Source organism: Cervus elaphus, chromosome 13 (genome assembly GCF_910594005.1).
Source record: "Cervus elaphus chromosome 13, mCerEla1.1, whole genome shotgun sequence".
In the NCBI taxonomy this organism is placed as follows: domain Eukaryota; kingdom Metazoa; phylum Chordata; class Mammalia; order Artiodactyla; family Cervidae; genus Cervus; species Cervus elaphus.
Window position 1 is genome coordinate 71,865,454 of NC_057827.1, and position 71,555 is coordinate 71,937,008.

The 71,555-nt window shown below is 48.8% G+C and overlaps 1 protein-coding gene, 1 pseudogene and 2 gene segments (V, D, J or C); all 4 read right to left on the minus strand.

Moving 5' to 3' along the window:
* Positions 1-21,209: 21,209 nt before the first annotated feature.
* LOC122706445 (disintegrin and metalloproteinase domain-containing protein 20-like) lies at positions 21,210-24,933 on the minus strand. Its single transcript, XM_043921573.1, has one exon. It carries the CDS (start codon positions 24,779-24,781, stop codon positions 22,589-22,591), a length of 2,193 nt encoding a protein of 730 aa, XP_043777508.1. The 5' UTR covers positions 24,782-24,933; the 3' UTR covers positions 21,210-22,588.
* Positions 24,934-32,081: 7,148 nt separating this feature from the next.
* On the minus strand, positions 32,082-38,101 carry LOC122706446 (annotated as a pseudogene).
* Positions 38,102-38,134: 33 nt separating this feature from the next.
* LOC122706448 lies at positions 38,135-39,566 on the minus strand. The segment is given in 4 exon segments: positions 38,135-38,140; positions 38,191-38,265; positions 39,086-39,393; positions 39,476-39,566. Coding segments are annotated over 4 exon segments (435 nt in total).
* Positions 39,567-45,398: 5,832 nt separating this feature from the next.
* Positions 45,399-55,493, minus strand: LOC122706449. The segment is given in 4 exon segments: positions 45,399-45,445; positions 48,028-48,034; positions 55,020-55,327; positions 55,410-55,493. Coding segments are annotated over 4 exon segments (408 nt in total).
* Between the last annotated feature and the right edge of the window lie 16,062 nt (positions 55,494-71,555).

The window sequence follows — 71,555 nt, forward strand, 5'->3', positions numbered from 1 at the left end:
AATAAATTGAAGAAGGGAGAAAATAAGGAAGGAAGGAAGGGAGGGGGAGAGGGAGGGAAGGAGGGAGGGAGGCTGGCAGGGACAGTGTGCTGTGAGGACTTTGCACTAATTGAGATGTTTGTTGCATATAAGCTGGACCAGGCAGCTGGTTTGAGTTGACTATGGAGCAGAGATTACGAAGTAACTTTGGGGAGGACACAGTGTGAGTTTCCCAGAGAAATCAAGTTCCTATCAGGGCCCCTGGAGTGGGTCTCCACCCTGCCCCTTCAGGGATGGGCTCTTTCCACAGTTTTCTCTCTCTGTTCTTCTCCTGAGGTCACAGCAGAGGGTACTTCCTCCGGTGCTGGATCTGAATAGTCCTTGGGTGTCTTTGCAGGGTGGCGGGGTCTCTTCTGCAGCTGTGTGCTGGGGCAGGGATCCTGTCACTCTCAGGACATGCTTTGCATCACTGTGTCCCTTGCACAGTAATACATGACCATGTCTGAGGCCTTCAGGCTGCTCCACTGCGGGCAGGCAGTGCTGGTGGGCTGTGTGCAGAGATGCTGGCCTGGCCTTGGAAGGACGGGCTGCAGCAAGTGTCTGAGTCACCTGGATTGATGGCCCTCATCCACTCCTAGCCTTTCCCGGGGGTCTGGGGTACCCAGCTGACCCAATAGCTGGCAAAGCTCTATCCAGAAATACTACAGGAGATCTTCAGGGTCTCCTCAGGTCTCTTCACCTCTGCCCAAGGTTGCTACAGCTGCAGCTGGGTGCTGACACCTCTGTGGGAGATGCAGGGCTCTGGTCAGTGGCTCATGCCTCCTATCCACTCTCTTCTGTGACCCCAAACCTGGCCCCTGACTGATGTGGGAGGACAGTCAGGAGGAGGTGAAGACAGTGGGAGAGCCCACCCTGGACGAGGACAGGAAGGTCAGCACTCAAGGACCCAGCTGGGCAGTGAGGGAGACTGCTATGGAGGGGGCCCTGGGTTTTTCAGGATAGTTTCTCCACATAAGTTTGCATATTTGCTACCCTACCCTCCAGGGAGACTCCCAAGGATTCATAACCGGAACCCCTGGGGCAGGGAGAGGTCCTTGTCTGAATCTCCCTGGAGCGTCAGGATGACCTTCAATAGCGCAAGCCCACAGCTGGTGGGAGCCTCCAGGGCCCTAGGCTGCACAGAAGCGCTGGAGTGAGAAGTGTCCTCGCTGGTGTGCACTGTGGTCCCTCTCCTGGGTCTCTCGCCATGTGGTCCTCACACTGGCATCACCTGGGAGCCTCGTTCACATGCAGAATCTCAGGCCCCCCCAGCTGCCCTGAGACTGCATCTCTGGGGGGTGGGGTACTGATAGCTTATGGTGAATGGTGTTAGATTCATGATCTGTGAAGGAGAGAAGCTCATTTCAGGACCAAAGACACAGCTTCAGTCACTCAGAGCTTCATGTGGCAGAAGTTTTACTCAAGTGGAGAGGGGTAGGGAAAGCTTCTGACATAGACATCAGAAGGGGGCAGAGAGGGCCCCAGTCTCTAGACTTATCAAGGCCTTATGTAATTTTCAATTGTTTACTAACAATAGAAAGGTCTTGCCAGACCCACTCCCTCAACATGCATCTTAAGGTAACGGGATCAGTAAGAAGGTTTTTGTAAAAAAGGAGAAACATGTCGTTGAGCAAGACACACTGCTGTTATTTAATCATTACTACAGAATTCAGTTCACTTCAGTCACTCAGTCGTGTCTGACTCTTTGCGACCCCATGGACTGAAGCACACCAGGCTTCCCTGTGCATGACCAACTCCCAGAGCTTACTTAAACTCATACACATTGAGTTGGTAATGCCATGCAACCATCTCTTCCTCTGTCAACCCCTTCTCTTCCTGCCTCCAATCTTTCCCAACATTAGGGTCTTTTCAAAGGAATCAGTTCTTCACATCAGGTGGACAAAGGTTTGGAGTTTCAGCTTCAACATCAGTCCTTCTGATGAATAGTCAGGACTGATTTCCTTTAGGATGGACTGGTTGATTCTTCCTAAAGTCAAAGGCACTCTCAAGAGTTTTCTCCAATAACACAGTCCAGAATCATCAGTTCTACAGTGCTCAGCTTTCTTTATATGCCAGCTCTCACATCCATACATGACTACTGGAAAAACCATAGCTTTGACTAGACGGAAATTTGTTGGCAAATAATGTCTCTGCTTTTTAGTCTGCTGTCTAGGTTGGTCATAACGTTCCTTCCAAGGAGCAAGTGTCTTTAAATTTCATGGCTGCAGTCCCAATTGCAGTGATTTAGGAGCCCCCCAAAATAAAGTCTCTCACCGTTTCCATTGTTTCCCCATCTATTTGCCATGAAGTGATGGGACTGGATGCCATGATCGTATGTTGAGTTTTAAGTCAACATTTTCCCTCTCCTCTTTCACTTTCACTTTCATCAAGAGGCTCTTTAGATCTTCTTCACTTTCTGTCATAAGGGTGGTGTCATCTGCATATCTGAGTTATGGATATTTCTCCTGGCAATATTGATTCCAGGTTGTGCTTCATCCAGCCCAGCATTTCCCATGATGTACTCTGCATATAAGGTAAATAAGCAGGGTGTTAATAGCCTCCTTTCCCAATGTGGAATCTGTCTGCTTTTCCATGTCCAGTTCTAACTGTTGCTTCTGACCTGCATACACATTTCTCAGGAGGCAGCTCAGGTGGTCTGGTATTCCCATCTGTTGGAGAATTTCCAGAGTGCCTTGTGATCCACACAGTGAGAGTCTTTTTAATGTAGTCAATGAAGCAGAAGTAGATGTTTTGCTGGAACTCTCTTGCTTTTTCAATGATCCAATGAATGTTGGCAATTTGATTTCTGGTTCCTCTACCTTTTCTAAATTCAGCTTGACCATCTGTAAGTTCATGGTTCATGTACTGTTGAAGCCTGGTTGGGAGAATTTTGAGCATTACTTTGCTAGCATGTGAGATGAGTGCAATTGTGGAGAAGTTTGAGCATTCTTTTGCATCGTCTTTCTTTGGGATTGGAATGAAAACTGAGCTTTTGCAGTCCTGTGGCCGCTGCTGAGTTTTCCAGATTTGCTGGCCTATTGCGTGTAGCACTTCCACAGCATCTTATTATAGGTTTTGAAATAGCTCAACTGGAATTCCATCACCCCCACTAGCTTTGTTCATAGTGATGCTTCCTAAGGCTGACCTGACTTTGCAGTCTAGGATGTCTGGCTCTAAGTGAGTGATCACACCATCGTTGCTTTCTGGGTCATGAAGATCTTTTTTGTATAGATCTTCTGTGTATCGTTGCTACCTCTTCTTAATATCTTCTGCTTCTCTTAGGTCTATAGCATTTCTGTCCTTTATTGTGTCCACCTTTGCATGAAATAGTCCCTGGTATTGCTTATTTTCTTGAAGAGATATCTAGTCTTTCCCATTCTTTTTTCCCCTCTATTTCTTTGCATTGATCACCAAAGAAGGCTTTCTTATGTCTCCTTGCTATTCTTTGGAACTCTGCATTCAAATGGGTATAGCTTTATGTTTTTCCTTTGCCTTTAGTGGCTCTTCTTCTCTCAGCTATTTGTAAGGTCTCCTCAGACAACCATTTTGCCTTTTTGCACTTCTTTTTCTTGGGGATGGTCTTGATCAGTGCCTCCTGTACAATATCATGAACCTCCATCCATAGTTTCAGGCACTCAGTCTATCAGATCTGATCCCTTGAATCTGTTTGTCACTTCCAGTATAATCCTAAGAGATTTGATTTGATTTAGATCATACCTGAATGGTCTAGTGGTTTTCCCTACTTCCTTCAATTTAAGTCTGAATTTAGCAATAAGGAGTTCATGATCTGAGCCACAGTCAGCTCCTGGTCTTGTTTTTGCTGCCTGTATAGAGATTCTCCATCTTTGGCTGCAAAGAATATAATCAGTCTGATTTCAGTATTGACCATCTGGCAATGTCAATATGCAGAGTCTTCTGTTGTGTTGTTGGAAGAGTGTGTTTGCTATTGAGAGGGAAACAGGCAGGAAGGCCAGGGGTTTCCAAGCGGAGGAAAGAGGCTGCAAGTGCCAGACATTGTTCTCTCTCTTAAGCGGCAGGAGGAAACAAACTAGAGATATTTTTTTCCTTCTTTACACAAATTAAAAAAAGCTTTCTCTTAAAATACTGTGTTCCAAAAAATAAATAAATAAACAAAGAAAAATAAAATACTGTGTTCCCATGACACCTGGTTTCACCTGAAGCTAACTGTTCTCAAGCCTTGAGTAAACCAATGCATTTTTTCTTATTGAAATATTTGTCTTAAGCTATGTTAATGTACCGCAGACACTGTCTTCAAGTAGGTTCTGCCAAATGGCTCAGAACCTACTTTCAAACCGGTAGGTTATACTCAGTATTGTTCCCCTAACCTATGTAAACAAAACTATTTGCATGGTAATCTACCCTTCTACAAGATTCAAGTCAGTCGTTTTATGGCCTGGGATGATTTATCTGGTGCCATTCTGAGTTTTCAGACATTCATTTCTTTTCATTAACAGCCTGCTAGTGACTATATAACATCCAGCTGAAGACTAGCGGGGGCGGGGATGGGACTCTTTCTGCCCCTTCTGATGCCTATGTCAGAAGCTTTCTCTATCTCCTTTATACTTTAATAAAACTTTATCATACAAAAGCTCTAAGTGATCCAGCCTCGTCTCTGGCCCTGGATTGAATTTGTCTCCTCTGGAGGCCAAGAATCCCAGCGTCTTATCACTCAGATAAAACCTTTCACTGTGCCCAGTGTGTTCTCTTGGCAAAACTCTGTTAACCTTTGCCCTGCTTCATTTTGTACTCCAAGGCCAAATTTGCCTGTTATTCCAGATAACTCTTGCCTGCCTACTTTGGACTTCCAGTCCCCTGTGATGAAAAAGACATCATTATTTGGGTGTTAATTCTAGGAGGTTTTGTTGATCTTCATAGAACCATTCAACCTCAGCTTGTTCAGCAGTACTAACCAGGGCATAGACTTGAATTACTCTGATATTGAATGGCTTGCCTTGGAAAGGAGCAGAGGTCATTCTGTCGTTTTTGAGACTTCACCAAAGTGCTGCATTTCGGACTCTTTTGTTGACAATGATGGCTACTGCATTTCTTCTAAGGGATTCTTGCCCACAGTGGTAGATATATTGGTCATCTGAATTAAATTCACCCATTCCAGTCCATTTTAGTTTGCTGCTTCCTAAAATGTTGATGCTCACTCTTGCCATCTCCTGTTTGACCACTTCCAATTTGCCTTGATTCACGGACCTGGCATTCCAGGTTCCTGGGCAATATTGCTCTTTAGAGCATTGAACTATATTTCCATCACCAGCCCCATCCTCAGCTAGGTGTTGTTTATGCTTTGGCTCCCTCTCTTCATTGTTTTTGGAGTTATTTCTCCACTCAGCTCCAGCAGCATATTGGGCATTTACCAACCTGGGGAGTTCGTCTTTCAGTGTCCTATCATTTTGTCTTTTCATATTATTCAGAGCCTAAGGAAAAACATACCCTTGAGCAAGATGGGTTGTTTGTTGTGTAATCATTAGTTCTGGGCATAAAGAAAGTTAGCCTTAGAAGAAATAGTTTGTTGCCATAACAACTAAGAGCTTACTAAAAAACATTTTATGTGACTGAGAGGAAGGGATACAGGAAAAAACATTGTCTCTTGCTCCTTCTCTGAAAGCCCTGGTCGCCTTATCGACCTACCTAAGAATTAGCTCTCAGGACCCAGGCATCTGCATTGGAATATGCTCTGCACGTGGGTCTTCTTGCACCAAATTTGGCGAAACTCTGCACTTGATTTTGGGATGAAAGTTGTCCTTGAACCTCCCTTCCTGGTGGGGATAAAAGAAAAGAAACCTCATTTTGGATGTGTCATGGGATTGAATGTGTTTCCCCAAACCTCATGTGCTGAAGTTCACCCCTGCTGCTCAGAACATGGCTGCATTTAGAGATGGAGTCTCAGTGGTGATATAATTAAGTTAAAGTGAGGAGATTAGGGTGGCCCTAATTCAGTATACCTGGTGTCTTCCCTGTGAGAGAGTCAATTCCTAGGCAGATTGATAAGAAGTCCAGGGTCCCCAAGGAGGAGAAAGAGGTCTGGGGCTCTCAAAGTGGAAATAATGGTCTGGAATTCTCAAGGAGAAAAGGACAAACTCCCCCCAACCCCTTTACATTCCTTAGTCTTAGTCAGTTACACAACTCAGCCTAAACTCAGTACTAGGGATTATACAGCAACAATGTATCTGGTGGAGGATGGTTTCTCCTTCCTGAAAACCGTCTGACTCATCCTGAAATCTTAGAATGTATTACGGGAGTGGGTCTCGTAGGATCTCTCTATTGTTAAATTCTAATCTTGTTATCCTAAAATGTAAATTGTGGGAGTGGATCTGGTATAATTTTCACAATCTTGAGACATTTTTGATTCAGTGTAATAACTAATCAAAAGATATATAACTCCTTTGCTAACACTAGGAATGGGGTACTCTTTCTGCCCTCTAGTGATGTGTATGTCAGGAACTTTCACTATCTCCTTCATACTTTAATAAAACTTTATTACACAAGAGCTCTGGGAGATCAAGCCTTGTCTCGGGCCCTGGATTGAATTCCTCTCCTCCAGAGGCCAAGAATCCCAGCGTCTTTTCATGGTTCTGCAACAACCTTTCATCTTGGGGGCTCGTCCGGGATCCTTCAGGACAAAGTGAGGATGCTTGGAGCTCTAGTTCTTTGTTCTCCTAGCGAACACATTTCCTGCTGTGCTTTACTAGCTCTATGGTGTGCTTGTGTGAATGAATGACACGCCTTTTCAGAAGTAAGTGAGGAGCCCTGCTCTGCGGTTCCGTGGTGACCTCATAGGGCTTAAGGCAGAAACCTGTCAGGGGTTTATACCGACCTGCCAATGCCAAGTGACACCCAATGTCTCCTTCAGGGACTGAGCAGAAATGGACAAAGCGTCTGGCCCGAACTCTCCTTTCTCGGTCAAACTTTCTGGTCTCTTTGACCGTTTCATAACTTCTTGGGAATTAGAACTACTAACCTAATCTGTCGTACATAGACTTTCAAGGGACTTGTGATCTATGCTGTTACTGTGTACTGTTACTTAGGTCCCAAACTTGGATTGGTAGTCAGGAAGCGCCTAGTCTCGCTGGGAGTTGAAAGTTCGGAAGCTAGATGGAGCGCTAGCTCCAAGAGGATCTCTGAGGTTGAAGGTTACTCTGATGGGAAGTGCAATGGTCTTCTTCCTTTGGTAATGCTAGCTCTTAGTGGACCAGAGGAGGGAGGGAGCAGGGAGGGACGCCTCTGGTAGAAAGATGGCACTGGTCACTTTTATTCTCTTTTACGGATGGGACGTAACAATTCCAGCCTCACTCCTTTGAACTGTATCTGGAAAAACTGGGATAGATTTGATTCCCAGAGCTTAAAGAAGACACACTTGGTCTTCCTATGTGACAGTGCATGGCCACGGTATCCATTGGATGATGGTGAACGGTGGCCGGTTGGAGGGTCTCTTAAGTACTATATTGTTTTACAATTAGACTGGTTCTGTAGGAAACAAGGGAAATGGGTAGAAGTAGCATATGTGTTGCCCTTTCTCTCTGTGAAATATGCCAGACTTATGTCCTAAGGGTATAGATTTGGGTGTGAAACCTTCAGCTACCTCCTGTCCTCATACTTTGCCCCCATACCCGGTGCTCCCAACTGAGCAACCTGAAAGTCAGAGAACCCCCCAAGGAGGGCTGCCTTGGTCTCAGTAGAAACCAAACTGAGATTCAAACTGCCCAAGAAGAGGTCCAAACAACACGGCCTCAGACTATTCTGGTTTCAATAGAAACTCAGACCATCGAAGTAAGAGATGCAGTGGAGGACAGGTGACAAAGAGATAAAGAAAAGGAGGTTTCTCCAGTCTGTCCCTGGACTCATATGTGCAGAACAGCCAGAGAGGCTGAGGAACAGTCTCAGAAGCTGTTGCCTCTTCATGAAGCACCCACCGGGAGAAATAATCAATCTATGAGACTTAATAAGACCTTTTCTTATCAAGAAATACAAAGAATCAAGGAGGATCTGGGAGACTGTTTAGAGGACCCGGGAAAATATATTAGAGCTTTTAAAGGTGTTACTCTGCTTTATGACCTTACTTGGAAGGATGTGATGTATATCTTGGGACAAATGCTGACTCCCGATTCAAAAAGTCGAGTTTTGGGGAAAGCGGTTGCTTATGGAGACCAATGGCTTGGTAATGAATCAGTAGGGAAGAGGGAGGATGAGGTAACCGCGCCCCCACCCACCCCCGCCAGACACTGGGAATCAGGCCGTGCCAACTATAGAACCAGACTGGGACCATAACACGGCCAGAGGAAGATGGGATCAGAGTCAGTCTGTCAGATGTATTGTTGAAGGACTCAGGCAAGTGCTTGCTAAGAGTTTAAACTATGGCAAATTAGCAAACATAGAAGAGGAGGAGAAGGAAGCTCCTGGTAAATTCCTAGGTATACTGAGAGAAGCCCTTCACAGGTTCACTGAGATTGATCCTGAAGGTGAAGAGGGAAGAGTGATCTTAAAAGACAGATTTCTGACTCAGTCGGCTCCAGATCTGCCAAAAGCTATTAAAACAGGGGTATGGATGAAATAAGTCTTTAGATATTCTGTTGCAGCTGGCTCAGACAGTCTCTTATGGTAGGGAACATGAGGGAAAGAAAGAAAGGCAGAAAAAGACCAAGGAACAGGTGGAAGCCCTCGCAATGGCTGTCAGAACCGTTCTGAAACAGCCTGAGAAAATTGCCCAGAGGGGCCCGGGTGAAAGGGATGGGTTTGCTATTACTGTGGAAAGGAGGGCCGCCTCAAGCGGGATTGCCCTCAGGCATCTAGGCCACCCCGGCTCCATGTCTGGTCTGCACGGGACCACACTGGAGGAGAGACTGCACCCAGAGGAGTAGGTCTCAGCAGTAGGACTCTCAAGACAATCAGGACTGAAGGTGCACGGGGGTCCCCACACAAGCTCCCAACCTAATTACACCTGAGGAACCCCTGAGGGTTTTAATAACTGTGGGGGTCCAGTCCATCGATTTCCTTTTAGACACCGGGGCAACTTACTCTGTGCTTACTGAAGACCCTGGCCCACTTTCTTCCTAATCCGCATCTGTAATGGAACTGTCTGGACGATCCATAAGGTATTGTTTCAGTTTTTCTGTAAGTTGTGACTGGGACTCTGAGCTATTTTTCACACGAGTTTCTGGTCCTGCCAGAGTCTCCCTCATCCCTTTAGGGGAGGGATATACTAAGCAAGTTCTATGCCTCTGTTTTCATGAATATGGAGCCCTCCCTTTCTTTCCCTTATTTGAACAAAATGTAAATCCTAGAGTGTGGGCTGATGGAAAATCTGTGGGGCAAGCATAATGCTATTCGTGTAGTTGTCAAGGTCAAAGACCAACACTTATTTCCACATAAGAAGCAGCATCCACTGTAACCTGAGTTTAAAGAAGGGTTAAAACCCGTCATCGATAATTTAAAGGACAGGGACTATTAATTCCCCATAACAGTCCATGCAACACTCCTATTTTGGGTATAAAGAAATCAAATGGTAAATGGAGACTAGTTCAAGATTTATAAATAGTAAATGAGGCCGCAGTTCCTTTGCACCCCGTGGTCACTAATCCTTATACTCTATTGTCTGAAATTCCTGAACGATCCAAATATTTCTCAGTAATTGATTTAAAAGATGCCTTCTATTCAGTACCTTTGGCGTAGGAAAGTTGATGTTTTCCTTTGAGGACCCTATGCAGCCAGCTTCTCAGTTAAACTGGACAGTTTTGCCCCAAGGATTTCATGACAGTCCTCACTTATTTGGACAAAGTTTGTCACAGGACCTACAAAACTTTAATAGCTCAGAAGCAGTGGTGTTACAAGATGTAGATGATATTTTGCTCAGTGCTGAGACAGAGAAAGCTTGTTCACGCATCTCAGAAGACTTCTTAAACTTTCTGGCAAGCTGCGGTTACAAGGCATCAAGAGAAAAGGCTCAGCTGTGTCAACAATCTGTTAGATATCTGGGTCTAATCATATTGGAAGGGACTCGGGCCATAGGTCCCGAGAGGATTAAACCTATACTAAATCATCCCCTACCTATGACAATTGAGAGGATTTTGGGGACTCACAGGCTACTATCACTTTTGGATTCCGGGTTATGGGGAACTTGCCCAGTCTTTATATAAACTTAGAGCTGAAACTCAGCAGACATAAACCGACAGACTGGTTTGTCTCCAGACACTCAAAAGGCTTTTAAGGTTCTTCAGACTGCTCTCCTGCAAGCTCCCGCTCTGAGCTTGCCCACAGGGTCAGAATTTTATTTGTTTGTCACTAAAAGAAAAGGTATGGCCTTGGGAGTTTTGACCCAACCCCGAGGGTCTCACCAGCAACCTATTGCTGAGCTAAGCAGAGAATTAGATGCAATTTCACGTGGGTGGCCCCACTGCCTAAGAGTAATTGGGGCAGTGACTTTATTAACCTGAAGCTTTAAAAATAATCAGTGGATGAAATCTTACTGTACTGACTTCTCATGATGTGAGTGGAATCTTACATCCTAAGGTTAATATTTGGATGACAGACAGAAGGCTTCTTAAATATCAGTCATTGTTTTTAGAAGGACCAGTAACTAAGCTTAAAGTTTTTGGGAATTTAAATCCTGCCACTTTGCTTCCTGAGAAAGAAAATGAAACACCTGATCACGGTTGTTCCCAATCCCTAACTTTAAACTATGCAGCTCGGGAAGATCTGAGGGATGCCCCATTAGACAATCCTGACATGGAGATATTTACTGATGGCAGTTCTCTTGTTCGGGATGGAAAGCGTAAAGCAGGTTACGCCGTGGTGACTGCTGAACAGGTTTCAGAAGCAAACTCTCTCCCCCAGGGAACCAGTGCCCAGTTAGCGGAGCTTGTGGCTCTGATCCGAGCTGTAGAGTTAAGCAAAGGGCAGCGAGTAAATATCTACACTGATTCTAGGTATGCGTGTTTGACTTTACATGCTCATGCTGCAATATGGAAAGAAATAGAGTTTAAAACAGCAGCAGGAGAACCAATGAAGCATTTCAGAGAGATCAGGAGACTTTTAGCTGCTATATATTGTCCTAAAGAAGTACCTATTATGCATTGCAAAGGGCACAGCAGGGATGGGAGTAAAGTAGCCCAGGGTAATCAGTTGACTGATTGCCAAACCAGAAAAGTGGCACTTTATGAAGCCCCTTCACTGCAGACACCTTTGATCTGCACAGGTCCTGTGGAACAGGAAAAATCATCATATACTGAGAAAGAATGAGAAAGCTATGAGAAAAGAGGAGCAAAGATTACTGATAAAGGATGGTTACAGTCTGAGGATAGACGATTAATAATTCCTGAGAATGCTCAATGGAAAATCCTTAAGGGTTGACACCAGAGTTTTCATTGAGGTGCAGGGAGTACTTACCAGATGGCTTCTCATTTGTTTGACGGTAGAAATGTAATGAAAACTTTAAAGAGTATTAAAAAAAGATGCGAGGTCTATCAGAAAAATAACCCAAAGACTGAAATGCTAGCAAAATCTGCTTTACGACAAAGTGAAAGTATCCTGGAGAGGACTGGGAACTTGATTTTACTCATATGCCAAAAGCTAACGGATGTTCTTGCTTACAAGCTTGGGTGTTTACTTCTACGGGTTGGATTGAGGCTTTTCCCTGTCATTGTGAACAGGCTCGAGAGGATATAAGGATTTTAATTCATGAAATTAGCCCCAGGTTTGGGCTGCCACGGAGCCTTCAGAGTGATAATGGCTCCGCCTTTAAAGCTGCTGTAACTCAGGGGGCATCTAAAGCTCTAGGAATAGAGTATCACTTACACTGTTCCTGGAGACCCCAATCCTCAGGAAAGGTTGAAAAAGCTATGACATTATGAAAAGACATCTGTGCAAATTAACTCAAGAGATGCAGGACAGTTGGATTAAAGTCCTACCCATAGATTTATTGAGGGCTCGAACTGCCCCCCAAAAGGAGGGACTGTACCCCTTTGAATGTATTTATGGAAGGCCTTTCTTATGCACAGACATTGTTATAGACCCTGAAGCTTTGGAGCTAAATAGTTATGTAACTTAGCTCTCAACTTTTCAACAGGCATTAACAGAACTCTGGGAGATGACTCCTGACCCCGCCTCTGAGTCAAGCAAGCCTCTTTTTGAGCCAGGAACCAAGGTCTTGATAACAACATTAGAGTCTGGGGGCCCATCCCTCGAGCCCCTCTGGGAAGGCCCTTACCAGGTTATTCTTTCTTCTCCCACAGCTGTCAAAGTGCCAGGAATTGATTTGTGGGTACATCACACTCGAGTTAAGAGGTGGCACCCTGACCAGAACTAAGTGACATCATTTTGTGTCTTTCCTTTCTATGCTCTGACTTTGTACTTTTCAGATGGGCCTGACAATCTATGTGAGCCAACTTCTGCTGACACGGAAGACCCTGAGTTTGCCATTTGATCATCAAGACAATGCCTTCCTGTCCTGGGCTCACTCCTAGGCTGCATTCCACAATCAGTCTAACTGCTGGGTCTGAGGAGCGCTCCCCTCTTCATCAGTGGAAGGCTTCCCGTGGTGGACATCTCCACTTCAAGTCTGCGAGTACCTTTGACAACTATCATATGTGATGCCTCTTCTTCATCTGATGACATCTAACAACCCTAAAATGGTTGCTCAATCTCCTGCTACTGCAGCAGCTACCTCCAACTGCCTCGTGGGGCCCCTGGATCAGAAACTCTAGGTAGGAGGGTTAGGAGAATATGTTGCCTCACCAATTTAGGGACAGTGCCCCTTGTCAGCTCAGAAGCAGTTAGGAAACTAAAACAATGCCCCTTTCCCTAGGAAACATAATCTCCTAAAACAAAAGGGGGGAATGAGACGGTAACAGGCAGGAAGGCCAGGGGTCTCCAAACGGAGAAAATAGGCTGCAAGTGTCAGACATTTTTTAATCTCTAAGTGGCAGGAGGAAAGAAACTAGTGGTATATTTATTTTCTCCCCTTCTCTATACAAATTTGAAAAGAGGCTTCTCTTAGAATACTATGTTGCCATAATGACACCTGGTTCCACCTGAACTTAACTTTTCTCAAGTCTTGATTAACTAATGCACTTTTCTTATGGAAATATTTGCCTTAACCTATGTTAATGTACTAGGCATTTACCCCAATCTCTGTCTTCAAGGCAGTTCCGCCTAAAGGCTCAGAACCAACTTGACCAACCAGTATGTTATACTCAGATATTGTTCCCCTAACCTATGTAAACGAAACTACTTGTATGGTCATCTGCCTCTGTATAAGATTCAAATCAATCGTTCTATGGCCCGGGATGACTCGTCTGGTGCCAAGATTATCCCCAAATACATTTAATGATGAGGGGCCTGGTGCTATTCTCTGAGTTTGAAGACATTCCTTTCTTTCATTAACAGACTGCTAGTAACTATATAACATGAGCTAAAAACTAGCAGGCGGGTATTCTTTCTGACCCCTTCTGATGTCTATGTCAGAAGCTTTCTCTATCTCCTTTACACTTTAATAAAACTTTATTACATCAAAGCTCTGAGCGATCAAGCCTTGTCCCTGGCCCCGGATTGAATTCTTCTTCTCCGGAGTCCAAGAATCCCGGTGTCTTTTCTTGGTTCAGCAACAACCTTTCAGAGTCAAGATTTCTGGCCAAATATCAACCGGAGATACGCAGATGATACCACTTTAATGGCAGAAAGTGAGGCAGAACTAGAGTCTCTTCATGATGGTGAAAAAGGAGGATGAAAAAACTGCTTGAAATCCAACATTCAAAAAACTAAGATCATGGCATTTGGTAGGATCAGCTCATGGCAAATAGAAGGGAAAAAGTGGAAACAGTGACAGATTTCATTTTGCTGGGCTCCAAAATCACTGCAGACAGTGGCTGCAGCCATGAAATTAAAAGACACTTGCTCCTTGAAAGGAAAGCTATGACAAACTTAGCATATTAAAAAGCAGACACCACTTTGCCAAAAGTTCCATGTAGTCAAAGCTATGACTTTTCCTGTAGTCATGTACAGATGTGAGAGTTGGACTACAAAAAAGGCTGAGTGTTGAAGAACTGATGCTTTTGAACTATGGAGCTGGACAAGACCCTTGAGAGTCCCTTGGACTGCAAGGAAATCAAACTAGTCTTCATAAAGGAAATCAACCCAGATTATTCATTGGAAGGACTGGTGCTGAAGCTCCACTACTTTGTAACCCTAATGCCAAGAGTTGGCGTATTCAAAAAGACTCAGATGCTGGGAAAGACAGAAGGCAAAAAGCAAAAGGGGCATAAGAGGATGAGGTGGTTAGAGAGCATCACTGACTCAATGGACATGAATTTGAGTTGGGTTTGGGAGATAGTGAAGGACAGGGGAGCTTGGTGGGCTACAGTCCACAGGGTCACAAAGAGCTGGACAAAATTTAGCAACTGAACAATATTATACATATTGAATATGAAATATATCTGTATATATGCACATATGCATATATATATTCAATAGGAATAATATAGACTATTGAAGATAATATTATATTTTCTTATAACTCTCTCTCTCTCTCTCTCTCTCTATATATATATATATATATTCATATGCTTCTGCTAAGTTACTTCAGTCGTGTCTGACTCTGTGACCCCATGGACTGCAGCACACCAGGCTTCCCTGTCCATCACTGTCTCCTGTAGGTTGCTGAAACTCATGTCCATTGAGTCGACGATCCCATTCAAATATCTCATCCTCTGTCATCCCTTCTCCTCCTGCCTTCAATCTTTCCCAGCATCAGGGTCTTTTCCAATGAGTCAGTTCTTCTCATCAAGAGGACAAAGTATTGGAGCTTCAGCTTCAGCATCAGTCCTTCCAATGAATACTCAGGACAGATTTCCTTTAGGATGTGCTGGTTGGATCTCCTTACAGTCTGAGGGATTCCAAGAGTCTTCTCAACACCACAGTTGAAAAGCATCAATTCTTAACCACGACCAAGGATGTGTCTGAATTCTTCTCTGCTGTCCTTAGCTGGTGGGCAAAGAGGCTGCTCATCCCAGACACTGCATCTGTGTCCCAGGATGGGCAGAGAGTGAGCTGTACTCTGGAAGCCCTGCTCTTGGACCCCAGGGCATCTCATGGTGAAGATCAGGGTCACGTGGGTTCCCCTGGGGGCAGAGGGGTCCGGGCTGCACTGGGAAGGACGAAGGGAGGATGGGTGTTGTGTGGGCGTGAGGACAGTCAGCCCCAGAGACGAAGGACGGGAGCTGTGGGTGGAGGGGTCCTGCGTGGGCCGTGCTGGGCAGAAGGGGGCTTGGGGCTCGGGTGTGGACTGTTGGGTTGACCTATTTGGGTGAGGAGAACCCAGGGCCAGGGCAGAGAGGGGAGCAGCAGTGCAGGGGGTTCAGGGAGGGAAAAGTGAGGGGTGGGGTGGGGAGGGTAAAGGTGCAGGGTTGGGGGTGAGGGGGGCTGTAGGGATGGACCTGGAGAGGGGAGTGTGCAGATGAGGGTCCATGCTGCAGAGGGCCATCCCGGAGGCGGGGCTGTGGGTGTGGCGGCTTTCAGCGCTTGGCCTGGGCCAGGCTGGAGGGAGAGGAGGCCGGGGCCTGTGACCAGCCAGGACTGAGGGTGTGCATGCTGGAGACTGACAGTGAGGGGAGCAGCGGCTCTCAGGGTCCAGGGAGGGCACTCCCGGTGGTCCGTGTTGGTCTCCAGGCGGATGGCGGTGTGACCAGCGAGGGAGCTGTCAGGGCTCTCCTGTGGGGACTGAGGTCTTCTGGGGGCGGGGGAGCCTCCTGGTGGGCGGGGGCAGGGTGAGGGTGGTGCCTACTGCCCCCTCCTTCCCAGGGCACTCACTGTCCCTGCACTCTGGGGTCCCCAGCATTGTGGTCCAGCAGCTCAGGGTCTCCTGTGTGCCCCCAGCCCCGACTGCTGCACTGCTTTCTGCATTTCAGTGAGACTCTGGGGGACCCTGTGGGCTAGAGCTTTGTGCATGGATCTCAGGGACCTGGGGCGGGTGTGGGGGGCCTTTGCGTGACCCTCAGGCCCTCCCCACTGCGCAGGGGCAGGAGCACTGAGAGCCTTGGGGCCAAGGAGCCCCCGCCTGCGGAGCCCTTCCTGGCTGAGCGCAGGGTCTCAGAGCCCTGAGCCTCCAGTCCTTGAGCTGGCTCCCCGTCCTCCCCAGGCTGCTGCAGGCAGAGCCCTGGGGTGTCCTTCTGCACCCCTGTGTCCTGTCACCGAGTCCTAGATGCTCCTTCCCTCCCACTGTAGCTGAAAGTGCCGCCTCCTCCAGGAAGTCACCCCGACTGACTCCAGACCAGACTGAGCAGGGAGACCTGGCCCCCCTGTCATGTTCTGCATCTTTGCTCATGAACTGCAGCGAGGCCTGCGCCTGACTGCGGCCCCCGCCCAGGCCCCGTGCAGGGACCCGGGATGGTGAGCAAGGGAAGGATTGGCAGGCACCCTGCCTCTGGGCTGGGCAGTCCGGCTCTCTGCTAGAAGTCTCTGCGGACCTCCAGGCCTGTGTGGGGGGTGGGGCAGGGCAGGAAGCCAGGCAGGAAGGGGCCTTGCAGTCAGACTCAGTGAGCAGCTGTCACCGGAGCTGGCCTGGGGCTTCAGGGCTTTCCTGCCTGGGGGCGGCGGGGGCGGGGGCGTTGCCGCACAGAGAAGAGGCTGCCGGGGCCCCGGGTGTGTCAAGCCGCTGCCCCACGGAGACCAGCGCTGGCTCTGAGGTCTGGCGCGTGGCCCGCACCCAGGAAAGAAGCGCGGTGAGTGCCGCCTTGAACCTCTGCCCCGAGCGGGGTCCAGACCCTCTTGCAGACAGGCTCAGGGTGATGGGCAGGCAAGTGGAGGCTGTGGACACACCTGAACGTAGAGCCCACGGGGGCCTCGGGCTTCTGGGGGTCTGCTGTGGGCCGGGCCACCACGGCTGCCTGGGGTGGCCGAGACATCAGAGCTGGGGCCGAGGCGTGAGCACCCGGAGGGGCCATGCTGTGGGGCTCCCGAGGAAGACCTGTGTGAATGACTCTCCTCCAGGAGGAGACGGCCCTGGGGTTCCCCCGTGGCTGGGAGGAGGGCCCGGGGGCCTCTTTTGGGGTGGTCTTCCCGGGGCCACCTCCTGAAAACGGGCCTGAGTGCTGCCTTGATCCTGCCTCCTGTGGAGTCCTCCAGATCTGCTCCCTATGAGCCAGCACTCTGGCTAGCCCCAGGCAGCAGGCAGGGCGTGGGGTCTGTGGTCCTGGTGGATACATGCGGACAGTGTGGCTCTGAACCTCCTGGGTGTCAACGGGGTCCGCAGGGGCTGGATATGTCCCTGGGCAGCTCGGGCCACTGGGGGTAACTCTGGCCGGTTACTCCGGAGACATGGAGGAGGATGGGGACACAGTCGGAACCCATGACTTGCCCAGCTCCAAGACCTGGAGACGTTGCTGGCCCACCCCAGGTCTAGGGCGGTGCGGGTCAGGCTGCACTCTGCTCTCTGACCTCTGGCCTGGGCTCGGGTCCCTAGGGGGCCAGTATGGCTACATCTCCTCTTTCAGTGTCGCTCCCCTCAGCTCCGCAGTGACCCAGGACTGCCCAGAATCCCCGTTACCCTCCCTGGCCCATGGCTGCTGTGATGAGGTTGGGCAGCCGGTCAGGACAGGACCCGGGAGTGTGGGCCTTTGAGTCTGAGCCTGGCCCACTGCCCGCCCGCGGCTGGTGCTATGAGTGGCTGAGACCATGGGCGTCCCAGCAGAGGCCCAGCCTGCCTCAGGCCTGCACAAGTTCCTCCGGGTCGAGGGGGCGGGAAGCTGCTGGGGGTCTCATTGTCTGGGTTTCAGCAGCCCAGCTAATGGCCCAGGACCCTTCGTCAGGCTGTTGCTGCCCTGAGAAAGCAGGCTGAGGGTGTGCAGGGTGCAGTCCGATGTCAGGAGGGCAGGGCCGTACCCCAAACACAGCTTACAGCATCTCTGGTAGTGGGCCCTCGCATTCGGAGGTTTCTGTCATGGATAGTGTCACTGTGGGCCAACCGTAACTGTCATAACACCACCATGACACAGCCGGCATCAGAAACCCCGCTGCTGGCCTTCAGCGCCCCTGTGGTCTTGTCTGGTGGGCGTGGAGCCCTCAGGAGCTGTCAGCTGGTCCAGGTCTGGATGGGCCCAACGGCAGGGTGGCCTGTGATGCCTCCTTGCCCAGCCCACCATGCAGCCATGGAGGACCCTCGTCCAGGTGCAAGGCTGTGTTCATCCTGGACTGAGTGGCTCTCTGAGCCCAGGTTTGATGTCCTGCTGAGCCGCATTCCGAGTCCCTTCAGGGCGGTGGTGGCGGGTCAGGGAACCTCAGAAGCTGAGCAGAGGCCAGAGCAGGGCGGCCGTGGACAGCGTCCTCACAGGAACCTGGCAGGTAGGGACGCCAGTCTATCTTGAGCTCCCCAGGCTGACCTATGGGGTGGCAGGCGGCTAAGTTGCAGGGCTGGGAGGGAGACTTAGGTGTAATGGCTCCCACGGGCACTTTCTGCAGAGGCTGTCCTGTCTTAAATATAAAAGCCATCTCATCAGTTTTCAGGGTCACTTCAGGTGTGGAAAGAAGAGGGTGCCCCCTTGGTGTCCACATGGGCTTGCAGTGGCTTAATAGAGTGAGTCTTTGTTTCCCGTGGGCGAGATCACTGGGTGAGCTGTACAGAGTTCTGAGTGTCTGGTCTGAGTCTGTGCAGTGAACTGGACAGAATTTGACTTCCTAGACTTTCATCTGGACTTCCCTGGTGGCTCACTGGTAAAGAAGTCTCCTGCCAATGCAGGAAATGTTGGTTTGTTCTTGGGTCAGGAAGCTCCCCTAGAGAAGGAAATGGCAACAGACTCCATTATTCTTGCCTGGGAAACCCCATGGCCAGAGGAACCTGATGGGCTATACGTTCCATGAGGTTGTGAAAAGTTGGACACAACTTAGCGTCTAAACCACAACAAACAAGAATAAGAGTTTCAGTGATGACGTCTGGCTGTTTGCTGACATGTCATCCAGCCTGAGCTTCTCCTTTTGGGGGCATCAGGGTAGGAACCCACACACAGCGATGGGGCATCAGGGCAGGATTCCTACACATGGGTATGACCAGTTTTGCAGACGTCTGAAACCTGTCCCAAATCCACCGGGGCCCAGATTCGCCTGTGCAGGTGATTGCAAACTCGGTAAGCTCAGCGCTTTCTTGACGATTAGCCTTCTAATTAGATTCCTACCTCTTCCTCAGTCAGTTTTGTTGCTGGAAAAGCAGCATTCTGGGTGATGGCACTGACTTTGTCGGCCAACTCTGCGAACCCCTGTGCTCTGACCTGCTCGGGCCTCCCAGCCCGCACTGTGTCCAGGGCAGAGGAGCAGAGCCTGTGGGGGGAGCGGGTGGTGCGGGGCAGGGAGCGCCCCTGGACTGGGGCAGAGACAGGGAGCAATGCTGCAAACACGCTGGATGGCCGGGCTGCCTGCGAGCACAGCGCGCTGGGGAGGCGGCCTCCAGCTGGAGGGTGTGTCGTGCCCTGCCCGAGGGGCAGAGCCGCTGGAGCGCATGCCACGGCTAGGCTTTGGCTCCACAGACACGGCCCCTCTGGGGGTGGGCGCTCGCGTTCCGGAGCTGTGGGTGGGGGCAGGTGTGTCAGCTGCCGCAGAGGGAGGGAGGCGGCTCGGGTTGCCGGCACGGAGTGGCAGTAGCTGTTGCAGAGCCTGGTGGACTGAGTGCTTGCTGTGGTCTGGGCACCATGCGCAGCGCCCACGTGCCACTTTCTGGGTCCTCACCATGAATCCCCAGGGGACCCGTGACGACCGTGACGACTAATTACTCCACAGGCTGGCCACGGGCAGCAAAGGGCCCAGCACACCGTTGCCTGCCAGCTGCTGGAGGCGCCAGATCTCCATGCGAGGACGGAGGCTGTGATGAGAAGACAGCTCTGGGGTGGGTGGGCAGGGCTGGTTCTGGGCTGGGGGAGGGCTCTGGGTCTGGGGAGGATGGGGCAGAGGCAGGGAGTCCAGGGCAGGTCCGCGGTGAGCTCAGGCAGAGTGGACGACGCACACTCTGCTGGGTCTGGACGGAGGACTCGCCAGCCCTGTGTTCTGAGGCTGATAGTGCGCCTTTGAGGACAAGAGGAGCCTGGCCACTGCCCGGGGTTCCTCTGGGCACCACACGGGGCCCCAGGCAGAGGGCAGTCTCCCCTCATCCCCTGCAGGTCACCTCTGGAGCCCCAGGTGGCCAGCAGGGCCCCTGGAGCCAAGCGCCCCCGGCATGTGCCCTCGTGGGGCTGCAGCTGTCTGGGCAGCTGTGGCTGCTTGCTGAGGCCCTCAGCAGTGTCCATGCCTACCCGCTCAGCCTGGGCTGGGTGAGGCGGCCTGTCCTGGGGGCTCCATGCAGGTGGGTTTTCCTTCTGAGGCTGCTAGCAGCCCCCGGGCCACAGGGACTGCAGTGCTGCCCCCTGTAGGGGGGCCAGCTGGCGTCTATGAGCAAGGACAGCTGAGAGCAGGAGGCAGGAAGGCGTGGCTCTGGGGAGTGGCGGGAGGCCCCAGTTCAGTCAGTTCAGTCTCTCAGTCATGTCCCGCTCTGCGACCCCATGGACTGCAGCACACCAGGCCTCCCTGTCCATCACCATCTCTCTGAGCTTGCTCAAACTCATGTCCATCGAGTCGGTGACGCCCTCCAACCATCTCATCCTCTGTCGTCCTTTTCTCCTCCCGCCTTCAGTCTTTCCCAGGATCAGGGTCTTTTCCAAGGAGTCAGTTCTTCACATCAGTTTGTCAGAATATTGGGTCTTCAGCTTCAGCATCAGTCCTCCAATGAATATTCAGGACTGATTTCTTTTAGGATGGACTGGTTGGATCTCCTTGCAGTCCAAGAGACTCTCCAGAGTCTTCTCCAACATGCAGGTACTGAGGCGGGGCCGGTCAGGGAGGCGTGGCTCTTGTGGGTGGTGGGAGGCCTAGGGAGCATCTCCTCCCCGGTGGGGCCCGCCTTCCCCCGACGAGCCCCTCCCAGCCGGTCCAGGGCTCCTGGGGCACTCACCAGTCACTGTCATCAGTCCCACTCTTGATACTTGCTGCTTGGTCCAGGTTTCTTTGGTTCTTCCCCAGAGACAGGGGAAGCTATCCTCTATTTTAGACGCTACTTCTGCTTTCAGTTTCAGAATCGACTAATACCAAATAAGTGTTTTCCATTGGGCTGCTTCAGGTCAAGAACCATGACAATACTGCCTCTGCCTCCCCTCCCTCCTCCCAAAGCCCTGGATGAACCCAAAGCCTCTGACTTTGCTCAGCGGGACTTTGCAATGGCTAATCCACAGCAGCCCACTTTCTCCAGCTTCTTCTCCCAGTTGGGGGATGAGCCAGGTGGGCGGAGAAGAACCTTGTCTCTCAAGAGCTTTGGTGGAAGGGTGGCCTTTCACCATGGGGTGCTGTCTCTGGTCCACTTGCTACCTCAGGTACGGGAGGGAGCAGGTGGGCCAAAGGAGGCTTTGCCAAGGTTCTGAGGAGGTACCCCTGTGTTCTAAGCATGTAAACCCAGGCATCTGCCAGCCCTGATCAGGAGAGGCGGGGAAGAGTCCTGCCCCTGGACAGGGTAGGGCACCTCTTCCGCCTGCACTGGGCTCTGCAGGCAGGGGTCGGTGGGAGGTGGGAGGACCCTGGGGAGGTTAGGAGGGTCTTCACCCATGAATGCTGGCATTGAATCTCCCAAGCAGACCCAGTGGTCCCTGGGCTCCCACTTCCTGGAGCCATTGTGGGGCCAGGAGAGTGTTTCCAGAACCTTCCATCGCTGAGTTTTAGAACCCAGTTTGAGTCTGAGGATTTTAAAACCTTTACCCAAGAACTGTGGAAAAAGAGGAGAGCCAATCTAGATTCTAGCGCTGAGTCTGCAGAGCCTGGAGGCCTTGGGCACCAGGCTGGCCCCCTGGGGGGTGTGTCCTCACGGAGGCCAGACACACCCAGCACTTGAGCACACTCACTCTTGCATACACGTGCATGACGTTCACCTCAGAAACAGCCAGAGGTCACCCAAGGGTGAGAAGTGTCTGTCTGGGTCTCTGCTCTGTCCTGAGGCTGGACGTGGAAGGCACCCACCCTGCCCAGCTGCCAGAGGACAGTGGGTCTGCCACGTGTGGCAGACCACTCCATTAGCCCCCCACCCGACGTGAATAGTCCTCGACTGGGAGTAGTCCTCGACCACCCTCAATCCAGTTTGGGTTTGGCAAAAGCGAAGGTAGCTAAGAGATGAGGAAAACCTCAGTGTTCAAGAGCACTGATTTGGAGAAAACCCAAATAAAGTTGCCCCTAAAGGGATTGTTAACACTGGGACGAGCAACTTTGGGTCAAGACCCAGTTGCTGACTCAGGTCTCTCCTGACCAGTCTCAGGCTCAGTTTGGGCTCTTAGGAATACAAAATATTACAGGACATCTATGTATGGTTTTCAAGATTTATTTCAGAGTGCTGGTCAGCGGCCTATCGAAGAGACCTGGTGTGAGAAGGCTGACCCTCCTGATACCTGCCCCCACCCCTGTCTGCCACAGACTTCAGCTTTGCTGTCTATCACTGATTCCTTCTCAGAAGTTTCTCCTACCTCCCCTGCAGTTGTGCAGGGGTCAGGAGGCTGGTTTACACAGGTTTTACGGTTTCTTCCTTAATTTTGCTGGTCTGGATAGTTTTTACATTTGTGGCCACACCAAAGAGCAGTGCAGCTGTCAAGGCATACAGGCGAGCGAACACCAGTCTCAGATAGATGAGAATTGTTTCGTCATATGGTACTGACCGAAATAGATTCGGAGGGGGTCCGCTGTCTGCACTCCCTCCCTTACCCATGGTTTTGCAAAGCGGAGGTGCCCAGCCCACGTGGCAATGGCAGTGGTCTTCACTGTTGCAAACTCCTCTGAAGCTGCATTTCTGAGGGGGACACGTATACTCTATTTTACTCACAGAACTATTGCAGAACGTGTTTAAACAGTACATTCCATCACCACAGAGGGTACCCTCTCTCACTCGGCCAACATCAACGGTTCCTGTCCCACGGTGTAGGTCCAGACCAAAACACAAGAACCCTGATAAATGAGTTTGATGAAATGCAACGTGTTCCTGCAGCCGAGGGAGAGAAGTGACGTTGGTGCACTGCAGCCTTCCACAAAGCTGATCCTCAATCCTACAAGCTATATAGCCGAGAGAGGTAGGAATTCTTCTACAGTGTCCAAATCGGTTGGCTCCTCTGTTTAGAATATAGCATGAATTCGGAGCATTGAAAGCCCCTCTACCAAAGATTTCTTTGCAATGCACATTGCGGTCAGTGCAACTTCCATTAAAGCAGTAGCCCTCTTCACCGCATGGGGTTCCATCTTGCATAAAAACATCTTTAGGGCAGGTCTTGCTTACCCCACGGCAGTACTCAGGAAGGTCACATATACTCTGGATGGGTCTGCAGAGCATCCCGGGCTTGGAGAATGTGCAGTTTGTGCAGCAGGCTTCTGCATCACAGTTACTTCTAGCAGTCCAGGAACAGAGGCTGTCACAGCATGGGTTGTTATAGCACTCCTTGAAGGAGCCACAGTCGCATTGCTCCCCACTTTCCACTTCTCCATTTCCACAACGTTCATTTGTTATTGATTTATTGTAATATGCCAGCCTCGGGTCAAACATACAATCGCTTGTCACACCCGTGTATACACGTGTTAAATGCATGTAGGAGCAGTTACTGAAAGCATCTGTCAGTGACTGGTAGACATTCATAATGCAGGTGGTCCTTCTCTGGCAAACACAGTTATCGCTGTCATAATACAGACCAATACTTCTGCCGAGTAGGAAGCACACATAGAGAGCCACACGTAGGATAGATTTCCCTGATGTAGCCATTGCAATCAAATTATTTCCGTGGCAGAAACTATTAATGTTTGGCATAGCGGCACCATCTGGTGGTTCAACTGTATTAAAGACTATGCCAGTATGTGATCTATAAAAACGACTTAGGAATGTTTCATAGAAGTTGAAGTATGGACTGTTTTGTCTGAGAGACTCAGTGTTGACTGGGTCCATAACATCAAAAACGTGTAGGACGCTAATATAAAACCTCATCTCAAGACCACGATAAACGGCATCAATGATATTGCCCACCTCTACCATGTACTGAGCAGCTGTTGACACATTGTTTACGGTTCGGTAAAATGCATTAGTAGACTGAACTAGTGCTTTAATATGTGCTACATGGAAGAAAAACAGCTTACTAGACAATCGGGGGCCTGCAGTGATGTTTGCTGGAGAGAGCAGAGGGTCCCTTTCCTCCTCATACCCCGGTCTGTGCATCCGTCCCATTACATTGGTGTCTACCACCATCTGAGAAACAGCGTGCTCAAACTTTTGAGAATGCTTGAGGGGGCTGATTTCGTAGGTAAGGTCATCCAACTTCATATAACCCTGGAGACCCCCGTAGCACGTGTTCATGGTGACCATGGAGAAAGGGGTCTCCTCCAGGTAGCCAAAGTAGTAACAGTCTTCAGGGACGAAGGGGTGGTCCGTCTGCAGGACTCCTTGGTCATCCTGAGTCATCATCAGGTACCCAGGCCAAAAGAGCCTCTTGCGCCGCATGCGGATAAGGTGCCTCTGTCCCCCAAAGCGCAGGCTGTAGGAGAGCCAGCCCAGCACCTGGGCCCCCTTGCCTTGGTGCGGCTCCTTCCTGGGAATCACCACCTCCGTGGAGATGTAGCGCCATGAGGGGCGGTCCGGAGAGCACTGGACAGCGGCCAGCACTGCCCAGAGCCCGAGCAGCCAGAGGGCTGCCCTCAGGGTGACCCCGCCCTCGGCCAGCATGGGGGCGCTGCTCAGGGTGTCGGCCAGCGAGGACAGAGAAGGGGAGGCCCCGCAGAGGAGCCAGGCCTGAGCCGCGTGCTGAGGCCACTGCCGCCCGAGGAGACACTGAGGGAGAACAAAGGGTGCCTGGGCTGCCAGCCCCACCCTGGCGGGTCATCTGCAGAGACGGCGTCACAGTCACCGGGCGAGGCCCTGGGGGAGCCTGGTCATCAGACCAGCGGGGCTGAGCAGGGGCGGGCGGAGGGCGGGTCCACGAGGGTGACATGGCAGGGGCAGGGCAGGGGAGCGGAGGCCTGTCTCCACCCCACACGTCCAGCCCTTCTTCCAGCGGTCTGCACGCCCGACGTACACCTGCACCGCGGCTCATGACCCCGCTCTGCCCGCGGGGGCTGCCAGGCCCCCTCCTGCGCAGTCCTCTGTTCCTCCCGGTGAGCACCACTTCCTTCTACTTTGGCGATTGGAACCAGACACTGCTCACGTCACGTTCATAGGTGCTGAAAATGTCTTAAAAGTTCATAATTGCATGTGTCTCATTCTGGTTAGCAGGTAGGTCACTTGCAAACCGTGTGTTCCTCGTGGTTTTTGCTTGGAAGCTTCTTTTAGGCCCCCTGAAGAGCAGGCTCCCCACTCTCCTCTGGGACGCTCTCTGTGATTCTTGCTGACCCGGCTGGTGAGACCAGAAGCCAGGCCTGACTGTGAGACCCGGGTTCCCTTCTTATCCTTCTGTAAGGCTCTTTCCTGGCAGGGGATGGTTTTCGCCTGTGCCTCTGTGGACCCAGGGGGCCTGCTGGTACCCAAGGGGAGCGAGGAAATATTTCAGGCATTTTTACACAAGTTTGTAGCCGTCCACAGAGGACAGAAACTCACTCACAGGGCAGAATCAAAAGCAAGATTTATCTTTCATCTCTAATATGAGAACTCTGTATTAACAGAGGGTGCCCCCTGCTGCATTTTGCTCATGGGGCCATGTCGCTTTTTGCCTTCTTGTCTTGGGAGAGAACAAGTCGGATCTGGTTCCTTCCCTTTCACGTCTGTGTTCTGTTGCCTTGACTGCAAGCTGCTCGCTACAGGGAGGTGGCCCATGGTGTACGGAGTGGCTGTCTCCTGAACCCTGCCCCCTTGCCCCAGTATCAGCTCACAGGAAACCCTTGGCCAAGCCCCGCTGGGCATGGCTGCAGGGGATGAGAACCGGAGCCCTCCCTGCAGAATCCAGCGGGAAGCAGGGAGTGTCTGCAGCAGCCTGTGGCCTGTAGCACTCTACCTCCTCACCTCCCGGTCCCTGCACCATACGAGGAACTAGAGTGAAACCCCAGGCGAGACGACTCAGGAGGACCCTCGCTGGCCCTCTGCTCTGTCCGCTGGCTCTGCCAGTGAGGCTGCGACTCGTGACCCGACTCCCGGCCCTGGGCGGATCGGCCTGCCGTGAGGCCAGCCGAGCGGAAGGAGCTCGGGCTCCGGGATGTCTCTGGGCCCTGCTGCTCCGCAGCCCTGCCCCTTTCCTCTTGGCTCTGAATTCTGTGTCCGTCTGCTGTCATCCTGGGGGAGTTACAGACTCCTTCACGTCCTCCTCACCATTTGCAGAAACGGTCAAAGGGAGTACTTCCTGCAGGCGGGAAAGGTGTTTGCTTTCACCTGCTGGATCCTGTAGAGGACGGCGCGCTGCGTCTGCCTTCAGGCCTGTGCAGCAGCGGCTGTTGCGGCGGAGGCGCGTGCCAGGGAGGCTGTCAGCTCTCCCTGCCCACGGGAAGGTCCGTCTCTGATTTCCGGGCCTGGTGTTTTTGGTTGCAGGAACACCGGATGTGGGTTGTGTGAGGGCTGGCAGCCTGTGTGCTCCTGGGAAGTTCTGTGATGATAACTGGGCAGGTGCTCTGGCAGCCCTGTGGTATCTGAGTCCCTGAGACGTGCAATTGGAGGAAAGCTTCAGTGCATGTGGCTACATGGGGCATAACCAGCTACTGCGTTTCCTGCACGTGTGGTTACAGAAGCTGTCATTACGCAGAATTTGGGGTTGCTGGGGTGAGGTTGGGTTGAGGGGACTAGTCCTGTAGAACCTTTCTTTGGCTGCAGGGATCCTGTAAAAGGCAGCTGGTCCCCCTCCCCAGAGGGGGTGATCGAGAGGGTGCTCGTGACCTCCAAGGATCAAAGTGCTGGCCCAGAGGGCTTGCCCCCGGTTGGCTGACCCCTGAGCAGAGACGCTGTGAGGGAGGCATCGTCAGGAGCAGATGCAGTGTGGGCAGTGCACGGGTGCCAGGGTGGCCTCGTGGGGGTCCTGGCCTGGCCCATCGAGGCAGGGCCGTGGGGCGCCCGCAAAGCAGCCTGCCCGCTGCCTGATGGACTAGGGGATTGTGTAATGCAACTTTTCCAAGAGGCGGACATTGTTCCAGGACTGCTGTGGCCACCGCTTCTACCGGCCAGGGTTGGCCATGGGGTTCCACCACCCACTGACCTTTCGCCTCCCTCCTTTCCCTGGACATGGCCAGAGCCAGAGCGGAGGAGGATGGGGGTCCATCGGGGCGTGTCTCACACACCCACCGGGAGCTGGCCCCTCCGGCTCCCACAGGACAGCACGCATGGGAACAGAGACACTTGCATGTTGCCCCAGACTGCATTTCAGGAGGCAGGGTGGGCTTCGTCATCCCTCCATCGTCCCACCACCCAGGCTGCTATTGAGGAGACAGAATGACCTGTGAGCAGTGTGGAGGGGCCCTTGGGGTGGGGAGGGCCTCTCGGCCCACTCTGGTGTGCGTCAGACAGAGCTTCTGGGGTGGGGTGGGGGTCTGGAACCCCGTGCTTGTAGCAAGACCTGTGCTCTCTGTGGGACCACTCCCCTTCTGTGAAGGTCACAGTGCAGTGGACTTTCAGGAGACTGAGGGTCCGTCCCCACAGGTATGGAGGGGACATGTCTGAGAGCTTCAGGACCGGAGAAAATCCAGACCCTCCCTAAGAGCTGTCCTCACCCCCAGGGCCACTGTTTGGCCATACGGTTAGAATGGCTAAAACTCACCAGTCTTGCGATGCCCACTGCTGACCAGTGAGGAAGACAATGGAAAAGCTCGTCATTGTTGTGGAAAGAAGGTTGACCAGTCAGTCAGCTCGGCAGGCGGTGTGGCAGTTTCGAAGAAAGGTAGCATGGTTTTACCCTTTTCATGCTATTTGTGAGGTTCTCGTGGCAAGGACCCTGGAATGGGTTGCCATTTTCCATAAAGAAGGCTGAGCAGCAAAGAGTTGATGCTTTTGAACTGTGCTGCTGGAGAAGACTCTTGAGAGTCCCTTGAACAGCAGGGAGATCAAACCAGTCAATCCTAAAGGAGATCAACCCTGGATAGTCATTGGAAGGAATGATGCTGAAGCTCCGCTACTTTAGCCTCCTGATGTGAAGAGCTGACTCATTGGAAAAGACCCAGATCCTGAGAAAGATTGAGGCCACAAGGAGAAAGGGGCGGCAGAGAAAGAGGTGGTTAGATAGCATCACCAACTCAGCGGACATGAGTTTGAGCAAACTCCAAGAGGTAGTGGAGGACAAGTGGCCTGGCGTGCTGCAGTTCACGGAGCTGACTTAGCGACTGAGCAATATCTGCAGCTTTATCCTGAGATCGGCAAGCATGCTTCTCGGTGTCTTCCTGAGTGACCTGAGGCGCGTCCACACAGTGCACACAAACGGCTGGAGTAGCTTCACCCATGACTGCTGAGACTGGAGGCACGCACGGCGTCCTTTCCCAGAGAAAGAGCGGGCCGCCTGTGGGCCACACACGCAGGGGAAGAGTAGAAGAAAGAGCAATCGAACCCTGAAGGGTCATCTAGGAATCTGTTCTTTTCAGTGGATGGAAACTTCATGTGTCATGAAACCAACCATTTGACACCAAACAGTTGAGCAGCCACCTCCTCTCTCCGGGCCCTGAAGGCTCCCATCAGCCCTCTCAGTGGCTGCCTGCTCCTCACTGGTCATGTCACTGACTCGGAGAAGCCTTGCTCTCCTTCAATGTGAAAAAGCTGCTCCATCTGTGAACTCAGGTGTCTGTGCACTAGGTGGTGCGCGCGGCAAGGAACCCGCCTGTCAGTGCAGGAGATGGAGGAGGGGAGGGCTCCGTGAAGCACAGGCTGAATCAAGGTTGTTAGGAGAAGTAAGATCCCTGGGTCGGGAAGATACCCTGCCCAAGGAAATGGCAACCCTCTCCAGTGTTCTTGCCTGAAAAATCCCATGGACAGAGAAGCCTGGTGGGATACAGCCCTGGGGGTCTCAGAGAGTCAGGTACAACTGAACACGCATGGAGTCTCATTTCTTCCTGTGGTTCATGTTTTGTCTTATGTTTTGTAGTTTTCAGGGCACATGTCTCTCCTTGCCTTGGTTAAATTTATTGCCAGGCATTTAATTCTTTTTGATGCAATTTTAATGGAACAGTTTCTTAATTTCCTTTCTGGAATGTCCATGGCTGGTGTGAAAGAACCTTACATGCATTTGGCGAAGTGAGAGAAAGCAGTCTTAAAGGCCTACATATGGTATGAGTTCATTTATAGGCTGTTCTGGAAAGGGGAAAACTATAGTCAGGACAGGGCTTCCCAGGTGGTGCAGTGGTAAGGAATCTGCTTGCTAAGGTAGGAGACACAAGAGACGTGGGAAACACGGGTTCAGTCCCTGGGTGGAAAAGATCCTCTGAGGGAGGAAATGGCAACCCACTCCAAGATTCTTGCCTGGAAAATCCCATGGACAGAGAAGCCTGGTGGGCTACAGTCCAGGGGGTCTGAACGAGTCAGACCCAAAGGAGCACCCGTACACACACACACATAAGATAAACCTGTCAGCGGATCCAGGAATTGAAGGGAGGGCACTGGACGGGTGAAGCGTAGGTGATTGTTAGGGGTGGTGAAGCTATGCTGTATGACCTGGGACGGTGGACCCACGACATCATGCCCTTGTCAAAAATCGCGGAGCTTGTTGGCATGAAGGATGAACCTAACATGCACATGTACAACATCATTTAGGAGGTCCTGATTCTCAGGATGAAATATAGACTGTAAACAATGTCTACTGACATTACACAGCTTACAACAGCATGCTGAAGGTGGTGGGCTCTGTGGGAACTTTCCCAACATGTGGGGTCTGTCAGGCTGAGGGTGGAGGAGTGCTCACCGGGCTGAGCCTCGACAATGACCCCGTGTGTCCTCGCGGACAGTGCTGACCACTCAGAACACTGCGTGTGCATCCTGGGACCCGAGCACTAGGTACCAGATGGCACGTGATGGGAACCAGGCTTCTCGCTGTTGCGTGGGCAGTTCCAGATGCCAGGGAGGACGGCTAGAGAGGTCCGTGAAGCTTTGGGGTAGGGGTGGATGCACCACTGTGTTTGAAAGTTCAGTCTAGTACCGGCAGAGAAGACTAGATTCAGGAATACTGCTAGACACCAGCGTGTACCTGGTGCGGGACACTGTTACAGATTCCCTAGCTCTGCTAGCCAAGCAGCCATCGTCAGCACAGCTGCATGGGAACAACTATCCCTAAACTCCTGGTTTCTGACAACTTCTCACAGCCGAGGAAGGCAGAATTGCTTAGAGAAATGGCTAATTCCAGGGCTGGGATAGGAGTGTGCAAGACAACGCTGGGGCAGCCTATGAGTAGTCCCGCAGCCCATGGAGTCTTCCAAGACACAAAACCACACAGGAATTTCAAAGGGCTACAGGCACCAACCCCAAAGTTTAGCCAACCCCAGGCTAAAAGTGGAACAATTTGAACAAAATTAAAACATTATGTTTATTTTAATTCCAAGTACAGAATAACCATCCATAAGTACAGGTTTCAATACATGATTAAAGAGAATAAAGCTTGTGGGGGAGAAGAGACTGAAATCCCATTGAGAAGAATTGCATGTTCCTTCCATGTTCCTGATTTTCCCACCTCTTCAGCCCCATCTGTTGAGGGTGGGGTTGGGCTGCACTTGGAAAACTTCTGGGTGCCCTTAAATTTGCCAACAAGTTTTTAGACCAACAAGTTTTAGACCAAAAGCATGACCCATGGGGGAAAATGTATAAATTGGAGAGGATCACAATGAAAAACACTTGTTTTCTGAACTCACGGTTAAGGGAATCTAATGGCTAGCCACAGGCTGGAAAGATATGTTTATAAATAGCATATTTGGGAAGAGCTTTGTGCTATGAATGCACGTTACCATACCAATGTTACCATAATTGAACAACAGAAGGTAAGCAACCCAGTGAAAAATGGGTGAAATCTGAACTTCCCCGCAAAGATGGACAGCTGACACATGAGCGTTTGGAAAGACCTTCCACATCCCAAGCCATCAGGGACTGCATGCTTAAAGGACTGTGAGGTACCACTGCACAGTTAGAACGGCTGGAACCCAGAACACAGCATACCAGGTCCTGGCAATGACATAGAGCAAAAGGGGTGTTCACTCCTGAGCGGGGCAGCAAAAGGCTCAACTACCTGCAGACGTCTTAATAGTGAACACACTCCTGTAGCAGCGAACACACTCTTCTGACAGGGAACACAATCCTGTAACAGCAAATACACTCTTCTGACAGTGAACACAATCCTGTAACAGCAAAACACTCCTCTGATAGGGAACACACTCTTCTGTCAGGGAACACACTCCTGTACAGGGAACACACTCTTCTGTCAGGGAACACACTCTTCTGTCAGGGAACACACTCTTCTGACAGAGAACACACTCGTACAGGGAACACACTCTTCGTTCAGGGAACACACTCTTCTGTCAGGGAACACACTCCTGTAACAGCAAACACACTCTTCTGACAGTGAACACACTCCTGTACAGGGAACACACTCCTCTGATAGGGAACACACTCCTGCATGAGTGAACACACTCCTCTGACGGAACACAGTCCTCAGAGAGTGAACACACTGTTTCTTCGACAGTGAACACAATCTTCTGACAGTGAACACACTCCTATGACAGTGGACACACTTCCCTGAGAGTGAGCACACTCCTCTGACAGTGAACACTCTCCTGTAACAGTGAGCACATGTTTGCACCCACCTTTCTCAGGACCCCGACCCAATCGGCCCTGTCATCGTCAGCCCCAGCACAGCCGCCCTGCCCCTCAGGGTTTCTGACACCCTCAGGATGTGGGTGTTCACACTGTGTGTCTCAGACAGTAATAAACAGCCGTGTCCTCAGACCTCAGATTACTCAGCTCCATGTAGGAGGTGCTGGTAGACGTGTCTGCGGCCAACGTGACTCTGCCCTGGAGCTTCTGTGCATACTTTGTCCACCATCTTTGCTGTCAATCCGTCCATCCACTCAAGCCCGTGTTGAGGGGCTGGTCACACCCAGTGCATGTCGTAGTCGCTGAAGGTGTATCCAGAAGCCGTGCGGGACACCTTCACTGATGCCCCAGGCTTCCTCAGCTCAGCCCCGACTGCACCAGCTGCACCTGGGTGTGCACACCCGTGGACTGGAGACAGAAGGGCATGAACCCCCCTGACTGGACCCTGTCCCTTCCTCCACCCCAGACTGGGATGACCCTGACCTGGAGCCAAGGCCCCAGGAGGAGGACTCTCCAGCTCCCGTCCCTGGTGAGGGCTGTGCTCCCAGGACTGCTGCGCAGAGCCGGTGTTGTTGTGGGTGATGTTCTCAGGGCTCAGAATATCCCAATTTAACCTAGGACACCACAGGTCATCTGCATGTTCTAGAGGCTGAAAACTTCACACTCACTACACGGGCAATATTAGGAAGGAGTAGTCTTATGACCCATGACCACGCTCAGTGGGAATTTGTGTGTCCGTGTCCTTATCCTTGTTTGAGGACGTGTGTCCCTGCCATGTCCCTGACCGCTGTGCACTCAGAGCTCTTGAAGTGAGGGACCAGCCCCACAGGACACAGTCCTCACCGTGAACCAGCCTTTAATGTCACAGAGACATCTTCACGTCTTAATCAGTGTGTTCCCCAAACTCTGCCACCAGTGGGTATTCACACACTCACCTGTCACACAGACATGCACACTCACACACACTTTCACACTGACACATACACACACTAACCCAATCACACACATTCACACACTCACCTGTCACACAGACATACAGACACACACAGACACTTTCACACTCACACATACACACACAAACCTAATCACACACATTCACACACTCAGATGCATACATACACACACTCATACTTACATACACACACTCACATGCATACACATACTCATATAAATACACAAACATGCACACACATCCACACTCACACATCCACTCAAACACATTCACACACTCATATACATGCACACACACAAACGTGCACATGCACACCTTTGACATACACACTCACGTGCTCACATACACACACATAAGCACACACATTCGCACACTCAAACACACACTCACACACACACACATATACACACATACTTCTTGTGGCCTCATTGAGCTGTGTATTCTCATCAGGACCCAATATTAAACTTCACCAGTCCTTGTCCTGCTAGGTATTGTTTTCTGTGAAAAGAGAAGACTCCCTCTGTGAGTCTCCCCAGCCCCCTCCCCACATGCTCCTGGGCAGCAGCCCTGCAGTGGGGTCCTGGGCACCCCCTGTCGGGGCTCACAGGGCATCCTAACAGTGTTTCTAGTCTGGTATGAAATGGCTGTGTTCTACCGTCAGAGTATTCTTCTAGAGACAGCATGGTCTTTTAATCATCTCTAGAAATAGCCTCAATCAATGCACACACCCTGGAGAGAGAGCCAAGGAAGAAATTTATGAGAACACCTGGACGTCGCCTCCCTGGGGCTGCAGCTGCACTGATGCAGTTGACACTCACAGTGAGTCCAGAGGCTCTCGAGGACTTGGGGTCCCTCTGCCTCCTGGAGCCCCCCGGGGGCTAACATCATGTCACAGGATAGCTGCATACAGAGGCATGGGGCGCCATGCCCACTCCACTACCGTTCCACACCTGGGTTCCCCTGTTCTTGCAGCACCTGGACCCTGCAGGGGCCCCACAAGAAGGTGCCAGACTAGCCCCCTTGTCAGAAACCAGGGCAGTCGCCCCCTGACAACTCACAGCACAAACGCCTGAGGGTGTCTAGTGCCCACCCCTGCTTGAGAGGAGACACCTGAAGTCAGAGGAGGATGAGGCAGCGCCCTTGTCAGCTGACTCAGCAGATGCTGCCCTGAGGGAATGCTCACCCGGGGGACGGGGGGCATTGAGCATGCTCAGGCACCTCAGTCGTGTCTGACCCTTTGAGGCCCCACGGACTGTAGCCCACCAGACTCCTCTGTCCATGGGATTCTGCAGGCAGGAACACTGGAGTGGGTTGCCACACAGCACCCTGCAGAGAAGCTAGGTCAGCCATGTGCGTGTCCCCTGGCAGGACATCTCTTCACCAGGACGGCCTCGGGGTGCATCCATCCTCAGACTCCATCCTGCTTCTCCCCGTCCCTCCTGACCACCTGCCCGAGGACCTCAGGACCTGGCGTCAGTGGGGAGACAGACCCGCTGCTGAGTCAGATACAGCTCCTCCGGCAGGGCCCTGTGACCAACCCGCTTCTGCCCGCTGTTCTGAGTCTCTGATGGAACCTTCATACACATTCCTGAGCACCTCAGATACACAACAGCAGGAGAGGGATTCTGGCCAATTTGATCAGGCAGGAGAGAGAGAGCGTCTGAGGCCAGCAGTCAGGTGCTCCGAGCCACGTCTCCAGCCGTGGGCACCAGAGCCTCAGCACGCTGCCTCGTGGATGTCGTTTGGCCGTGGTCTCTGCACACTAGCTCCCCTCCTCAAAGAGGCTGCACATTGTAGCTCTGCCAGGTTCCTGGGGGTCAGGTGTGGGTAGGGGCTTCCTGCATTGTTGAGATTGAACACCCACGACTCAGGGGAGCTGAGTCTGGGCTGTGGGCATCTCCAGGGTCTCCAGTATTGGCCCATCCCCGCTTACCTCCTCCCGGCCTGCAGTGCACTGGTCCAGTCCCTTCCCTTAGCTGTGAGATCTGCCCCCTCTGTAGGTCTGCAGTAGACAAGAACTTGTGTTCACCTCCTGGGAGAAGCTGGGGGAAGAGCTCTTCCACGGAGGGTCTGCCTGACAAACCTTCTGGGTAGGTGTTAGCATTTCCAGTGTTGGCCTTCCCCTCGTCCGGTCCATCAGGTGTCCTTAGGGATAAATATGAACACTCACCGTGAGGGCCTGGATGTTTCTGGAGTTACATCCCACAAACCATGGAGTGTGGCCCCCTGCATCGCTCATCCTCCCAGCGGGTATTGCTGGTCCTGCAGGAACTGGTAGGAATTACCCTGAAGGTGCGCCTCCTGCATCTTCATATCCATGGGTAGGTCTCACCTGGACTGTGGATTGCCCACCTCTCTGGTTTTGTGCTGGGAGATTCCCTTGAAACGTCAGGACTCTGTTCAGTCCAGGGTAAGTTTTGGTGTTGAGAATTTCCTTGCTTTAAGGAGGGACATGACAATTTCATACACACTACCTCTTGATGCAGAAAACAGCAGGTACCAGCTGAGGGTGTCCTTGAATTGTGAGTAGAAGGAGAAATCGAATGTCACTAAGAGTGAGAGGAGCCTGGACAGACTTGACTAACATAGAGAGACAGGGGTGAAGGACACAGCAGGGCACTTACACTTAGGCTCAGATTCCAAAGCTCTGCCAGAGGCTGGAATTCACGGTGAGGAGATTGTTACGGCCATGGTGACCCAGTGCTAGGCAGAAGGCAGGACAAAACATCTTATGGGGGATTCCTGGTTCCTGAGGTAATTTCAGAGGAGCCATTCCCCTCCTCCCCGCCCCTTTCCACGTCTGCATGTGACTGGGGAATGCAGTCATCACCTCCGTACATGTGAATCACCTGGGGGAGGGGCTGACAGGTGGGTATGCTTGTGGACAGTGGTTCACTCTCTCCAGGTACGTGAACTGCTGACTTCACCAAGCCTGGAACACCCACATCTGGGCTCCTTGTTTCATTAGCTTGTGATCTTTCTCATTGTTTGGGCTTCCCCGATAGATCAGTTTAATCTTCCCTGATAGCATGCTCCTTGGAAGAAAAGCTATGGCCAACTAGACAGCATATTCAAAAGCAGAGTCTTTATTTTCCTAACAAAGATCCATATGGTTTTTCCAGTAGTCATGTATGGATGTCAGAGTTAGACCATAAAGAAATCTGAGTGCCAAAGTATTGATGCTTTTGAACTGTGCTGTTGGAGAAGACCCTTGAAAGTCCCTTGGACTGTAAGGAGATCCAACCAGTCAATCCTAAAGGAAATCAGTCCTGAATATTCATTGGAAGGACTGAAAAGAAGCTGAAGCTCCAATAGCTTGGTCGTCTGATGTGAACAACTGACTCGTTGGAAAGGACACTTATGCTGGGAAAGATTGAGGGCAGGAGGAGAAGGTGACGACAGAGGATCCCCTGGAGAAGGGAAATGCTAACCCCTCCAGTATTCTGCTGCGGAGAATTTCATGGACTGTGTTTTCCACGTGGTCACAAAGAGCCGGACGTGACTGAGTGACTTTCATGTTCACATTGTTTACTCAATTTGTCTTTGATTGCTGCTTAATGAGCCTCACACAATTATCAAAATGTTGCTCTAGTGGTAAAGAACCCACCTGAAAATACAGCAGATGTGAGAGAGATGGGGTTGATCCCTGGGTCGGGAAGATGTCCTGGAGGAGGGCATGCAAATCCACTTTTGCCTGGAAATTCTCATGGACAGAGGAGCCTAATGGGCTACAGTCCATTGGGTGGGAAAGAGTCGGACATGACAGAAGTGACTAGCATGCATGAATTAGGACAAAAGTGATTTAAAATCAGTAAGTTCCATGAGCTAAAAGGTAGCGTTTGTTCCATGAGACAGTCAGGAGACATGGCTGAACACCAAGAGGGTGCTCACAGTGGCTTCTTTATTCATCAGGGAATATTCTGTATATTCCTTAGATGTATTGTGCTCTCTCATTGAAAGATGAGTCCGCGTATAAACTTCTGGTGGATCATACCTTAAAAATAAAACTGAGGATATCAAGTAGGGATTGTTTTTACTAGTAAAAGCTTTCCTTTAGTATGTGGGCTCTATCTAACATAGAACTGCCCAAATGACAGAATCTACTGCACCTACTAGAGCTTATAATTTAGTGAAGGGAAGAATGCCCCATGTTCCTGCTCAAAGAGATGACACCTCACTCATAGCACTCTTCATAGTTTTCTCCATGGAAATTCAGTGGGACCCCGCACCCCAGGTTGATATAGAAGGTGAGCTTGATGACACCACAGACATAGATGCAGGAATACAGGCGACACAAACTTTTCAGCTTCCTGCATCTCTGCACGGTGTCAGCAGACTCAACTTCTATCCCAGGCTGGCGTGGAGGTCCCGCTGCGTCTCCATGGAGGGAACTATGGCTGATGCTGTGAGTGAAGTGTCAGTTCCGTTTGCACCACCTAGGGGGGTTCTTCCCTGGCTCTGGGTTTACACACCTCTGTTGTCTGAGTCCAGCATGCACTTACACAGCTGACCGCTGGCTAGCTCGTTCACTGGCCCTGTGCTGAGCCGCATTGCTGAGTCACGCAGAGCCTCTCCTGTGGACTCAGCCGGCTTACACCAAATGTCCAGAGAACGGACATAAGTGACAAGAGGAAGCGACCCTAAGAGACGTGGGGATATGGTCCCCTGTCCCAACACACCATTCTGCCTCAGAGGCTGAGTAGGCACCTACAGAGTCATGAATGCAGAGAAGTTCCCCAGGGAAACTGCTACAAGGAGAGGAAGCCCAGGTCCTGACAGGAGACCAGCCGTCAGTCACCATCTGCCCCTGCACCTGCACAACACCACTGTGTGTCTCCAGCACCCGCTCGTGGTCATGGAGCCCCCGGAGGGTGACTTGGGTCTGGACTCACACTGACTTCCCCTCACTGTGTCTCTTGCACAGTGACACACGGCCGTGTCCTCAGTGGTCACAGGGCTCAGCTGCAGGGAGAACTGGTTCTTGGACGTGTCCCTGCAGATGGAGGTGTGGTTCTTGATGGAGGGGCTGTAGTGAGTGTCACCATTATAACATATGCACCCTGTCCACTCTAACCCTTCCCTGGGGGCTGGCAGATCCAGTTCCCACCATAACCACTGGTGATGGAGTAACCAGAGACGGCGCAGGTGAGGGAGAGGGTCAGTGAGGGCTTCAGCAGTTCTGGGCCCGACTCCTGCAGCTGCACTGGGACAGGTCACCTGGGGACAAGGAGAGTCAGTCCCTGTCAGTGGCCTGCAGTCACAACCATCCCCACAGACCCGTGCCTGAACCTGAGACCCTCACCTTGGGGAGCTGTCACCAGGCAGAGGAGACCCCACAGCCTCATCTTCTGCACCACAGCTGTGCCTTCCATGAGACCTCAGCCCTGTGTGAGCAGAGAGGGGTGAGCTCCCACCACCAAGGGGTGGATTTTACCCTGGAGCTTGAAGAGGAATTTGCATTGAGGAGCTCTAGTCCTGTGAGTCCAGAGAGGCTGTGGTCACACTCACCCTGGCCATCCCAGGATCCCCATGGGCACCCTCTGAATTTACATGGTTGGCAAGCAAGGGTGGGAAAGCACTGGGTCTACCAGATGGCTTGGAACCAGATCCAAGGGCAGATCGCCCTTTCTGAGCCCAGGGTCTCTGTCCTGACGGCCCCCTGCCCCTCCCCCATCTCAGCTCAGCTCCTCGTCCTCTCAGTCCGTGGGTCTTCCTCAGGGCTGAGCCCAGCACAGCTCCTGCTTCCTTACTCTGCACCAGTGACGGCCACTGTGATGGGAGTGAGCACAGAGGGTGGTGGGCTCCATGCTGACCCCACGGACAAATCCTCCTGAGGATCTCTGTATTTCCCCTCATGAATGATCCAGACAGAAGCTCAGAATGGGGTGTGGACTTCAGGTAGTTAACAGTTTTGAAATGAACGTCAGAGTCAAATGCTTTACTGAGTTCCTTAGAAAGAAGAAAAATGAAGGAGAAAAAAATTTAGCTGTTGACTATTATGCTTGTGTGTTTGTGTGTGTGTGTTTGCATAAAGCTATCCTTACTTCAAGGAAAAATTAAAATATATATACACATACAGTTGTCTGAGAGTGACATAAACCATAGCAATGAAATATCAGGACACATAAGAGGGTCTGTGGCTTAGCTCCTGGGCAGGAGCAGTAAAGAACAGGTTCTGAAGAGAATCCCCTCCAGGCCCTCCAGCCCCCAAAGCCTCTTCTGCACCTGCTCCTGGGCTCGGCTTTCTACTGAGTCCCGAGCGCCCCCTGGTGGTCCTGGGCCCCCATGCAGGGAGGTTTCTGTCTGGGCTCACTCTGACTTCCCCTCACTGTGTCCTTTGCACAGTAATACACGGCCGTGTCCTCTGGTGTCACGCTGCTCAGTGAGAGAGAGACTTGGCTCTTGGAGGTGTCCCTGGTGATGCTGAGCCGGGATTTCAGGGCTGGGTTATAGTATGTGCTTCCACCACTATATATGATACCAACCCACTCCAGCGCCTTCCCTGGAGCCTGGCGGACCCAGCCTACAGCATAGCTGGTTAATGAGAATCCAGAGACAGCACAGGTGAGGGAGAGGGTCTGTGAGGGCTTCACCAGGCTGGGTCCCGACTCCTGCAGCTGCACCTGGGACAGGACCCCTGTGGACAGAGAGAAGCACGGTGACTCACGGGCTCAGATGCAGCTTCCCCACGTGCCCATGTCTGATCCAGAGACACTCACCGCTGGGAGCTGACAGCACGAAGAGGAAGGTCCACAGTGGGCTCATCTTCGAGCAGATGAGAGTCACCGCTCCCGGAAATCTCTTCAAGCCTGAGGAGGAGCCTGAATTTAAGTGACCTGGTGCTTTGTTTCCAGCCTGTGACCTGAGTGGATCTTTGCATGTGGGAGGGGCCTCTACATAAAAAGCAGAAAGTAGTGAAAGGAGGGTTCAGTCTATGGACCTCGCCCTGTGAGGAGGACGCTGACTATTCAATCAGAGAACTCAGCCCCTCCTGCGGTCCCCCTCCCCCTGCCAGGAAGACTGTTTATGGAGGAATGGAATGATGAGGGAGGGTTGTTCGGGAAAAATGATGCTGTCAGGGAACAAAGGCAGATTTTGGGAAGAGACTTTAACTTCATGGAGGTGTTTACCTTCACTCAACAAAAGCCCACCACACATTCGGGGACCACCCAGGTGTGAGACACAAACTCTTGTTTTTTTTTCTTTTCTGATTAGCTTATGTTTGCTTACTCCATATTCAAACATTAGAGACAAAATTTACAAGTCATAATCACATTGAATTCAAATGGAGTTGAGTCCAACTTAATGTTTATCAGAATTCCCAAAGCATTTATATTTCCCTTACCTTTTATGACTATTTTTTTATCTGGAACAGTTTAAATACCCTCAAGAATCACTCTAGAGATGGTTTATTCACAGTAATTACACAGAGCATTAACTTTGTGGACAAAGTAGACGTTTCGGCTGAGAAGCCCGTCGTCCCAGCATGGCTGACTTGCCCAGTGGGCTGTCCCACACTGTCCTGCGCACAACTGTCTGCAGGAGCTTGTGAAACTCAGGACCCCCACCCTGCATGTGGACACTGCGGACCCCAAGGCTACTACAGACTGAGGACAGACAGCACCCGGGAGCTCCTCAGTGCTCCAACATCCTGGGCAGGTGCCCTGGTCACTCTGCACAGACTGCCTGCTCCTCCAAGTGCTTATTCCTTCCTCTCTGTGTCCCTGCCGTGAGATGGGAACTCAGGGAACATAGTCCTCACCACAGTGGTGAGAGGACATGCATGGTTCGTGGAGGTAAACCTTCAGAGTGAATGGCGTGCAATGTGAGGGCAGCATGGTCAGAGGAAAGCCCCTCTTCAGGAAGCAGGTTCCCTTGAAAACCCCACTGAGAGCAGCTTTCCTGAGCCCAGGGTCTCTGTGTCCTGGACTGAGCCTGAGGTCCTCTGAGTCAGCAGTGCTGGAGAGCAGAGCTCAGCTCCCCCGTCTACCTGTGGCCCTGAGGCTGTGGCCTCGCACCTGCATCCCGGCTGTGAGCATGTAGACTGGGGATGACGGCTGTCACCGCATGTCTGGACTTTAGGTGGGTTTTCCGGGGGTGGTGAGTGCTGCCATCAGTGGTGTTATCGCTCCTGGAGCCAGAAAAGACCGGTGTGAGTCCCCATCTCTGACTGACACCCTGTCCATGTGACCCTGGTCCACTCCTTCCTGAGATGTCAACACTGCAGCTTTGGGGCAGGTCAGCTCTCCCTCAGCCCAGGGATCTCAGCTGTGTATCGGCAGAAGTGGAAACTGCTGTCTATGAAAAGCCCTTTCCTCCCTCCCGTTTCATGAGGAGAGTCCTAAATGGACCATATTGCTTCTGTCTTTTCAATAATATTGGTTGTTGTTGCTGTTCAGTCGCTCAGTCATGTCTGACTCTTTGTGACCCCAGGGACTGCAGTTCCCTGTCCTTCACCATCTCCCAGAGCTTGTTCAAACTGATGCCATCCAACCATCTGATTCTGTCATCTCCTTCTCCTCCTGCCTTCTATCTGTCCCAGCATCAGCGTCTTTTCCCATGAATTGGCTCTTCCCGTCAAGTGGTCACAGTATTGGAACTTCAGCTTCAGCATCAGTCCTTCCAATGAATATTCAGACTGATCTCCTTTAGGATGGACTGGTTTGATCTCCTTGCAGTCTCAGGGACTCTCAAGAGTCCCACAGTTCAAAAGCATCAGTTCTTCAGCTCCCAGGCTTCTTTATGGTCCAACTCTCACATCCTTACATGACTAACAGACAAACCAAGGCTTTGACTATATGGACTGTTGCTGACAAAGTCATGTCTCTGCTTTTTAATACACTGTCTAGGATTGTTAGAGCTTTTCTCCCAGCAGTAAGTGTCTTTTAGTCTCATGGCTTCAGTCATCATCCACAGTGATTCTGGACCCCAAGGAAATAAAGACTTTCACTGATTCCATTGTTTCCCTATATATGTCATGAAGTCATGGGTCCTCATGCCATGATCTTAGTAATTTGAAGGTTGAACTTTAAGCCAGCCTTTTCACTCTCCTCTTTCACCTTTAGCAAGAGGCTCTTTAGTTCCTCTTCGGCTTCTGCCATAAGAGTGGTGTCATCTGCATATCTGAGGTTATTGATATTTCTACTGGAAGACTTGATTTCACCGTGTGATTCCTACAGCTCGGCATTTGTGTTATGTACACTTCATGTAAGTTAAATAAATACGGTGACAATAGAGAGTCTTGATTCATTCCTTTCCTATTCTTGATCCAGTCTCTTCTTCCATGATCTGTTCTAGCTATTGCTTCTTGACCTGCATAAATATTTTTCAGGAGGCAGGTAATGTGGTCTGGTATTGCCATCTCTTTAATAATTTTCCATGCTTTGTTGTGATCCACACAGTCAAAGGCTTTAGCATAGTCATGAAGCATTAGTAGATTTTTTTTAATTGTTTGCTCTTTTATGATCCAAATGTTGTTGGCAATCTGATCTCTGGTTCCATTACCTTTTCTAATCCAGCTTGTACATCTGGAAGTTCTCAGTTCATGTGTTGTTGAAGCCTAGCTTGGAGGATTTTGAGCACGGCCTTGCTAGCATGTGATGTGAGTGCAGTTGTCCAGTGGTTTGACCATTCTTTGGTGTTGCCCTTCTTCGGGGTTGGAATGAAAGCTGACCTTTTCCAGTCCTGTGGCCACTGCTGAGGTTTCCAAATTTGCTGGCATATGGAGTGCAGCACTTTCACAGCATCATCTTTTAAGATTTGAAATAGCTCAATTGGAATTCCATCACTCCCACTAGCTTTGTGTAGATGCTTCCTAAGGCCCACTTGACTTCACATTCCAGGATATCTGGCTCTAGCTGAATGATCACACCATCGTGATTCTCTGGGTCATGAAGATCATTTTTGTATACCTCTTCTGTGTATTCTTGCCACCTCTTCTTACTATCTTCTGCTTCTGTTAGGTCTCTACCATTTCTGTGCTTTATTGTTCCCATCTTTGCATGAAGTGTTCCCTTGGTATCTCTAATTTCCTTGAAGAGATCTCTAGTCTTTCCCATTCTGTTGTTTTTCTCTATTCCTTTGCATTGTTCACTTAAGCAGTCTTTCTTATCTCTCCTTCCTCTTCTTTGAAACTCTACTATCGGATGGGTATATCATTCCTTTTCTCCTTGGCCTTTCACTTGTCTTCTTTTCTCAGCTATTTGTAAGGCCTCCTCAGACATCTTCTATCTTTTCAATCATATGAGTGAGTAAATTAAATCAGAAAGACCCTGCCCTGCCTGTGTGTAGGTAATAAGACCTTCAACCAAAGCAGGAAGAGCAAGAATCACAGGACACATCTAGACTCTCTGGTCTGGACCTGAAAAGTGAGCTGATGCTGTGGAGCAGGGGAGGGAAGGTGTGGCATCCGACACCTGGAGCAGGTGAGACTGTTGCTACTCACCAAGGGGCATCAGGGCCTGCATTTGCAGAGATGCCCCGCATCTGACCTGGACACCATGAGCTGGTGGAGTTAGGAGACACATATAATTTCATGTTCTCACAGAAGGAAATATAACAGGTCCCAGGTTCATGGACCTCTTCTACACACAGATGTGTTGTGTCCGAACTAGGATCTGTGAGTTCAGTGTGTGAGTTCAGTCTGTCAGTTCAATGTGTGAAGATGTGTCCTCACACCACAGTATTTTTAATTTGAAATGTCATTTCATTTAATTACAAGGAAGTCTGTGGAAAATATTTATAATTAAAATTAAGTATGTCAAAATGTTGCACACTTTTGCACAAGAGCTCATACAAGAAATGATAAGACATTGATAAATGTGCTCAGTCATGTCTGACTCTTTGAAACCCCTGGGCTGCATCACGCCCAGCTCCTCCGTGCACCAGTATCTCCAGTGATGCTATCTAACCACAACATCCTCTATCTTCCCCTCCTCCTTTTGCCTGAAGTCTTTCCCAGCATTAGAGTCTTTTTCAATGGCTCAGCTCTTTGCATCAGGTGGCCAATGTATGGGAGCTTCAGCATCAGCATCAGTCCTTCCAATAAATATTTAGGGTTGATTTTCTTTTGAATTGACTGGTTTGCTCTCCTTGCAGTCCAAGGGAAACTGAAGACTCTTCTCCAGCAGCACATTTCATTTACATCAATTTTTCAGCTCTGTACTTCAATAGAGCCCTTTAAAATGAAGATTCTTCTAGATATGGTGGACTCTCTTCATTGTAGGAACACACAGCAGACCCAAGACCTTCAAAACAAGCCATGACCTTACACAATGGACACCTAGCACCCAAGTTTCTGGGCTAAACCTTCCTCTAATCCCATCATGAATTTAATGTTATCATTGCTTGCTTACAGGTCAGCAGTCCTCTTGTTTTCTAAGGACTTGGGTTATGCCACCTTTAGTGATCATTTACCTCTTTCTTTCATCCTTTCTTATAGTGGCTAAGAAGAAGGAAATGTCAGACTCTGTGTTTTCATGACTACTGACCCCTTAAGGCTTAATCCTGTTTTCTCCTCTGCCCACACACTGGAGGTTCAATAAGAAACTTGTTTTCTCTCTTTTGATGCAGGTGTGAGACTGAACCCACAGGAGCCTCTCCTGTGAGCAGGACCCTCATCGCTTCAACACCTCTGACCCCTGTAGAAACAGATGTCCTGGTCAGGTCTCCACTCCAGACTCAGGCTTCATTTCTGATTGCTGAGAGGATTTTCCTCCTCTCAAATGACACCTGGATAATGGACGTGATGAAGGGTTTATTAGTAAATCCCCTTGGTGTATCTGTGTGTGTGTCTATGTGTGCACGTGCACATACTGCAAGTTTGAACCAAGGTTTGGTGTGGATCCTTGCCTTTTCATAGTGCCCACTGAGCTTGATGCTGTGAGCAAGTGTGCAGACAACACCACCAGCAGCAGGGTCTGTCTCTCTGCCTGATGTCCACCATGTGCATCGTGCTGCTACCTCCTGGCAGGCTTGCTCACTGCCCTGTGCTGAGCTGCCCTGTTGAACCCCGTAGAGTCCCTTGCATGTATGTAGCTGACTTACCTCCATAGATTTGGAAATTACTTGGCACTTGGCGACAGAAGAAAGTGACAGTGACTCTGCTTTTCTGCAGGAGAAAATGACTTTCTCTTATTCCAACAAATCTTTATAGGTCAAAGAACTAAGAGATAAAAAAGAATATTGAGGCCAGAGATGTTCCCCAAGGGGAAGTACTGACTGTAGAGGAAATCACAGATCCTGACAGGAAACCGGCCCTTAACCTCCATCTGCACCTGCTCCTAGGGAGGAAACAAGTGTGAGTCCCAAGCACCACCCCTGCATCCCCCAGCCTGTCTCCTGCAGGCTGGCTTGGGTCTGGGCTCACACTGACTTCCCCCCACGATGTCTCTTGCACAGTAATACACGGCTGGGTCCTCACTGGTTACAGACATCAGCTGCAGGGAGAGCTGGTTCTTGGATGTGTCTCTGCAGATGGAGGTGCGGCTCTTGAGGGGTGGGTTGCAGTAAGTGTTGCCACCAGAAATGACGGCTCACATCCACTCTACCCCTTACCTGGGGGCTGGTGGATCCAACTCCCCAGTGACCACTGGTATGGAGGAAACAGAGACGCACAGGTGAGGGATAGTGTCTGGGACGGCTTCACCAGTCCTGGGCTGGAACCTGCAGCTGCACCTGGGACAGGACACCTGGGGACAAGGGGAGTCAGTCGCTGTCAGTAACCTGCAGCCACAGCCGTCAGGCACAGGAGAAGCCTTAACTTTTAGACCACAGCTCTGCTTTCCCTAGACCTCAGTCCTGTGTGAAGGGAGTCCTGTGAGCTCCCACAGCCCAGGGGTAGATTGTACTCTAGGGAATGGGGGAACATTGCACGTGGGGGAAACTTGTACTTATAAGTTGGGTAAGGCAGCTTTAGGCTCCACTCATCCAACTGGGACATTTGAGTTCTCTCACCCTGGCCTTTGGATCTGGAACACTTGGCCTGTGTGGGACGCTGGGAACAGGTCATGGCATTGTACCAGTTTTCTGATCACTAGAATAAAACTACACAGGATGTGTGAAAGTGAAGCTGCTCAGTCGTGTCCGACTCTTTGTGATCCCGTGGACTGTAGCCTACCATGCTCCCCCCTCCATGGGACTTTCCAGGCGAGAGTACTGGAGTGGGTTGCCATTTCCTACTCCAACACAGGGTGAGTAGGTTTCTACACAGGATGAGTAGGTTTCTATAATTTTAATTTCTTGGATCTTCCAAGTAGCTGTTTTCATCGATTAGAGTTCTCTCCAAATAATTTCTGAAATTCAGATAGAATGAAAAAGTGTTCTCTTTATCAATTATGATGAGCATATAGGTTTTATTTCTTAATCTCTTAATATGGTGTGTCATGTTGATTAATTTGCACGTATTGAAGAATCCTGCATCCCTGGATAATCCATCTTCATCACGGTGTTGTTTTCTGTTAATGTGTTGTTGGACTCTGTTTACTAGTATATTGTTGAGAGATATTTGCATCTTGCGTGTCAGTAATTTTGGCCATAATTTTCTCTTTTGTGACATCTTTGTCTTCCTGTAGTATCAGGGTGATGATGGCCTTGTAGAAAGAGCTTGGGAGTGTTTCTGTCTGAATTTTAAAAGAAAAAACCGTTTGAGGATAGGTGTTAGCTCTTCTCTAAATGTCTGATAGATTCCTACCCTGAAGCCATCTGGTTGTGGATTTTTGGTTGTTGGAGCGTTGTTAATCACATCTTCAATTCCGTTATTTGTAATTGGTCTGTTCCTATTTTCTATTTCTTCCTCGTTGATTCTTTTTTTTTATTTTTTCCATTTTTTTTTATTAGTTGGAGGCTAATTACTTTACAATGTTGTAGTGGTTTTTGCCATACATTGACATGAATCAGCCATGGATTTACATGTATTCCCCATCCCAATCCCCCCTCCCACCTCCCTCCCCACCCCATCCCTCTGGGTCTTCCCAGTGGACCAGCCCCGAGCACTTGTCTCATGCATCCAGGTTGGCTGGTGATCTGTTTCACCCTTGATAATATACATGTTTCGATGCTGTTCTCTCCAAACATCCCACCCACGCCTTCTCCCTCAGGGTCCAAAAGTCTGTTCTGTACATCTGTGTCTCTTTTTCTGTTTTGCATATAGTGTTATCGTTACCATCTTTCTAAATTCCATATATATGCGTTAGTATACTATATACATGCACCCCAATGTTCATCGCAGCACTGTTTATAATAGCCAGGACATGGAGGCAACCTAGATGTCCATCAGCAGATGAATGGATAAGGAAACTGTGGTACATATGCACCGTGGATTATTACTCAGCCATTAAAAAGAATTCATTTGAATCAGTTCTAATGAGATGGATGAAACTGGAGCCCATTATACAGAGTGAAGTAAGCCAGAAAGATAAAGACCTCATTGATTCTTTGAAGGTCATATCTTTCTAAGAATTTGTCCATGATTCCCAGGTTATTCACTTTTACTTGAGCACGCAGGGATGTGCGGCTAAGGAACAGGAGGGAAATCTCTCCGTGCGCTGTGTGAACTGAGCAGGGACACTTCCAGGGGTGGCTTGCTAAATTCAGCACCTGTGAAAACCCCAAAAGACAACAAGGGCCCTTGCAGCTTGGATGGTTCTAGTTTTAGTAGCCGTGCACTCTGTGGATCTGTACACGAGGGGGCTGGGTCAGAGGAGTGTCCATGTTGCCTCCATAGCTCCCATAGCAGGTCCAGGTGCAGTCCAGGTGGCTGAGCTCCTAGGATCTGTGCTGGTGATCTGGTGAAAACCATGCATAAGAGCCACCAGGGCCAGCTGCTTGCATGTTGGTTTTGTTCACTCACTAAGTTGTGTCTGATTCTTTTTTGACACCATGGACTGTTGCACATCAGGCTCCTCTGTCAATGGGATTTCCCAGGCAAGAATACTGCAGTAGGTTTCTGTTTCCTTCTTTTGGGCCCAGGAGTTGAACCCGGGTCTCCTTCTGGGCAGGCAGATTCTCCACCACTGAGCCACCGACAAGCCATAATTGCCAGCGTACTCAGAGATAGCTTGGAATTGAGAGCAGTGCCCACAGCAGCTCGATGGTCCTTTCTTAACTCACTTCAGTTCATAGCAATCAATATGCCATGGAGGCCCGTTTGGGAGCGACTTTCCCTGGGCCCTGACACTCAGTGCCTGTTTTATTACTATTTTTTTCTACACCAGCTCAACTAGAATGTGATGTAGGAATTGGTTTACCTGCGTCTTACAGACGTGAAGCTAACCTGCAGCCTGGACTTGCGGTGATGTGCTGGAGGGCACACATCAGGGCACAGTGAGCCCTCCTGTCTGTGCCTGGGCTTCTCACACTGGACATGGCTGCCCCTATAGGGGATGCTGGACAGAGCTGGACGTGCCTACTCAGGCTCTGGTCTGTTCCTGGAAGGAGAACAGGCCTGATTTTCCTCCATTCTAGAGCTCCCTTAAGATGTTGTGGTAAAGAAAGGATTACAGATTTGTTTTCAGCACTTGTCTGAAAGTGGATGCTAGTATCTGTCTGACTATAACCTTTCCCACCAGCTGTCTATGTGTCTAGTGGTAATTGCTTTGATGGTAAATATTTTACATAAAGCAAACCACACAGTAGAGCAGGATGTAGGTATTGTCTAAGCCTGTAGGGATTTATTGGACCTGGAAGCAAGGAGCACATGTAGAGCCACACACCCACATGCCCTGTAACTTGCATTATTCCCAGTGACCCACAGAGGATCCCGTGGTGCTGCCTGGGCATTTATGCAAGAGACCAGGCAGCAATCCAAGAGCCTCCATCCTGGCAGGGACAGCTGGTCTACCAGTAGTGCAGGGCTGAGATTTCACAATGAGGAAGGAAAATCTGTTCCCTTTTCTGTGGCCTGGAGGACAGTTCAAAAGCATCAATTTTTTGGCGCTCAACTTTCTTCACAGTCCAGCTCTCACATCCATACGTGACCACTGGAAAAACCATAGCCTTGACCAGACAGACCTTTGTTGGCACAGTAACGTCCCCGCTTTTTAACATGCTCTATAGGTTGGTCATAACTTTCATTCCAAGGAGTAAGCGTCTTCTAATTTCATGGCTGCAGTCACCATCTGCAGTGATTTTGGAGCCCCCAAAAATAAAGCCTGACACTGTTTCCACTGTCTCCCCATCTATTTCCCATGAAGTGATGGGACCGGATGCCATGATCTTAGTTTTCTGAATGTTAAGCTTTAAGCCAACTTTTTCACTCTCCTCTTTCAGTTTCATCAAGAGGCTTTTTAGTTCCTCTTCACTTTCTCCCATAAGGGTGGTGTCATCTGCATACAACTTACACATGATCAAATCTCATCAAATGTTATTGTTTAGTCACTGAGTTGTGTCTGACTCTTTGATACCCCATGGATGGAAGCACCCCATGTTGTGCTTTCCTTCTCCATCTCCCAGAGGTTTCTCAAACTCACGTCATTGAGTCGGTGAAGCCAGCCAACCATCTCGTCCTCTCTCGCCCCCCTGTCCTCCTGACTTCAATGTTTCCCAGCATCAGGGTCTTTTCCAATGAGTTGGCTCTTCCTTTCTGGTGACCAAAATCCTGGAGTTTCAGCTTCAGCATCAGTACTCCCAATGAATATTAGGATTGATTTCCTTTCAGAGTGACTGATTTGATCTTCTTGCAGTCCAAGGGACTCTCAAGACTCTTATCTAACACCGCAGTTCCAAACCATTAATTCTTCAGTGCTCAGCTTTCTTTATGGTCCAACTCTCACACCTGAACATGACCTATGGAAAGACCATAGCTTTGCGTAAAGGGACCTCTGTTGGCAAAGTATTGTACCTGCTCTTTAATATGCTGTCTAGGTTGGTCATAGGTTTCCTTCCAAGCTTTTCTTCTTTTAATTTCATGGCTGTAGTCACCATCTACAGAAACTGTGGAGCTCAAGCAAATAAAGCCTGTCAATGTTTCCACTGTTTCCCCCTCCATTATCTATGACGTTATTATGATCATAGTTCACAGATGCCATGACCTCAGTTTCTTGAATGTTGACTTTTCAGCGAGCTTTTTCACTCTCCACTTTCACATTTATCAACAGGCTCTTTAGGTTCCTCTTCACTTTCTGTCATAAGGGTGGTGTCACCTGCATATCGGAGGTTATTAATATTTCTCCTGGCAACCTTGATTCAAGTTTGTGCTTTATCCAGCCCAGCATTTCGCATGATGTACTGTAAATGTAAGTTAAATAAGCAGAGTGTCAATACACAGTCTTGATGTACTCCTTTCCCAATTTTGAATCAGTCCATTGTTCCACGTCCAGTTCTAACTATGGCTTCTTGACCTCCATACAGATTTCTCGGGAGGTGGGTGAGGTGGCCTGGTATTCCTGTTTATTTGAGAATTTTCCATAGTTTGTTGTGACCCACAGGCAAAGGCTTTAGTGCAGTCAATGAAGCAGAAGTAGATGTTTTTCTCATCAATTTATCAGATAGTAACAGTAATAAGACAAGAAACGGATTTAAATCCTGGAGAGACGGAAATGCCCAGAGAGTAAAAGAGAAGAATATTAACTTAACTAGGGCAGAGGCCAGTGAATAGAATGAAACTACCAGCAAATTAACCTGAAATGCATTCCCTGAGGTCGAATGAGGAAAGGTGTAGTGGTGGTCATGGTCTCCTAAGTGCTGTCCCCACCAGTGCCAGTGTGGTCCTGCTAGGTGTAACCAGTTGGTGTTGTTCTCCATGCACACAGGTGTGTCTTCCTACCTGGGAGCCCGGGACTCCTGCCCGGGAACTTAGGTCCTCCCTGTATCTTGCTAGGAGGACTTTGGCTCTGGATTCTGACCTGGGACTGTCTCAGAGCACCTCAAATGGCAGTGTGACCTTTCTCCAGTCACCCTGTCCAACTGTGCCGTACACTTACCATTTATGAAATGGGGAAATGGGTCCTGTGTGGAAATGTGTAAAATTTTAGGTGTTTTCTGATGCGAAGGAAGCAATCACAACATTTGGCAGTTTAAAGTGACAGTCACCCTTTATTTTGTTCACACTCTGTGCTTTGGGAGGGTCCACCCTGTCCGACACAGGGCTCCTGTGAGGGTCTCAAGTTCATCTCCAGGGTCCCCTCTTACAATACACTCACATGTAAGGAAAGTTGACCTGACTGTAGCCTGGGGCTCAGTCAGAGTACAGTGCTGGGCCTCATGTCCTCTTTGTGTGGACATTTCTTGGGCCCTGACTTCCTTTGCAAGATGACTGTGTCAGCAGAGTGAAGTTTTTGGTGCCCTGAGCTTCAGAATGAATTTTTAGATATCAACCCACACACATGATTCATAAATCATTTCTAACTTTTTGTATTTATTAAAAACTCTGTCCTGACAACAACAGTGGTAACAATAACACTGACACAGGAATCAAAGCATAGACTTAGAGAATAAACTCACAAACATCAGAGTTGATAAATAGACCTGTATCATGAATAGAGAGTGTGAAGAGTACATCATGAGAAGTGCTGGGCTGGATGAAGCCCAAACTGGAATCAAGATTGCCAAAACAAATAACAATAACCTCAGATATTCATATGACTCCACCCTCAAGGCAGAAAGTGAAGAAGAATTAAAGAGCCTCTTGATGAAATGAAAGAGGAGAGTGAAAGAGTTGGCTTAAAACTCAACATTCAGAAAACTAAGATCATGGCATCTGGTCCCATCACTTCACAGCAAATAGATGGGGAGACAGTGGAAACAGTGACTGACCTTACTTTTCTGGGCTCCAATCTCAGTGCAGATTGTGACTGCAGCCACGAAATTAAAAGATGCTTGCTTCTTGGAAGAAAAGTTTTGACTAACCTGGTCAGCATATTAAAAATCAGAGACCTTACTTTTCCAACAAAGATCTGTCTAGTCAAAGCTATGGTTTTTCCAGTAGTCATGTATGGATGTCAGTGTTGGACTATAAAGAAAGCTGAGCACTGAAGAATTGATGCTTTTGATCCGCGGTGGTGGAGAAGACTCTTGAGAATGCCTTGGACTGCAAGGAGATCAAACCAGTCAATCCTAAAGGAAATCAGTCCCGAAGGTTCATTGGAAGGACTGACAAGAAGCTGAAACTCCAATAGTTTGGCCACCTGATGCAAGAATGGACTCATTGGAAAAGACCCTGAGGCTGGAAAGATTGAAGGAAGGAGAAGAAGGGCACAACAGAGGATGAGACGGATGGAACCCTTCACCAAATTGATGGACATGATTTTGAGCAAGCTCTGGGAGTTGGTGATGCGCAGGGAGGCCTGGCGTGCTGCAATCCATGGGGTCGCAGAGAGTTGGAAAGGACTGAGTGACTGAACCGAAAGTTTCAGTTCTTTATTGAGAGACCTGTTTATTTCTGGATATTCCAGAACGCTGATCTGGATGAAATACAATGTTCTAAGAGATCTATTTTGTTGCAACATGTGGAAATTTTCTTCTTTTCTCTACTTCTCAAACTTTCTTCTTGGAAACAACATCCGTGTATTAAAATTGTAGCCTTAAAGGAACAAGAGGTCAACAAGGAAAAATCAGTGTGCCAATCTCATATGTGACATTTAGTGTATCTGATATCACAAAAGGGGCTGTGCTTTTATCAGATAGGCTTCATGGTGTCCAAAGTTTCCTAAATCCCAAAAGTAAATGCCTGATGTGAGGCTCTTCATGGGCGAGTTGACTACTGTTGAGATTGGATTTTATAATTCTTTACTATCTAGATGTGATTCTCTCAACAGTTACAATCCCAACTCAATTTCATGGGGGATACCAGATGACAGAGCTTTCAAGTCTTTAAAGTAGAGTTTTAGAGGCCACCTGCCTCTGGCCATCTCCATGTTTCCTGTCGTGTGAAAAATGAAGGGGTACCCTTGGAGTTCTCACTAAAATGAAGGGACCACCACAGACACATCGGGCGGCAACAGATGCTGTGGTGTGTGGATAGTCCCCGAGCCTTACAGTCATTATGGCCACTGAGCTTCTGGTTACGACCCTTTACCACGTTCAACAGTTCTCAGTCAGCCGCCTCACCCCAAGAGGTCTTTTTATTTGCTGCTTCTTGCACGACTCCTCATCTACCCTCCACCCCCATCACCAGTGACGCCCATCGTGATTGTTTCACACTCATGGACACCTCCTGACACCTGATCCTCTGGAGCTATCTACTCGCAGTGACTCTCAGGAGACAGACCTAAGCCTCATATGTTGCCACCTGGTACCTTCACCTACTGGACCAATGCCCCAGAAGAACTCTTCAGCCTCACTGGAAAGGACCCTACCAAGCACTGCTAACCAACCCTCCAGAGGATAGCAACTAGGATTCCCATGACACACAGTAAGAACAGCTGAGTCCTGAATGGACTTGCACCTCAAAGCTGACCTGAATTTAATGATATTTCAGAGTTTAAGGTAATATGTTATGAGAACTTTCTACAATATCTGGACCAGACCTATTGGGCATTTTTCTGCCAAACCCTGGATGATAATGTAAAATGTCACGTGCTTCCCAATGACTATGATCTTGACAACACAGGGGTTTTAGTTAAAAAATGCCTGAGAGCTCTCCCTATCAGTCCTCTTCTTACCTAAATGTGACAGCAACAGACTTACAGTCTGCGCACTTTCCCTCTGAATGACACTGCACCCAGAAAAGTTCCTCCTGTCACTGAGAGACAAAAGTTTAAAAAACCCAAGTATTGCTCATTTTCTGAGAAGGATCTTGACAAAAGTGAGGGTGTTTTAACTTGTTTAGGTCGTGTCTGACTCTGTGCAACCCTATGGGCTGTAGTCCACCAGGCTCCTCTGTCCATAGGATTCTCCAGGCAAGAATCCTGGAGTGGATTACCATGGCCTTCTCCAGGGGACCTTCCCAACCCAGGGATCGAACCCTTCTCTCCCAACTCTCTGGCACTGGCAGGAGACTCTATTACTAGCAGGTTTTTTTTTTTCTTCTTCTTATCAGTAATGTCACCTTGGAAGCCCTTGACCAAAAGTGGAAAGTGTAAAAGAATTAGAATAAGAATGAGGAGGAGGAGAGGAAAGAGAAAGTACAACTAAATAAAACCCAGTGGACAGGAGGAGGAGTTTTCATGCCCTTGGACAATCTCTGAATCGAACCTGAACAAAGTTACCTCTTCTTTTCTGACAAAAAACTCAGGTAAAGAAAAACCACAGAGTTTTAGTTACAAGAGCCCTCCCACCTCACTTTTTACTTTGATACAAAAGACAGTCTCTCCACTTCTACTGGGGAATTGCACATGACTCTTTATAATTGCAGACTCCAATTTGTAATTCTCGGTTGCTCCTAAATAAATTCATTTTTGCTACTGAAATGCCTGGCAATCTGTTTTATGTCCAAAAGCTTACTTTCCACGATACTTTCCATTTTTTATTGGTTCCATACTATACTAAGCCGGTCACCTGGATGGACTTGCGGACATTCCTGCAACATCCTTGCTTAGACGAGAGAAAGTGGCCACAACCAGCCTGTGAGAGACTAGAGGAAATGAAGATTATTTCACTCCTGCTGAGAGGGGATATGGATATAGGTGAAGGTCATCATCCACTTTGGGGTCACATTTGGGGTCCAGATGTAAATTAGCAAGTAGGTGAATTTGCAAAAACGGAATCCATGAATAATGAGGATCACTCCCTATGGAACATCGGATTACAGTCTGTAACACTACAACTTGCAGACTTCGAAGTGTTTGTGAAGGTAGACTGAAAGCAGGAGGGTGTGTCTTCTCACTGAACATGTACAGAAACAGCAAAAGGAACGTTTAAAGCTTTCCTGGGGCTTCTTGGGCCATTCACTACATTTGATGACTTTGGACTCATGGAAAATGACGGTGAGCCTCAGAGTTGTAGTCAGAGTCTATGGCAAGACAAAAACAAAACAGAGAAAACACACAATTCTGACTATTGGATTACACGGGAGTGTTGGTACATATTCCACACAGACATATACATACAAACACACAACTATACTTAAACGAAAAATAAAAACTATGTATGGTTTTATGAAAGCAGTATAAGCCACAATAACGGAACAGTGAGGACACAAAAGAGGTTTCCAGGGAATCGCTGGGCGGGAGGAGAAAACCAGATTCAAACAGGAGTTCCCTCCAGGCCCCCACGGGGCACCTGCTCCTGCGCGCAGTCCTGAACGAGGTGGGCCCTGAGCGCCCCCTGGTGGTGCTGGGCGCCCATGCAGGGAGGTTTCTGTCTGGGCTCACTCTGACTTCCCCTCACTGTGCATCTTGCACAGTAATACACGGCCGTGTCCTCAGGTGTCACGCTGCTCAGTGAGAGAGAGACTTGGCTCTTGGAGGTGTCCCTGGTGATGCTGAGCCGGGATTTCAGGGCTGGGTTATAGCCTGTGCTTCCACCACTACTTATTCCACCAACCCACTCCAGCGCCTTTCCTGGAGCCTGGCGGATCCAGCCTACACTATTGCTGCTTAATGAGAATCCAGAGACAGTGCAGGTGAGGGAGAGGGTCTGTGAGGGCTTCACCAGGCTGGGTCCCGACTCCTGCAGCTGCACCTGGGACAGGACCCCTGTGGACAGAGAGAAGCACGGTGACTCACGGGCTCAGATGCAGCTTCCCCACGTGCCCATGTCTGATCCAGAGACACTCACCGCTGGGAGCTGACAGCACGAAGAGGAAGGTCCACAGTGGGCTCATCTTCGTGCAGATGAGAGTCACCGCTCCTGAAATCTCTTCAAGCCTGAGGAGGAGCCTGAATTTAAGTGACCTGGTGCTTTGTTTCCAGCCTGTGACCTGAGTGGATCTTTGCATGTGGGAGGGGCCTCTGCATAAAAACAGAAAACAATGAAAGGAGGTCCTGTCTATGAGGCTCCCCTTGTGAGGAGGTGCTGACTGTGCCCTCAGAGAACTCAGTCCCCGCCTGAAGACCCCCTCCCCATGTCCCCGGGCCTCTGTGTCCACGAATGAATGGATGTGGACGGGCTAGTCAGGAAAAAAGATGTGGTCAAATATCAAGCACAGATTTTGGGAAGAGAGTAATCCCATGGAGGTTTATCTCTTCGTTTGTCAATTAAACAGCTCAGATTCAAGGTCTGCATACTTGTCAGAAATTCTTATTTATTGTTCTTTTCTGCATTAGCTTATATTCATGAACAGGATATTAAAACAGGAGGGAGAGATTCTGTGATAATTGCATTCAATTAAAAAAAAACTCAGTACAATTTAAATTGATCATAAGTCCAAAGGATTTTTTATTTCCCTTAACAGGCAAGACCATTTCTTCATCTGAAGCAGTTTGAAATCAAGAGTTTCCCTGGAGGTGGGGTGTTCATAAGTACTAACCATGCAGTTAACTTTGTGGATAAAGTAGTCATTTCTGCTGAGAAGCTCGTCTTCCCAGCATGGCTGGCTTGCCCAGTGGGCTGTCCTGCATGATCGTGTGCACAACTGAGTGTCTGCAGGAGCTTGTGAACCTCAGGACCCGCTTCTTGAGTGTGGACACTAAGGACCACAAGGCTACCAATTACTAAGGACAGACAGTGCCTGGGAGCTCCTCAGTGCTCCAACATGCTGGGCAGGTGCCCTGCTCACTCTGCACAGACTCCCTGCTCTTCCAAGTGCTTATTCCTTCCTCTCTGTGTCCCTGCCGTGAGATGGGAGCTCAGGGAACATAGTCCCCACCACAGTGGTGAGAGGACACACATGCTTCGTGGAGGTAAACCTTCAGAGTGAATGGCGTGCAGTGTGAGGGCGGCATGGTCAGAGGAAAGCCCCTCTTCAGGAAGCAGGTTCCCTTGAAAACCCCACTGAGATCAGCTTTCCCGAGCCCAGGGTCTCCGTGTCCTGGGCTGAGCCTGAGGTCCTCTGAGTCAGCAGTGCTGGAGAGCAGAGCTCAGCTCCCCCGTCTCCCTGTGGCCCTGAGGCTGTGGCCTCGCACCTGCATCCCGGCTGTGAGCATGTAGACTGGGGATGACGGCCGTCACCGTGTGTCTGGACTTTAGGTGGGTTTTCCGGGGGTGGTGAGTGCTGCCATCAGAGGTGTTATCTCTCCTGGAGCCAGAAGAGACCGGTGTGAGTCCCCATCTCTGACTGACACCCTGTCCGTGTGACCCTGGCCCTCTCCTGCCCTGAGACGTCACCCCTTCGCGTCTGGGGCGGGTCAGCTCTTCCTCGGCACAGGGATCTCACCTGAACACTGACTGAGGTAGAACCTACTGGCTATGAAAAGCCCTTTCTGGTCTGGCTTGGCGATAGCAGTTCTGCACCAGCACGCCTTCTGTACCGGATCCTGTTTCCCGACACCTGAATGTGCTCTGGGGAGAGGTCCCTCCTCACTCTGCCTCAGAGTGTGTGGCGTCACTTGTCCCAGATGGCATGCACCGTGATGAGGACTCCTGTCCTGGATCAGGATCTGATCCAGGTGACCCTGGAATTGTGGGCCTCTGGCTTCCAGGTCACTGAGCTTCTGAGGGATGAGAATGTGTCCTCATCCCTTGGCTCAACACCTTCGTCCCTCATCAAAGCCAGTGGGATCTTGCGTGCATCAACTAGCAGGCTTTCCTCTCCTCCACTTTCTCTGATCTTGTGATCCCATTGGACCACCTGTAAAATCCAAATATGCTTCTCACCTTCCGGGACTGGAAGACTCCAGACCACATCCCCAAATCCACTGCCAGTTGGTCTATTATGGGCTTTAGTTTATGGCATTAGAACCTGAATCCCCAGAGAACCCCCAACAACTCCTCAGCCGTGAGCAATCAAATGCTGGTACCCACTCTGACCTGTTGAGTTCAGGGCTTTCTGGATAATGTTGTCTAGTAGCTTTGTGTGGAGTCTTTAGGGTTTTCTATCTATACTGTTATGTATTCTGCATATAAAGACAATTTCACCTCTAAAATCCATGGTAGCACAACAGTTCTAAGAAGAAAGTTGATAACAATACAGGCCTTCCTCAAGAAACTGGAAGTAAACAACCTAACTTACATCCTAAAGGAATTAGAGAAACGAAGATCAAGCAAAGCCCAGAGACAGTAGAAGGAAGGAAAGAACAAAAACCTGAGAAGAAATCAGTAATATTGAGATGAATATAGACATACACACACAACAAACAATGAGAAGGAAAAGTGAAATAAAAAACTGGTTTGTTGGGATTTTTTGCAAAGACAAACAATATCATAAATCTTTACCCAGGTTCACCAAGGAGAAGAAAGTACTGGAATAAAATGAGAAATAGATGAGGAGACATGGTATTAGACAACTAATACCACAGAGATCCAAAAAAGTCACATGGGATTGTTACAAACAGTTGTGTGCCCGCAAATTGTACAACCTAGAAGAAATGGACAAATTTGTAAACTGCAAAACCTTCAAAACTGAGTCAGGATGGAACAGACAACTTGAAAAGACTGATCATTTGTGTCTAAATTGAATTATATAATCATCATTTCAAAAAGTTTCAGGAACAGTCCAGGAACAAACAACTTCTCTTGGGAATTCTACAAAACATACCTTTGAGGAATTTAAATGCAACAATTCTCAACAAAGTATTAGTAAATTAAATTCAATAATGTATAGAAAGGATCCTACACCATCACATATTGTCTTTTACTTGAGGGTCACGGTTCAACATCTGTCAGGAAGCATTTAACAGGAGGCTTCCTGTGTGCTGTTTTGGACCTCTCAGGAGTCCTCTGTTCCTGATCAATTAGTGAATATTCAGGAATTAAGAGGAGGGCCAAGCCTTTCCTGGGGCTGAGGAATCCAGGCATTTCCTTAGTTAGCTTTTCAATATGGTGATAAGTACCCTCTTCCTTCTTATGAACCTTAAGGTAGAAGTGATTGTTTACAACTCTCTGTTTTAATATGGATTGCCTTATGTTTTGTAAGTCTGGAATTTTAATCTTTATCTTTGCTGAGAATAACTACCTTATAAGACAATATATATGCCCACACCATGTTGAATAAAACACATTTGCTCCATCAGAGCTGGAGTCCCCGTGTCTGTTTGTCTGCCTTTCTTTCTTTATTTCTCTCTCTCTCTCTCTCTCTCTATTTCTGGCTGATTCCCTGGAACGCAAAAGCCGGCTGCATAACCCAGGGAATATTAGCCTTTTTCTTTTGTTCATTCTCTCATCATTGACTCCAGACCACCAGGTTCTGGTCCAATACAGGACCAACAAACATCCAAAATGACCTATATGATAAACCACATACATATTGATAATTATCTTAAATGTAAACTGATTAATGCTCCACCAAAAGATATGAACCTTGCTGATGAAACAAAAACAAGACCCATGCAATGCTGTCTAGAAGAGACCCCCTCAGACCTATGGACAGAAACAGATGGAAACTGAGAGGATGGACAGGATATTCCACGTAAATGGAAAGGAAACTGGGGTAGCAAGTCTCATACCAGATAAAATAGACTCTAGAGTACTGTTACAGGAGCCAAGGAGGACACAATAGTCTGAGAATCAGTCCAAGAGAAAGACACAGCGCTTTCAAATACACATGTGCCCAACATAGGGTTAGAGCCTCAGACTCCACTAGCAGGAGACAGGCTGGTGAAAGTGCTCGGCTTCAAACATGGACCACCTTCCACGAAAGGGAAAGGAAAGTAAGGGGGCAGATCAACAGGCCCAGAGGCTGGAACAGGAGCCAAAGATTATTCCCAGACCTTGAAGCTTAGTAGAGTTTGCCTCAAAGTACTTAAAACAGTTTCTGGGCCCAGTGGGGCTTCCCAGGTGGCTCAGCGGTGAAGAATCTTTCTGCAATGCAGGATACACAGGAGACTCTGCTTTGATCCTGGGTTGGGAAGATCTCCTGGAGGAGGGTATGGCAACCACTCCAGTGTTCTTGCCTGGAGAACCCCATGAGTAGAGAGGCCTGGTGGGCTAGACTCAATAGGGTCACAAAGAGTCCGACATGACTGAGGTGACCACGCACACACACGCACTGGGACCAGGGATCCTTTCTGACTTTCATTTATCCTTTTTACAGAAGGAAAATGTTTGTAGCTGAGATATGCCTGTCTTAGAGTTGTATTTTAGGATGCAGATCGTCACCCATAGCTGAGGTAGAGGATTAGATCTGGGACTTGTGGTTGATGGTATTTAGACCAAATTTGCTCTTTATTCTTTAAGGGTTGACATTTTAGAGGCCTGCTGGGGTTTGCTAAGTGTAATGAGCCTGGAGGATGAACACGAGGATTTCCAGGGCTGAAGGTGGACTGTGTGTGTTTGAATCATTCATGGAGTCTATGAATGTCATCTCCCATGGCATAATGGACTTTGGAAAATATGGGTAATTTAGAGGTCTAGGAATTTTGAATATTCCTAGATTAGCATGTGGTTACAGTTGAAACAACAACCTTGTTCGTGAGAAGGAGGCCAAGGGCATCAGACCCTGGGAGGAGTGACCACTGATGGAAGGTGCTTTGCTGGGCTGTGCAGAGGAAGGGAGTGCCTGAGAGCCAGGGATGCAGGCAGTGAAGTTCTAGACTGGACACGGCAAAGAAGCAGATTGTCCCTGACTTCATCCTTTCAGAGTGCATACCGGAGCTCGGGTGGGTGGTCTGTTGCGGGGAGCGGCTTGAAAGAGCTGACTCTGGGAGCTGCCTTGATTGATTATCAAGGGTCTGTTCGCAGACATAGCTGTCTGTCCCGCCACCCCTCTGGAATTTACTCTCCAAGTTAACTCCTAACAGAACATTAGTGAGCCTTGACTGCACAGAAGGCGCAGATAGATAGCTTTGCACGACTGCCCTTAAGATAAGTAGGATGCCTTTGGCGCCATGAGAGAGCTCTGGCGATTGTTATCATAAAGATGATGTACATGGGGAAGAATTTTCTTTAGGATGCCTCTCTTCTTGGTTTAGTATATATGTAACTCTGAGAAATAAAGAATCATCGTTGACTGCAGCGATCCTCTCGACCCCATCTGTTCTGTCTCTTTATTTCTTAGCGTAAAGGAACGCGTAGTGTTGCTCGCTGAAATCTTCCGGCTGGCCCGGCAGTCTGTAAACAATTATTTCCCGCAATCCTAGAGGCTTGACGCCCCGGGTCAGGACACCAGTGAGGCTGCCTTCTGGTGAGGGCCCCCTTCCTGGTTCACACCAGGCACCTTCCTTTGGGGTCCCCACCAGGCAGAGGGGGGCAAGCATGTTCTCTGGGGATTCTTACAGCAAATCAAACCCCATTTATGGAGACTTCACTCTCAGGACCTAAGCACCGGACAAAGACCCCGATTCTAACATCATTATCCTAGGTGCACAGGAATTCCAAACATGAATTCTGGGGGCACAGAATATTCAGACCACAGCGCTCCGTGAGAGACTGAGGTGTGTGTGGTCCTGCCACACCTGGATTCCAATCCAGTGAAACTGATTTCAGACTCTGACCTGTGGAGTGAAAGGGAATGCGAGCGTGTTGATTGGAGCCCTGCATGTGCAGGAACTGGAACCATGGTCAGCAGAGTAACATGGACTAGAACGTGAGTCACGTTACCCAGTGTCTCCCCCAGGGCTCCCTCTTACGTGGGGACCACAAGCACTGCAGGTCACCGTCCCCAGGAGGAGGTTCCTCAGGAAACTGTAACAAAGTTTATTTCCTTGGCCTCCAAAATCACTGCAGATGGTGACTACAGATATGAAATTAAAGGACACTTACTCCTTGGAAGAAAAGCTATGACCAACCTAGACAGCATTTTAAAAAGCAGAGACATTTCTTTTTTTTTTTTCCATGTATTTTTATTAGTTGGAGGCTAATGACTTTACAATATTGTAGTGGTTTTTGAGACATTTCTTTCCCGATAAAAGTCCATCTAGTCAAAGCTATGGTTTTGAAGTAGTCCTGTGTGGATGTCCGAGTTGGACTATAAAGAAAACTGAGTGTCAAAGAGTTGATGATTTTGAACTCTGGTGATGGAGAAGCCTCTTGTGAGTCCCTTGGACTGCAAGGAGATCCAACCAGCCAATCCAAGGGGAAATCATTCCTGAATATTCAGTGGAAGTGCTGATCCTGAAGCTGAAGCTCCCATACTTTGGCCACCTGATGTGAATAACTGACTCATTGGAAGAGACCCTGATGCTGGGAAAAGCTGAAGGCAGCAGGAGAAGGGGACGACAGAGGATGTGATGGTTGGATGGCATGACCAACTCGATGGATGTGAGTTTGAGCAAGCTCCAGAAGTTGGTGATGGGACAAGGAAGCCTGGCATGCTGCCGTCCGTGGGGTCACAAAGGGTCAGACATGACTGAGCACTGAACTGAACTGAAACAGACATAAAACACCTTGCTAAAAAAGAGTGAGGGGGCATTCTTTCTGCCCCCTTTTGATGTCTATGTCAGAAGCTGTCCCTATGTTTTTTATACTTTAATAAATCCCTGTTACACAAAACCTGCAAGGGATCTAGCCTTGTCTCTGGCCCCAGATTGAAATGTGCTCCTCTGAAGGTCATGAATCCTGGTGTAGCTCTTGGCTCACAGCAGCAAACTCTCACAAACAGTGAGTGGGGCTCGGGTTGAAACTGAGGTGTGTGCAGGACAGAGTGTGGGCACGAAATAGGAGCCCTGTTGTTGGTCTGCTCATAGAGTGATGGCTCTGGCTGCCAGAGTTTGGCAAATTTGTGGGCCTGTTCAGAGAAGCAGGGCTGACATTTGGGCTGATTACAGCTACTCCCAAAAGAGGTGCAGGAAGATGGCTTTAGCACATTACCCAGCCAGCAGGTCGAGAGACTGGGACTGTGCATGCCTGCCTGAGGTACCTCTGAGTCAATTACAGGGATTCCTACAATGCATTCAGCCCCTCTGGGAAGCGCCAGCAACAGTGAACTCAGAGGATGCACACACTAGGAGACAGGCAGGATTGCAGAATAACACATCATGGCAGACAGCTCATGGGAAACAGCATGCACTGGTTCCTTTCCCAGAGGGAACACACCACAACTTAGGTCTGGATCTGGGGGATTCTACTCCAAAACTGGAGAGGATACCCTGCCCCCAACAGGGCTATGGCAGCCACAGAGCCAAAAGGAGCCCTGTTGAACAGCCAGCAAGGCTCTTGTTGCCACAACTTCCTGTCAAAGGGACACACTTTGACAGGAACACACTCCTATCAAAGGAACAAGGGGCAGCGCATCATGAGGAAAGATGCGGAAAGCATCCATAGAAAAACAGCCCTCACACCATAAATATTGGTCTCTCACAATCTATACATGCTCACCTCTTCATAAACATAACCCTTAGAGATCACAGCAGAAAACTGTTTGAACTAAATTCACAAAAAAGTGAAAAAGCAGAGAAACAATTCCCAATTACTATAACTGAGAGAAATGTCCTGAAAGAACCAATGAAGCAGACTCATCCAGTCTACCAGACCCCAAGTTCAAAAAAGTGGTGACAAAAACTCTAAGGGAATTAAGAAAGACTATTGATAAAAAATGTGGGTCACTCATTAGAAACTAGAAAGAGAGCCAATCAGAAGTAGACAGCTTAATCACCAAGATAAAAACTGAATCTCAAGGTAGTGAATAGCAAACCAAATCATTCAGAAGATCACATTTGTGATCTGGAAGGTGGAATAATGGAAACCAGCCAATCAAAACAGCAAAACGACTCCCCCTCACCCCTCCCCGCCCCCGCCAAAGATGAAACAACATGTGAGATATTTGGGATAATGAAATGCATGCCAACTTATGCATAATGCAATCCCAGATTATGAAGAATGAGAATAGGAAATTGAAAATGTATTCAAAGAAACTATGACTGAATACTTGGAAAACCTAAAGAAGAAAACATATACCTAGGCACAGGAAGCACAAAGAGTCTTGAGGAAATGGAATTCAAACAGACCCACTCCAAGACACATCATAATGAGAAGGACTAAAGTTAAAGATAAAGAGAGGATCCTGACAGCACAAGAGATGACAGTCAGTTGCCAGGCAACTGAGAAGGCTATCAGCTGATTTTTCTATAGAAACTCTGCAGGTCAGAAGGGAGTGAAAGTCAGCGGCCTCTGTCCACAAGATTATTATGTAGAAGAGAAAGAGAGATAAAAAACTTTTCAGACAGGCAAAAAATGAAAGAAAAAAATACAGCAGTACTAAAATGTTCATAAATATTAATTTTTCTGTAAACAAAAAAGAAGCAACAACTTATAGGAAAAAGCAAATCAGACTAGGAAAGGCAAATCCATAAAAGGTTTGAAAAATCTCTTAAATATGACAGTATACATAATTTAAAAATTAGAATATGTGAAAGTGATTATAATACTACAAAGAGCAAAAAGATATACACGAAGATGTAAGGTAGGACATCAAAATAAAAATTAAATGTGAGGAAGGAGAGTAAGAAAACACACATCTTTTAGGATATGCTTGAATTTATATGACTACCGGTCTAAATATAATAGATATGTTTATGGGATAGCATACTAGAAAACCATGAATGCTGCAAATCAAAAACATCATGGATTGACAGATATCAAAAAGAAAAAACAAAATGATAATGCAAAACAAAATTAACAAACCACAAAAGAAAAAAAGAGATGAAAGCACCGTAGAAAAATAGAAAATCAACCCAAAAAGCAAGATTTAAAATGACAATGAAAGTGAAAGTGTAAGTCGCTCAGTCATGTCCAACTCTTTGCGACCCCATGGACAATTCTCTAGGCCAGAATACTGGAGTGGGTAGCCTTTCCCTTCTCCAGAGGATCTCCCCAACCCAGGGATTGAACCCAGGTCTCCCGCGATGCAGGTGGATTCTTTACCAGCTGAGTCACAAAGGAAGCTGTAAAATGACAATACTTATCACCAATTACTTTAGTTGTCAATGAACTAAGTTCTCTCATCAAAAAACGTAGAAGCGGATCAGATAATAAAATAAGACCTTATAACAGACTGCACCCACTAGACCCATGTTAAGTTGAGAGACACATAGATTGAATAACAAAGAATTAAGAAAGCTTTTTCTTGCAGATCTTAATGGCAAGAAAGCAGGTGTAACAACACTCCTATCAGACAAATAGACTATAACCAAAGTGCCTTAGGAAAGATAAAGAAGAACGCTATGCAATGATAAAAGAATCAAACAATGAGAATATGAAACACTTTAACATATATGCATACAATATAGGAGCATCTACATATATAAAGCAAATACTGCCAGACACAAAGGGAGAAATTAGTTGCAATGCAATAATAATAGGAGATTTTTACACCCCACCAACATCAACCCACAGATCATTCAGAGAGAAAATCAATAATGCAACAGATATCCTGAAAAATATGATAGACCAATTGGACTTACTTGACTTTTCTTTTTTTTAGGCATTAAACACACACACACAGACTAAGCAGAGCAGAGTACACATTCTCACAGAGTGTTTGTGGACGTTAGAGGTTGTGGAGAGCGTGTGCCCATCAGACCCAGAAACAACACAGCCAGAAATGTCCCTGAGGATAGCCGGGAACTGGGAGCTGAAGGAACTTGTTGACTCAAGGGGAAGCGCCTGCCCAGTCACCCTGGATCTGTCACTGGTCTTGGGCTCTGAGCACCGCCTGCGTCCTTGCAGGGAGGTGTGTGTCTGGACTCACACTGAATCCCCCTCTCTGTGTCTTTCACACGATAATACACGGCTGTGTCCTCGGTGGTCACAGAACTCAGAAGAAGGGAAAACTGGTTCTTACATCCCATCCATTCCACCCTCTTCCATGGAGCCTGGAAAATCTAGTCTCATTACAAACACTGGTGATGGTATGCCCACCAGTTCAGCGTTTCTTTGCCAGCCACCTCCCTTCTCTTGTGATTGTCACTTCACAGTCATTCCTGGAAAATGCTTGTTTATAACAGAGAGTGTGGCCAACAGCTAGTCTGCAAGAGACGAAAAGAAATGAATTTGAGCTCTGTGCTCCTGATGGGCAGGGGATATACCACCTGGTGAAGATGTGGCAGTTTATGAAGAACGTTTCTGGCACAGATGTCTTTCTCAGTGACCTGCTGAGTAATTGCAGGAGAAAACACACAAAGTAGCAGGGAGGCTAAGACCAGTGTTGACCTGAACCAAGGAGACTGCCAGTTAGTTATTTCAGAAAATTAAGCTTCTTGGGAATCAACAAAGAATTGCAATTTGGGGTCTGCAACAACGGGAAACACAAGAAAACTTCCAGCAGCGATGCAGAAGTAAATATCTATTGAGAGAAAAGGAAGTTTTGAGGGCTATAGCATACCCAGAGACCGTGCTTTTTCACCAGCTTATTTTGACAAGCTCTTATTGAGTGAGGTTTTGTAAGGAAAATAGAGGCGTTGTCCTTTCTGTCGGTTTCTGCTATCATTGTCAGGCATAAGCGCTCCCCCTTCTGGTCTTCTAGTTGGACAAAGTTGAAGTTCCTGTTTGTTTTATCTTATTTATTTTATTAACTTTTTTCCACTTCCCCCTTTTGCTTCAGATTTTCTCTGGAAGTTTACCTGATAAATAGATTTTCCAGTTTCAGTGGCTGTTTCTGAAAGCCAGTAAGGACCTTTCGTGGCTGCAGTGCTCTATTGATGGGAAAAAGTTCACAGTTTGGACTCTCTCTGGTGAAGTTGAAGTCATTTTTGTGACAATATATTTTGCATATATTAATATTGTTTGAAAAATTACAGGTAAAAGAATTCTAGACCCAAAGTAAATGAAATTTTTGATATATGCATCATGTGTTTTAAATCTATTTGTTACCTGTGAGCTAAACTATCATTCCAAAGCAAAGTTCTGAAGCAGTTATTTTCTATACACCCACAGGGGCAAAGTTGTAAATATTAAGACAATAACGTCTGCTTTGGCCCAGCCTTGTTCCTCATGACTCCGGTTGGACCAAACCGGAGCTGGGCTTCAGGCTGCACTTTCCATGCAGACAATGTAGAGCTCCCTCCCTAGTCCCAGGTCTCCGCCAAGACCTCCCCAGCCCCGTTCTCCTGGTGGCTCCATGCTCAGCTCCCTCACTGCTCACATCCCAAAAGTACACATAGAGGAGTGTGTACTGGTGTCTCTGAGTGCACAGAACTTCAGAGGGTTTTTGTATTTCACTTTACCACTTAGAGTAATTTAAGCCCAGCAATATGCCTTCTGCAGTTCAGCATTTTAGTGACATTTGACCAGATACCAGGTCTTTCTAATGGTTTATTCTTTCTTTCTCTCCTTTCTTTCTGTGGCAGCATTGTGTCCTAGTTGTCACGTGGCTCTCCAATTCGACGTGCGGGTTCTCCACTTGCAGGGTGGGCTCTGCTTTCTAGCCGCGGTGTGCAGGCTTCGTCGCCCCTTGGCATGTGGGATGTTACCTTTGTGACCGGGGATGCATCTATATCCCTTGCGTTGGAAGGCAGACTCTTAGCCACTGGACTCCCAAGAAGTCCTCCGATATGAGGTTTTAATTCAGAGTTCCTCATCATTATCAGTATTTGAGGCTAGATATTCCTGTGCTGTGGGTGCTGTCCTGTGCATCATAGGATGTCTGGAAGCACCCATGGACTTTCCCAACTAGATTACTAGGTACTTATAGCACCTCTCCCATGTGTTAGAAACAATCTTGTCTTCAAACTTTGACAAATGTACCCTGGGGGACAATATCACTCTGGTGATACCTTGACATCATTTCCATATGTACAACATTAGTCTGACTATTCAAGTGAAAAATGTTGCCTTAAACAGGACAGGACTGGACTCCAGAAAAACAGGACTTGCAGATCTTTGTGATAGTGGAGGAAAGATTTGAAGTTCAACAGTAGAACCATTCATGCCATGAAATGTTTATAAATTGTATGGTTTATATACCAATTTATAAACTTATTTTATTAGATACTAGATAACTAATAACTTGGGTGGTCACCTAAATTTAAAAACAAGTTGTCATGAAGAAGTAATTCTATGCAGCTGGTTCTATGATTGATGGGGCAACACAGGCCTGACTGAATCCATGAAAAACGACTCCAGTTCAGAAATACTTGGGGAAGGAGAAACTCTGAGACACCCACTTCACAGACATCACCCCATAATTCCACATGCCTCAGACCTGAGAGATGCTCACAGATGGGAGATGCCAGCAAGAAGAGAAACAAACAGAATAACTTCATGTGCTTTTTGATTAAACATTTGTCTTTCAGAGAATTGTGGCAGTGAAGACAGAAAAAAAACACTGACTTTGAATGTGACAAGGACCACTTGACTATATAAGTCAGGCTTTTTGAAATACTTCACTGTGTCCATCTTTGCCTGGTTTTATCAAGACACCTGAAAAGTCAGGTTAGTGAGAATTCTTACCCTTGACTTCTGATCACCCTCAATCTTTATTGCAACCCTTTACACCTGCTCTCTTCCAGGTGATATGTGATTGTATGATCGCCTTTACCAAGAATTCTCTGGAGACAGTGCAGCTAGATCCCCCTGAACTGGAAGTCTTCTCATAGTCATTTCCCATCTAGTCTGCTTACCAGTGTTTTTTGGCCATAAATCTCTGTCTTACCATCTATATTTGGCACTGAGTGAAGTTTCAAGACTGCCTCAAATAACAAAAGTGAGATTTGCAATCCTTGTCTCAAAGTCATATTCATATTTGACGTTAGTTTCAAGATCACATCCCCAGAAGTATAATTTGTACATGAATGAAGCTTATCTGTCATTCACGTTTTCTACTTAAGTCAGCAGACAGCATCATGTGTTAAGGACTCTAGTCTGTACTTCAGGATATGATGGGACTGCTATAAACAGGCAAACTGTCAAGTAATAGCATGACAATTTAAAAAAACATGACATTAGTTGACCACAAAAGACACTAATTTACACAATAGGAGTTGAAACAAGAAGGCATAGATTTGAGTGACCTCAGGAGGAAATGTATGTGTGATTTGGGGTGGTTTAAGTACTGGCCGCGTTGTAAATGTCCATGAAAAACAGTCAATAAAATAAGCATTTTCCTTTCGGGAGGCAAATACCGAGTGCCTGAATTTAAAAAGATGGAATCCGTGAGCAATGAGGTCATTGCATGTGCGGTATTGGGCCCTCTGTCATCAGAGCCTATCTCACTGCAAGCTGAAGGATTCAGACACTTTGTGCCCTTGACAGAAAGCTGCAGGCAGCGGCTCTTCCTTTCACATCTGCAAAAACAAAGAATAGCAGTAGCTTGTACATGTTTTGCAATCCCCTGGGCCTTCTCCGGACAGTCACCAGGTTCAAGAATTTCAATCTCACTTTGATAACTATGATACCTTTGAACTTTGAACTATGATAACTATGAAGTTTGATAACTATGGTGTGGTTGGAACTCCTTCAAGAAATAGAAGAAAGTTCATAAATAACAATATCGTTTTCTGGAAGAAAAACAAACCCCAGTAACGACAGACTAGCATAGAGCAGAGGGCCTCTGGTAGAGATGAGGGCAGGAGAGTTAATGCGGGGGTTCTAACCACAAACTCCCCCAGCCCCCGTGCAGCTGCTCCTGGGCTCAGCATTGTACTCGGTGGGTCCTGAGCGCCCCCTGGTGGTCACGGAGCCCCACGCAGGGAGGCTGGTGTCTGGGCTCACGCTGCCTCCCCCGCACTGTGTGTCTTGCGCGGTGATACATGGCCGTGTCCTCTGCTCTCAGGTTGTTCCTTTGCAGAGAGCTGTGTTCTTGGAACTGTCTCTGGAATTGGTGAATCGGCCCTTCACAGAGTCTGCATGGTAGGTGCTGCCACTACCAGGATAGATAGATCCAACTTACTCCAGGCCCTCCCTTGGATGCTGGCGGGCCCAGGCCATGCAGTAATGACTGAAGGTGTGTTCAAAGGCTGCGCAGGAGAGTCTCAGTCACCCCTCCCCTCTCCGCGCTGCACCAAGCAGACTCCACCAGCTCTTCCTCACACAGGACAGCTGCAAACTCGGAGACATCCTGGTCACGAGGCTGTCACACACCCACTGATTCCCTCACTCACATCCACTGCCATCCTCGGGATCTCTTGTTCTCCATCAATCACCTTGTAAAATCATGACAAGGACAACCCCGCCCAGTCCAAAGTCCATGCTGAGTGGTCTGTGTGCAGTCCTGATCCCTGAATGGGAGCACCTGGATCCCGGGGCTGGGGCTCCACTCCCAGAGCTGCAGGGTCAGGGCTGGGCAGGTTTTCATCAGCAGAGGGAGGATGCTATTTGCTTGTCTCCTGACTATGTAGCTGGATGTGGGTTTGGTCACTGACAGAGGAGGAAGTGCCCCATTGCACCTGTGAGTATACTGGGTAGTGCGTTGGCTGCTACAAGATTTGGCAAGATATTGTTCTATTACGTGGCCATATCTTGGGAGAACTTCAAAGGTCATCATATTTTTTCATTTTTGCACACATAAATAAATAAAGCACTTAGGTTTGAATGTTAATGCATTTACATGGATCACATGTAAAATCACAAGCAGAATCATCAAGGACTGTGCAATGTGTCCAAGAGACTCTATCTGGTAGGTGTGAGCCCTAGTGCCTGGGCTTGTGATACTCACCCTGGACCAAAGTTTTCCCCTGAGCCTGCTCCATGACAGAGTGGGATATGCCTAGAGAGGTCTGCAGGACCCTTTCTTGTAGTGAGAACACGTGAGAGCCTGTTGCATTCTAGTGTTTCCTGGAGAATGTCTGGTGACCCAGGGTTCACACAGGTGCATTTTCAGGACATTTGCATTTGAACATATGACATACCTGCTCATCCAGACAATCCCAACAGTGAGCAAACCCTTCTCACCAAATGTCCCCCTCTGGACCCTCTGTGAGTCCTATTCCCTTGCCCCCCACTCCCTCCTCCTACCCCATATCAGGTGAATCATCATGCTCATGACCTCACCTCACATTTGTTTTTTTTCTGGAATTTAATGAGTGGGATGTGCAGCATGCACTTTAGTGGACGGAAGACACCGAGTGTGGGAACAAGAGTTATCCTGACACCTTCAGTCATTCCTGATGAGAAATATGAGTCTGGATGGGGATGTGACAGAGAACTCAGTGGAAATTAAAATCGTTTGTAGACCACTTGTTTTCTTCTTTAGGTCCCTAAAGAATCCCGTAAAATCAAGTTTTCTTATATAACATGCGTGCAGTGTGCTGGCCCGTCTGGGATTCCTGTTGAGGTCTGTCTTCTGAGTCTGACTGGAAGAGACTCCCTGTGTTCCCTGGCCCTCCTCAGGTCTCACCTGGTGACACTGACAGTCGTTTCTCCCTGCACAGGTGATCCTGTGGCCTTTGGTGAGGTGAGAACGTGTCTTATGACCCCGTGCCTTTGGTGAGGTGAGAACGTGTCCTCATGACCCTGTGACCTTGGTGAGGTGAGAACGTGTCCTCATGACCCTTTGGCCCTGGTGAGGTGAGAACGAGTCCTCCTATTACAGCAAAGGTTCTCAATTTGAATTGTTGGCAATTAGTTATAAATATAGGGGGCTCCATGGAAAATAGAGATGGAGAGGAAACCACATACTGTGGCAGGAGAGCAGACTCATCCTCCACATGTAGGTGGTGCTGAGGCTGGACCCGGTGCACGCTGAGGGTGCCGTGGGGGTCCTGAGGGCTCTGAGGGCCCTGAAACCAGCCCCTCCTGCCTCCTTGCAGGAAGGTGTGTGTCTGGGCTCACACGCCTGTGTGTCTCACCCAGTAATACATGGCTGTTCCCTTGGTGGCCACAGAGCTCAGTGGCAGAGATCACTGCTTCTTGGATGTGTTCCGGGATATGTTTGTGCGGCTCTCGAGAGACGGTTTGTAGTGAGTGTCCCTGTGTTGTATATTTCCCCATCCACAGCAGCCATACCCTGGCACCAGA

What these genes read in the sequence shown, in the direction of transcription:
- LOC122706445 (XM_043921573.1), bottom strand. Translation starts at nt 24,781, where the DNA reads ATGCTGGCCGAGGGCGGGGTCACCCTGAGGGCAGCCCTCTGGCTGCTC.